The following is a 72,089-nucleotide window of genomic DNA, read 5'->3' as shown; positions in this document are numbered from 1 at the left end:
CTGGCAAGTACCCAGTGGCTTTGCCAGAGAAATTTGATGGGGCCCCGGCCAGCTTTCCCATGTTCCTTGCCCAGGCCAAGTTGTATATTCAGGGGCGAGCCCGGAACTTCCCTGACGACCGCACCAAGGTGCACTTTTTGATTAGTTTGTTAAAGGACCAGGCGGCCAAGTGGGCGTTGCCGCTGCTCAGACAAGACTCCCCCTTGCTGACAGACTATATGGGGTTTTGCAATCATTTGGAGGCCGCATTCGGCAACCCCCAGAAGGGGAGTCAAGCCAACCGGGCAATCAGGCGGTTGAAACAGGGCAAGTCCACTGTGGCTGCATACACCACGGAATTCCGGCTGCTGGCACAGGACTTGACCTGGAATGACTCTGCTCTTCGGGACCAGTATCTCGAGGGGCTTTCAGACGAGATACTGGACCAGCTGGCCACAATGGAACGCCCCACCACGCTATACACCCTCATTCAACGTAGTCTACAGATAGACGATCGGCTGGAGGACCGTCGTCAGGCCCGGGGCCACCGGCACTTCCAGTTCTCGGCGCCAGTTTCTACCAGCAGCTCCACGGCCACAGCCGAGTCATCGGAGGAGCCTATGCAGCTTGGGGCAGTGCGGCCACGCCTCTCCCCCGCGGAGAAGACGCGGCGTCGGGAGGGGAATCTATGTCTCTACTGTGGCGGAAGCGGACACTATGCCCGGTCCTGTCCTGAGAAACGCCAGCCACAGGGAAACCGCCAACCCCAGTAGCTGATGGCCCTGGCTACCTGGGGTCCCAAAGAGCGCAGAATGGGCCCGCACCAATGGAATTGCAACACCTTATGGTCCCGGTACGTCTATACCCTCCAGGTGGGCCCTGGATTCTTACCCATGCTCTGGTGGATTCAGGGGCAACCCGCTCCTATATGGACGCTGCTTTTGCTGCCCATCACCAGGTGTCGGGAAATTCAAGCCCTTCTCAGGAGAAGCTGGCAGCAGTCCCAGGCACCTGGCTTGATTCCCTGTTGACCTCCCTGGCTGCATTCCCCAGCAAGCGCAGGCAAGGTCTCGATCGGCGATTCTTCTCAAACGTGAGAAGAACACACCCCCTCTTCCCCTGGCAGGGGAAAGAGATAGACAGAAACGTATTTACATGCTTTTATTTCTGTCTTTGCAGCGTTACAAAAAACATGACTGCTCTCTCCATACTCCAGCAGTGTTGAGACAAAACACTTCCTGTACTTCCTGTACAGCTCATATTACACTCTGAGGTAATTCCAGTGCTTCGCACTGTGAAATGACTGCCCCTCTGTTCCCACAGACAGTCCCAACATTCCCATCAAGTTTACTCTTCAAGCTAGGACTTTGCAGCAGCATTGCTTCATTATCGTAACATACTCCCCCATAAGAATCAAGGTGCGCTGCGAACATAGCTTGATCCAGAGAAGAAAACAAACAGTTGTTATACATATAACACTCCCCTGTTGTTTCAGTTCCACCCTTGGAACTGCCCTCCACTGGTTTCCCCAGCGTACCTCTCTGGTTGTCTGACTTCCAAGGAATGAGTGCATCTGCATTACCTTGGCTAGGGAATGTAGTGTTACGCTTAGCAACTCCCTGTTGTGTCTTTGTCTCTGACTTAGACACAGCTTCAACCTGTCTTGAGTTGTCAACAATAGTAACACATGCAACAGCTGAGTTAGCAAACTCTTTTGAATACCTCTTGGGTGGTACACCCTTTGTAACTCTCTCGGACCTGCGTATGAAGTGCTGATCCTCTCTGCTCACTGGTTCAGTCTCAGGACTCTTTGGAGAACCAGTTCCAATAGTAAACAGTGGTTCGTCCTCTACCTGTGAAGGTCTAGCCATTGTGTGAGATTTCTTCTCAATGACTGTGTCAACTGAGCTCCTTGAGCTATCACTGTCACTCTCAGTACCACTATAGTCAGTAAAATCATCATCATCATCTGAATTATCCTCAGTGGGAAATGTGTGAACAATTACTCTCTCCTGTTCAGGAGCACTCTCTATAAATTTTGTGAGAATCACCTGACCAGATTCAGACAAAATTACTCTGTAGAGACCCTTTTCATAACCCATAAAAATGCCTCTGGCATTCTTTACTCCACCTGGAGCTTCAGTCCTGACTTGAGACCCAAAAACCTTAAAATGGGCTACAGAAGGTTTTCTGTGAAATAGCTTTTCAAAAGGAGAACATCCCAAACCTTTTGAAACCTTTCTCAACCACAAGTAACAAAAACACAATAGCGATTCCGCCCAAAACTCATGTGGCAAATGTGAACTCAGCAATTGCGCCTTCATCCCATTTTGCAATTCTTTGTTCACTTGCACACAGACACTTTTTTTCCATGCTCCTGCAGAAACAGCAGTCTTGTGCCTTATCCCTTTCTTATCCAGGAAATCCTGAAAATCCTGTAAAAGAAAAACTGGCTTTTCATCTGTGAAAAGACAATCAATGTTAGCATCATGAACAGTTTTAACCTTGTCACAAAACTCTTTAAACCTTTCTAAGGCTTCTTGTGGTTTCTGCAATATGTATATCCATACATAATGAGTGAAATAATCCACACACACAAGATAATATCTTGCATTGCCTCTAGATGGGGCTAGAGGACCAATCACATCAGCATACACTCGCTGAAATGCACTGCTAACTTTGGTCGCCTTCCGGACGTCGTTCGCCATACCTGCAAGATAAATTATGTTAGATTCAGATGCATTACACTTTATGCAATCACTTTGATCAAAAGTCAACAAATACAGTCCATCTTTCTCTCTGGCGGAAAGATACAGCTCTCCATCTTTGAAGATTTTGCAGCTTTCTCTATCATAGGACAAAGTCAGTCCTTTCTTTGTGATCTGCGAAACACTCAGCAGATTGAACTTTAAATCAGGAACCAAATACACATTGTTAATAGTCAAGTTCAGACTTTCAAGATACACAGTTCCAAACCTGGTCGCTTCCAGCTCCTGGCCATTGGCCTGTTTCACAGCGAAGCTTTGCTTCTTAAACGTAGAAAACAGTCCTCGGTGCGACGTCATGTGTTGTGTCGCTCCAGTGTCCAAAACAAAAGTGTTTTCCACTTCTGGTGTGGCTTTTAGTGCCATCAAAGCCTTTGCAGGTTTCACCTGGGACTTGGTACGACTTTTGCCTGACGCCTCAGGCTTTGCAGAGCTCCCTTTAGCTCCTTTCTGTTGACGCGGCCTCTTACAGTTCCGCTGAAGATGCCCAGTCTGTCCACAATTGAAACAACGGACAACGTTCAAAGCAACAGCCTGTTCTTCACTTGCACTAGCAGTGGGGGTGTCAGAACTCCGAGCTTCTCTCCCCCTGTCTTTGACAACTATTGCAGCAAGTCTGTCTCTTTCATTGAGAATCACGGCACAAATTCTCTCCGCCGTTAGATCTCTGGCTGGTAGAGAACCCAGCTGACTTGCAACCGTTTTATAAGTCCGATTAAGGCTGTTAATAATCATGAAAGAGAATATCTCTTCCTGTAGAGGAAAATTGCGTTGCGCCATCTGCTGGCGTAAGAATTTCATCTCTGTCAGATGCTCTTGTACATCCCCATCAGGCGTTAGCCTAAGATTGGTCAGCTTTTCAAAATGCAGCAACGCTGAAGAACCAGCATCTCTTTGATGTATTCTACGCAGCGTTTGCCAAATCTCACGCGCGTATTCCAAATCCTGAATATGCACAAGTTGATCATCCGAGACACACAGAATTATGGCCGCCCTGGCTTTCACATTCTGTGAATTCCAACCTGGTGTTGGTGCAGGAGGGATGGGGTTATCAATCACCCCAAAAATCCTCTGATTCTGAAGCAGGGCTTTCATCTTTACAGACCATGAGGCATAATTGTCATTAGTCAGTGGAGGTGGGTAAGGTAAGCCTCCCCCCTTCTTGGTATCCACTTTGAATCCAAGTCTGAGCTCTCACTCTCGAGCCTTCTAAAATCCAATAGCTGGCTGTTTACTCTTTGCACCTGGCAGGTAAACGCAGGCTGCTTTGGAAAGTCCCTCCAAGAGCAGTGAGATTGGCAGACAAAACAAACGTTGTTTTTCTTGCCTCTTACAGTCCCAGCCTCACTTCCGTGTTGGCTAGTAACTTTCCACTTTTCAAGCTGAAAAGACTGACGTCTCGTTGCTTAGCAACTGGACATTCCAGGCTTTGAGCAGCAAACCGTTATCAGCCCCAAGAATGCGAGGAATGTGGCACTCTCCCAGTGCTGTTTCCTTATCCAAAAAACAGCTTTTGTGAACCAGAGAAGAATCAATCTGCGTTCACTCTTTTTCCCCATAAATCGGCATACCTTGGGGGTTCCGTTGCTCCTTGCTTATCAGCAAAAACGTCTGCTCAGGTGTTCAGCCGTTCGTTGTAGCCTCCATCCGCACGCTACCACAAACTCCTTTATCTCCCTGCAGAGGATGAAGTACGATCCATCAAGCTCTTTAGCTGCTTTCATGGATCGATGCCATCGGCTCGGTGCTACCATATGTCGGGAAATTCAAGCCCTTCTCAGGAGAAGCTGGCAGCAGTCCCAGGCACCTGGCTTGATTCCCTGTTGACCTCCCTGGCTGCATTCCCCAGCAAGCGCAGGCAAGGTCTCGATCGGCGATTCTTCTCAAACGTGAGAAGAACACACCCCCTCTTCCCCTGGCAAGGGAAAGAGATAGACAGAAACGTATTTACATGCTTTTATTTCTGTCTTTGCAGCGTTACAAAAAACATGACTGCTCTCTCCATACTTCAGCAGTGTTGAGACAAAACACTTCCTGTACTTCCTGTACAGCTCATATTACACTCTGAGGTAATTCCGGTGCTTCGCACTGTGAAATGACTGCCCCTCTGTTCCCACAGACAGTCCCATCATGTTTACTCTTCAAGCTAGGACTTTGCAGCAGCATTGCTTCATTATCGTAACATCAGGTGCCACTTCAGAACAAGCCAGAACCGGTACAGGTGGAGGCAATTGACGGACGTTTCCTGCGTTTAGGTGCCATTACTCAGGAGACCCAGCCCTTGGTCCTGTGTCTCCAGCAGCACCGGGAGATGCGAACTTTGGACATTGCCTCCATGCCCCGGTTCCCCCTGGTGCTCGGGATGGACTGGCTGGAGGCTCACAATGTTCAGATTGACTGGGTCAAACGGACTGTGCACTTCCCAGACCCATGTTCCCATGCTCAGTCCGAGATGCTAGCAGCTGCGCCCACTGAGGAGGCTGCATCAACGCTCCCCGCCGGGTACCGGGACTATCACGACGTGTTCGAGGAACGGGGGGCAGACCAGCTGCCGCCGCATCGGTCTTTTGACTGCGGCATAGACCTCCAGCCCGGAGCGCCCCTGCCGGTGAGTCGCTTATACTCTCTAACAGAGCCAGAGCGCAAAGCTTTGCAGGACTTCCTGCGCAAGAACCTGGAGCGTGGTTTCATTAGGCCTTCTACCTCGCCCACCGCTGCACCAGTGCTCTTCGTTAAGAAGAAATGTGGGGAGCTTCGCCTTTGCCATGATTACCGGGCCCTGAACAAAATTACCATCCCAGACCGGTACCCCTTGTCCCTTATTTCGGAGTTGCTGGAGCGGGTGCAAGGGGCGCAGGTGTTCACCAAGCTAGACCTCCGGGGGGCCTACAATTTAATTCGGATCCGAGCCGGGGATGAGTGGAAGACAGCATTCGGGACCCGGTACGGGCAGTTCGAATACCTGGTTATGCCCTTCGGATTGTGCAACGCGCCCGCTGTGTTCCAACGGTACATCAACCACGTGTTCCAGGACTTGCTAGACAAGTACGTGGTGGTGTCCTTGGATGACATTCTGGTTTTCTCCCGTGACCCGGCTCGCCATGAGGGTCATGTCCGGACCGTGCTGCAGCGCTTGCGGGAGCACCGCCTGTATGCGAAGCTCAGCAAGTGCGAGTTCCATCAGCGGTCAGTGGACTTCCTTGGTCACCGACTCTCTCCAGATGGGGTGCAGATGGATCCTGGGAAGGTGGCAGCGGTTCGGGATTGGGCAGCACCTCGGAACCGCAAGGACCTACAGCGATTCCTGGGGTTCGCCAACTAGTACCGAACCTTCATTGCAGATTATGCTCATCGCACCACCCCGTTGACCTGGCTACTGCGCCCCAAGATGCCGTTTCCCTGGGACAAGGAGGCAGAGGAGGCCTTTCAGGGGTTGAAGGCCTGTTTCCAGAGAGCGCCGATCTTGCAATATCCTGATCCCTCTCGACCCTTTGTGGTAGAGACCGATGCCTCCAGTACGGCTCTCGGTGCCGTCTTATCTCAGCAGTACGGACCTGATGTGCCACTCTTACCCTGCGCCTTCTATTCCCGCCAGCTCCTTCCAGCGGAGCGTAACTATACCGTGTGGGAGCGGGAACTACTGGCCATCAAGGTGGCCTTTGAGGTCTGGTTCCACCATCTTGAAGGGGCACGACACCCGGTGGAGGTGAGAACCGACCACCGGAACCTGGAGTACCTCCAGACCACCCGCAAGCTGAACCAAAGGCAGATCTGGTGGGCGTTGTTCTTTTCCCGTTTCCAGTTCCGGATCCGCTACATCCCTAGCTCCCAAAACCAGAAGGCGGATGCCCTGTCCCGGAAACCTGAAGACAACGCAGACACGGTACAGCAAGCAGTACCCACCACAATCCTACCACCGGCTGCATTCCTGGCCACCCAGGAGGCTGAGCCTCTGCAGGCTCGGGTGCTGGAACAGCAGCGGGTCGACGCTTGGGCCCAGGAACGACTCCGGGAACTGGCCAAAGGGTCATGCCCTCAGTATCCAGGGCTGGCCTTGCATCAGGGCCTTCTGCTGCACCACGGTCGCCTGTACATCCCGCCAGGGCCACTGCGGGCTGAGGTTCTCCGGATGACCCATGATGCCCCAGCAACGGGACACTTTGGGCGGTATCGGACCATCCATCTGGTAAGCCGTGAGTTTTGGTGGCCCTGCCTGAAGGCTGACGTGGCTCGCTACGTCGCTGGTTGTGATGTCTGCCGGCGGGCCAAGGGCCCTACCGGGCGACCCCCCGGCCTTCTTCAGCCGTTGCCAGTTCCACCACGTCCTTGGCACACGGTTTCTCTGGACTTTGTAGTGGACTTACCCCCGTCTCGTGGCTGTACCTGCCTTCTAGTTTTCTCCGACCATTTCACTAAGATGGTGCACTGTGCCCCCTGCCCATCCGTACCCTCAGCTAAGGAAACCGCTCAGCTGTACCTTCAGCATGTCTTCCCCCTGCATGGCCTACCTGAGCGTGTGGTGTCCGACCGGGGCGTTTAGTTCACATCCCGGTTCTGGCGAGCTTTGCACCAGACCCTTGGGACAGAGGTCTGTCTCTCATCAGCCTACCACCCACAGACCGATGGCCAGACGGAACGGGCAAACGCGGTGCTGGAGCAGTACCTCCGGTGTTACTGCAGCTACCAGCAGGATGACTGGGTCGACCACCTAGCATTGGCGGAGTTCGCCTACAACAACGCGGTGAATGCGTCCACCCAGCAGACCCCGTTCCAGGCCAGTTACGGTTATCATCCACGGCTGTTTCCGGATGTGCTGCCGGCATCCGCGGTCCCTGTGGTGACGGAGTGGCTACAGGAGCTCCAGTCCCAGCAACAGCTATTGATGGAGCAACTGCGCCAGGCCAAGGAGGCGTACAAGGCCCAGGCCGACCACCACCGCCAGGTGGGGCCGGAACTCCACGTCAGTGACCTGGTATGGCTCTCCACTCACCACCTCCACCCCTCTCGACCTTCGCGGAAGCTGGACGCCCATTTCACCGGCCCGTTTCCTATCGTGGACCAGGTCTCGCCTGTGGCATTCCGTCTCCGTTTGCCCACTATTTCCCTTAATTTTCATATTAACATTGGAAGTTTTATGTAAACAAATTAGGGAAGAAAAAGAAATAAAAGGGATTATGCTGGGAAATAGAAGTTACAAAATGAGGGCATTTGCTGACGATTTAATTATAACTACGGAGCAACCAAAACAGAGTTTAAGAAAGGCGTTGGAAATAATATATGGCTACGGTAAAGTTGCGGGGTTCAAAATGAATTTAAACAAGACAAAACTATTAGTTAAAAATATGTCGCCAAATGAAAAAAGCAGAATTAGAACAAATAATACGCATTAAAATCTACCCCCAAATCAAGTATTTAGGATTATGGATAACACCAAAGAATATTAACTTATATGAAGATAATTATACCAGTTGTTGGAAAGATATCAAAAGACAGTTGGAGACATGCACAAGGTTAAATTTATCATTCCTGGGCCGTATTTCGGTAATTAAAAAGATAGTTTTACCGAAGCTACTCTTTCTATTCCAAACGATTCCAATTACAGGAAAGACCAGCAGTATCAACAAGTGGCAAAAAGAAATTTCTAAATTTTTGTGGAAGGGTAAAAGACCAAGAGTAAAGCATAAGATATTAATAGATACTGTAGAAAGAGGTGGCTACGGGTTACCGGATTTGAAGCTATATTACGAAGCCTCATGTCTTCTCTGGTTGAAAGATTGGTATTTATTTAAAAAATTGGGATATTTTAGATCTAGAAGGTCATGACACCCGTTTTGGGTGGCATGGCTATCTTAATTATGGGAAAATAAAGACACATAGGAGTTTTTCAAATCATATAATAAGAAATGCTATATATAAGTGTCAGGGAACTGCCATCGGAGCCAAGAGGAGAGGTAATGCTCTGAATCATCTGAGGAAGGGGATAGTTCCTTCCAGGGATTCCCCACATCACCGTCCAAGGAACGGACGGGGGGAGAGGAGGGCCCTGGGGGGAAGGTGGATGTCAGGGAACTGCCATCGGAGCCAAGAGGAGAGGTAAGGCTCCCCAATGATGCCGGAGAGGGAACTAGCAAGGAGAGAGGGAGAGCTTCCGCTGGGGAAGGAAATCAAGGTGACACCAGGAAGAAAGGGGAGGCTGAGAGTACTTCGGAGGGAAGGCTCCGAGACTCTTCCAGTGAGATCAGCGGGGAGAGCACAGGACCTCCGCTTGGCACGCCTACGCTGCGCAGAAAGCTTCCGCGCAGAGAAGCTAGGCGGAGACTTGGAGTCAAGGAATTTTTATGTTGGAAGAAATTCAGGAAACGCCCACTGACGGATTCTGCCAGTGACTGAGACAGCCGCGTTTTAAGGGCTGTCAAGCCAGGGAAAGGTTTAGCCATACAACCAGCTTGGAGCAGTTTGTGGCTTACGCACAAGCAACCCCAATTCCCATTACAATAAGGTATGGGGAAAATACAAAAGATATTTGGAACAGAAAACCCCAAGATGGAACTCTCCACTAGAAGCAATCGCTGTTAAAAAAAGGAACAACATCAAAGAGAACTGGATAACGTATAACACAATATTAAGGGGGGGGAGGAGGGTCAAATAATATTGATAAGTTATGAGAAAATAAAAGATCACTTTTCTAGTTGGCTAGATTACGTCCAGGTGAATGAAGTGTTCAGACAGGATAAGCAGATAGGTTTTGAAAAGAAGCCTTCAAGATTTGATAGAGAACTACTGAATAGTAAAACCAAAATAATCGCAAAAATCTATAGACTTCTTTTAGACTACGAAGTAATGGATGAGGAGGTTAAGGCTTCAATGATAAAGTGGGCCCAAGATGTGGGCCGTCCAATTATGCTAAAAGATGGGGGAAACTGATGGAATGTAAATTTGAAATTTACAGCCAGCTATAATATAAGAGAGAACATGATGAAAATGGCTCATAGGTGGTACCTCACTCTGAAACAGTCTGAAACAGTCCTTGATTGATTGCCAGAGCCAGACGGAGACTCTGAATCAGTGCCAGAACCAAGCCCTCATTCAGAACCAGAGCCTGAGAAAGAGACAGAGCCAGAACCAGAGCAACAGCCAGAGTCTGAAACAGCCCTTGATAGAGAGTCAGAATCAGAGAATCAGAATCAGAGTCAGAACCAGATCTTCGGTAAAGACGTGGTCTGGTCTTAGCGCAACTGCTCCTCCCACCCGCAATAACAGAGATTGGGTGTTCCAATACATCCCCCCGTAGGGAACCTGCTCCAGCCATTCTGTTGGCTGAGGCCCCCTCCCAGGCAGCCCTGACCCTTTCCCCTTAAAAAGCAAAATACAAACTATACAATAACCTAAAAAAATAGTAAAAGAAAAACAAATTAAAAACAATTATGATAAACTTTAAATAATCCCCGCCCCAACTAAACATTTGTCCCACCCCAGAAAGAAAATAACAACAACAACAACAACAAACCACCGTTTGTTTGTTTTTTTATAATAATATTTTATTAAGTTTAAGGAATAGTAACAAGCAGAAAATGGAAAAAACACATACGCAAAAATATAAAGTTACAAAATACAAAAAATACAGACATTTAACTTATAGAAAAAGAAAAGCAGAAAAAAACACTAAAAAGAAAAAACAAAAATCCCTCTTTTTAATTTCTCATCTTTGATTCACTTATTTTCCTGACTTCCTCACGTCTCCCTTTTTTGTATCCCTTTTGAAAATTAATTCAGCAAATTCATATCCAATTAATTTATCTATTATCAATCCAATCTTATTTTTAACCTTGTTGCTAGAACCCCTTCAGTTCATTTCAATGTCATCAACATTCAAAATTTTTGCAATATTTCTGTAAATAAATTTTAAATTTCCTCCAATCTTCTTCCACCAACTCTTCTCCCTGGTCTCGGATTCTGCCAGTCATTTCCACCATTTCCATGTAGTCCATTACTTGCATCTGCCATTCTTCCAGAGTGGGTAGGTCTTGTGTCTTCCAATGCTTTGCAATAAATATTCTTGCTGCTGCTGTAGCATACATAAAGAAAGTTCTATCCTTCTTTGGCACCAATTGGCCGGCTATGCCCAGGAGAAAGGCCTCTGGTTTCTTAGGGAAAGTGTATTTAAATACCTTTTTCAATTCATTATAGATCATCTCCCAGAAAACCTTAATCCTTGGGCACGTCCACCAAAGGTGAAAGAATGTACCTTCATTTTCTTTACATTTCCAGCATTTATTATCGGGCAAATGATAAATTTTTGCAAGCTTGACTGGGGTCATGTACCACCTGTACATCATTTTCATAATATTCTCTCTTAGGGCATTACATGCCGTAAATTTAATCCCGGTGGTCCACAACTTCTCCCAGTCAGCAAACATGATATTGTATCCTATATCTTGTGCCCATTTTATCATTGCCGATTTTACTGTTTCTTCCTCAGTGTTCCATTTCAGCAGCAAATTATACATCCTTGATACAATCTTAGCATTGGGTTCTAGCAATTCTGTCTCTAACTTTGATCTTTCCACCTGGAAACCCACTTTTTTGTCCTGGTTGTACACCTCTCTTATTTGAAAATAGTGTAACCAGTCTCGCACCTTCTCTTTAAGCTTCTCATAACTCTGCAATTTCAATTTGCGACAAACCACCGTTTGTGGTGCAACAGAGACACAGCCAGAGACAGAGCGAGACCCTGAATCAGTGCCATAACCAAGCCCTCATTCAGAACCAGAGCCTGAAAAAGAGCTACAGCCCAAACCAAAGCAACAGCCACAGCCTAGAGCCACAGCACTTGATACAGTGCCGGAGCTGGAGCTGGAGCCAGAGCCAGAGACACAGCCAGAGCCAGAACAAAACCCTAATTCAGAACCAGAGCCTGAAAGAGAGCAAGACCCTGAAATATAGCTGGGTCAGAGGCAGCGGAAGAGCCATCATGAGACCCTGAATCAGAGTCAGAACCAGATCTTCATTCAGAACCAGACCCTGAAACAGAGCCAGAGCCACAGCCAGAACCACAGACGGAGCCTAGAGCCACAGCCGAGATCCACAGCCTGAGTCTGAAATAGTGCTTGATAGAGTGCTGGATCCTGAAACAGAGACACTGTCTGAAACTGAGCCTGACGCTTAAACGTAGCCAGGGGCAGAGGGAGAGGCAGAGCCAGAACAAAACCCTACTTCAGAACCAGAGCCTGAAAGAGAGCCAGAGCCAGAAACAGTGCTTGATAGAGTGCCAGAGCCTGAAACAGAGGCAGAGGCAGATACAGGGCTTGAAACAACGTCGGAGCCTGAAACAGAGAGCCACATGTGGTGGACCTGTGAAAAGATTAAGATTTGGGGGGGGGGGGGATATACGATGAAATAAAAAAGATGATGGGGATAACTTTAACGAAAAAAACGGAGGCATTTCTATGAAGTATTTTAGATAAAGAGATCCCAACAAATCTAAGAGAGGTATTATTGTATGCAACCGCAGCAGCTCGTATACTTGTGGCCAAGGGATGGAAAGATCACGAGGCTCCAAAAATAACAGATTGGCAAATCAAATTACAGGAATTGGTGGAGACGGCTCAATTGACTAGCAAACTCAGAGGAATCTCAAAGCAAAAATTTGCAGAAAAATGGGATGGTTATACAAGATATGTTCAAAAATACAATAATAGTTTTGACTCCGTGCTAGCATTTGAGTGATAAAGGACCTAAAAGGAGGTGGACAACAATTAAGGATTTATTATGTTTTCAGAATGTATTGGAAAATTTATATAGAAAGGATTATTGTTTTGTGTACATTCCATTGTAAGAATGGAAACAGAGCCAGAGCCACAGCCACAGCCTAAGTCTGAAACAGTCCTTGATAGAGTGCCAGAGCCAGAGCCAGAGGCAGAGCCAGAGCCAGAGCCAGAGCCAGAAATAGGGCTTGATACAAAGCCGGAGCGCAAAACATAGCTGCAGCCACAGCCTAGAGCCACAGCCTGAGTCTGCAACAGTACTTGATACAGTGCCGGAGCTGGAGCTGGAGCCAGAGTCAGAGACACAGCCAGAGCCAGAACAAAACCCTAATTCAGAACCAGAGCCTGAAAGAGAGCCAGACCCTGAAACATAGCTGGGTCAGAGGCAGAGGAAGAGCCATCATGATACAGGGCTGGAGCACAAAACATAGCTGCAGCCACAGCCTAGAGCCACAGCCTGAGTCTGCAACAGTACTTGATACAGTGCCGGAGCTGGAGCCAGAGTCAGAGACACAGCCAGAGCCAGAGCCAGAACAAAACCCTAATTCAGAACCAGAGCCTGAAAGAGAGCCAGACCCTGAAACATAGCTGGGTCAGAGGAAGAGCCATCATGAGACCCTGAATCAGAGTCAGAACCAGATCTTCATTCAGAACCAGACCCTGAAAGAGAGCCAGAGCCACAGACAGAACCACAGACGGAGCCTAGAGCCACAGCCGAGATCCACAGCCACAGCCGAGATCCACAGCCTGAGTCTGAAATAGTGCTTGATAGAGTGCTGGATCCTGAAACAGAGACACTGTCTGAAACTGAGCCTGACGCTTAAACGTAGCCAGGGGCAGAGGGAGAGGCAGAGCCTGATACAGTGCTTGATACAGCGTAGGAGCCTGAAGAAGAGACACAGCCAGATCCAGAGACACAGCCAGAGCCAGAACAAAACCCTAATTCAGAACCAGAGCCTGAAAGAGAGCCAGAGCCAGAAACAGTGCTTGATAGAGTGCCAGAGCCTGAAACAGAGGCAGAGGCAGATACAGGGCTTGAAACAGCGTCAGAGCCTGAAACATAGAAACAGCGTGAAACAGAGACAAAGGCTGAGACACCAAAGACCAAAAGTTCATCGAAGACTGGGGAAAGTTTGTAGATTATCTGAAAAACATATGTGGCGTGAACACAACGCTAGTGGGATTTCAAGAGGCACTGTAAAAATGGAGAAGTATTGTTAATATGAAATAGTGGGAGAAGGGAAGTATAATGGCAATACGAAAGAAGGGAATGTGTAACCAAAGTTATAAATACGGATGATTGTCAGAGACGCTGAAGGAAGTTCAAAAAAGAAACAATTTGTTGTATTTTGGGTAAAATTGTATAACTGTTTGGAAAATCAATAAATTTATATATATATATATATATATATATATATATATATATATATATATATATATGAAATAGAGCTAGAATAAGACTTCCGGGTTTAGCGCCATCGGTAATGGCGGAATCCTTCTGACTAGGAGGGATTTGCCTCGGGGGAATCGGGTCTTACAGCTACGGCGAAAGCGGAGACCCTTCAAAAACCACAGGCAGGCGAAGCCTGTGAGCGTGGGATTCAGCGGGCACCCTTTGCGCCCCCCAAATTCGTGGGGAACCTCGACTACGGGTTCCGGAGCGAAGCGGGTGAGCGGCGCGGTGCTGTGAATTGATTGCTTCTTCCCCGGAGTGAAGCCGCACAGCCGTTACCGGAGAGCGCTGACTTCTTCTTGTGAAAATTATAAAAGCAACTACCTGTGAGTAGGGGAAATTTGGAAGTATAAGAGAGACTTAATTTGACACCAAAGCGGGGAAGGTTTAAGCAGGAAGTCCGCCTTCCTCTTTTGTAAATAGATCAAAGCAAAGAGAAAACAAGCTAAAGCCTGGGAAAACTGACTGGAAAGGACTAAATTTCTAACACTAAAATATCGTAACACCCCCCCCCCCAAGGAAGCAGGGGCAGGAGGGGGGAAGTTTTGGACCGTATATACCTGCAAGAGAGAGGGAAAAATCCTAAAATTCACCGCTCTAAACTTGGGAACGGCTGCCAATAGACAAAGACTGCCGTGCTTTGAACTGAGCTTTGACTGTGAACAGGGGACTTGCTGACAGTTAGTTCAGCAAGAGAGATACATTATGGCCAGTTTCCTCTGCTGCTGCTAAGAAAGAGGGAAAGTAACTGAAAAGTAACAAAAATTTGAACTGTTTATTTCTTTTCTTGCTTGAGTTTAAAAAGAGTTTTTCCTGGACTATTGCAACTTTTTCCCCCTAGAGGAAGATTCTGAAACTGTTAAACTGTTACCAGGGGAATTTTCCACTTGTAAAGACAAACTGCGTAGCTGGGATTGACCTTGGCCTCTCTATTGTTTAAGTGTTATGGCAGATGGGAGAGAAAAAGTAGATTCACAATTCCCAGACAAAACAACAAGGTCTGGGAAGAATTGGGCGCGAAGACAATCAGTTGCTGGCCTTCCCACTTCATCAGTGACTGTACCATCACAACCTAAACCTAGTGGAATGTCATCAGAAGATACTCTGGCGGCTGCATTGGCTAAGATTAATGAATCTTTGGAGAGACTTAATAAAAGGGCTGAAGAGACAAATAAGAGGGTCGAAGAGACAAAGGTGATAGTGGATGAGACAAAATCGAAGGTAGATGCAGCAACTACTAAAATTGATTTAAATACAGAAAGCTTAAATAGTTTGGGACAAAAGGTGAACACCAACACATAATCTATTCAGAAATTGCTGCAGGAATCAACTCTGACCCGACAGACCGCAGAGGAAGCCAAGAAGAAAGCTGATGCCGTGGAATTCAAGACAACTAGTTCAATTGGAAACAGAGAAAGTCCCAGATTTGGAGAGGCAAATTAAGGATCAGAAATTGACGCTTTCTATGATTGAACTCAAGGAAAAACAGACGAACTTAAGGATTAGAGCAGTACCTGAATTGGAGAAGGGCAGTTTGATAGACTTTTTGACACAGGAATTTGCAGAGTTTTGGAAGTCGGATTTGAAACAAGAAGACTTTAAAATCGTGAGGGCCTTCAGACTGGGAAGAGGAGGAAAGAAGATTAAAATAAGAGATTGTCTGATTACTCTCCGATCTAAGGAAGAGAGAGATAAAATCTTGGGTCTGCACTTTCAGACTCCTTTGACAATTCTGCAGTAAAGAGTGGAAATCTTTAAAGATATACCGAAACATCTTTTGGATCTTAGGTCCAACTTTGGAGATTTGGTTGCCCTTCTGAGAAGGAACAAAATTATCTTCAGGTGGGAATTCCCCCAAGGCCTATTCTTTAGCTTTAAAGGAAGGAAGATAAAAATAAGATCAGTTGAGGAAAAAGACAAGTTTTTGAGAGACCACGGAGAAGATCTGCAGAAAGAATTTGGAAAAGAGCCAGGAGTTTTGGACAGAAGCCCACCAAAAGGAGGGAAACCAACATCATTGTTAGAACTAAAACAACTACTAGGTGCTGAAGGAGGAGAAGCAAAGTAACTACATCATGGCACTGCAAGTATTAAGCTGGCATGTGAATGGACTTAACTCCCCGGAAAAGAGACGGAGAGTCTTTCATTTTTTTAAAAATGAACAATTGGACCTGATTTGTTTACAAGAAACACATGTGATAAGGCTACACAGGAAGATTCTAAGTAATAAAAGATTAGGACATGAATTTATTTCATCATATAAAGTAAAGAAAAGAGGAGTAGTACTTTATGCAAAGGAGAGCCTATTACAGAATTTTTTATTTAAAGATGATCAAGGAAGATTTGTTGCAATTGAAATTCAATCACAGGGAGAGAAATTTTTGATATTAGGTATTTGTCAGGGGTTCAGGAGCAGAGACACAGGAGGGGGAGCAAATGGAGAGCGAGGAGGAGGAATCCGAGTGGGGTGGAGGCAGTGACAGTGGCCAGAGTCATTCCACGAGCCTCTCCAGCGAATCGGAAGATTCACAGAAGGGAGCGCCGATGGCCAGGGCAAGGGGGGCTCCAGGGGGCAAACCCCAGGAGGAAGGGGCCAGCGGGGACTCCCTGAGCAGCAGTTGGAAATCAGGACCAGCTTCCCCACCAGAGCGCAGTAGGGAGGGGGAGTCCCAGGAATCGGGACCAGTGTTCTCACCACCAGCGAGAGGAGATGAGTCAGGTTTTACCACGCCCACATCGGAGAGCGGGGAAACGGTCAGGAGGAAGGTTACCGGCTGGGCGCGCGCGCCAAGTTCAAATGTACAGGCGAGCGGCACAGCAGGGAGCCCGGATAGGGAGCCAGGTCCTAAAGCCCGGCGGAAGGAAGGGCAAGACTCAGGGGGGTCAGCATCAGAAGAGTCCAGGAAGGAGGAAACCCCAGGGGGCAGAAGGACCCAGAGGAGGAAGGAACAGCGCAGGAGGTGGAGCCGGGCTAGGATCTTGAACTGGTGCGGAAGGGATAGTGACTCAGAGGGGACTTCGCCGATCTAGAGTCAAGACGTAGGGCTGCGCGCTCTGGGGTTTGAAATGGAAACTAAACTTCAATAAAGACTTTTGTACATTACATCGACCGTGCCTTGGTCCTCTGTGAGCTGGGACCTAGAGGCAGTCCTGACAGTATTTATGCACCAAATGAGGGGAAATCGGAGTTTTTCAAGAAGCTACACGAGATTCTGATGGACTATTTGGACTATAATATGATTTTGATGGGAGATATGAATGGAGTAGTGTCCACTAATATGGATAAGGCACAGAGACAGGTAGTAACAAAAGATGGTAGACTACCAAAGATGTTTTTTGATATGACTGACAATATGGACATAGTTGACATTTGGAGAACTAAGAACCCCATGGGAATAGAAGGAACTTTCTATTCTGAGGCCAAAATGACATGGACAAGAAATCGACCAAATTTGGCTAACTAGGGGGCTGGCCCCGAAGATTAGAAAAGTGGAAATTTGCCCTAAAACTTGCTCCGACCACGATGCGGTGAAGATGGAAATGAAACTAACACCAATTGGTTCCTTTAGATGGAGGATGAATGACACTTTGTTTAGGAATGAAGAAGTGACTAAAAAGGCTCAAAAGAACTTGAGAGACTATTTTGAGATAAATTTGAACACCACAGTTGAAAAAAGAGTAATCTGGGACGCAAGTAAAGCAGTCATGAGAGGGTTTTTGATACAGCAGAACGCAATTAAGAAGAAAACCCAAAATGAAAAAAAGGATAAAATTCTGGAGAAAATAAAGGAAGGGGAAAAGAGACTGAGAGCAAAACCAAAATCACAGGAAATCCTGAAAGAGATAAAGTTATATCAAGTACAATACACGAAACTGATCAATCAGGAAATCAAATGGAAGATCAAACAGATGAGACAAAAGACATTTGAATCGGCAAATAAATGTGGGAAATTGTTGGCCTGGCAAATGAAAAAAAGACAAAAGCTTAATACTATTACCAATTTGGAAGTGGAGGGAAAGAATATACAGAATCCAGTGGAGATTCGGAAGTGCTTTCAGAAGTATTTTAAACATTTATATACACAAGAGACTCAGAAAGAAATTGACATTGACCGATTTTTGAAAACAAATGGATTACAAAAAATCTCTCAAGAAAATAAGCTAATGCTGAACTATAAAATAACAGACCAGGAGGTTGAAGGAGCCATTCAGAACATGCAATTGGGCAAATCCCCAGGGCCGGACGGCTTGACCTCAAGATATTACAGATCCTTGAAAGAATGGTTAGTACGGCCTTTAAATGATGTGTGCAATGAAATACTGGAAGGGAAAAAGGCACCAGAGTCGTGGAAGGAAGCATATATTACACTTATACCGAAAACGGAGTCTGAGAAGACACAGCTTAAGAACTACCGCCCTATATCATAGCTCAATGTGGATTACAAAACTTTCGCTGATATCATGGCTAAAAGGTTAAGAAAGATATTGGTAGAAGAAATCCATAAAGACCAAGCGGGCTTTCTCCCGGGGAGACACTTGTCTGACAATACGAGGAATATAATTAACATCTTAGAAAAATTACAAGTGAATATCAATACAAAAGCAGTTTTGATATTTGTGGACGCGGAGAAAGCCTTCGGCAATATTTCTTGGAGTTTTATGAAGAAAAATTTACAGGGAATGGGGGTAGGCCAAGGTTTTGAAAACGGTATAGGTGCAATTTATTCAGAACAAAAAGCTAAATTGATTGTGAATAACGTAGTTACAGAAGAGTTTAAGATTGAGAAAGGAACACGACAGGGGTGCCCAATCTCTCCATTGCTTTTTATATCGGTCCTGGAGGTTTTGCTAAATATGATTAGAAAGGACCAATTGGTTAAAGGTATACAAGTCGGAGCTAAACAGTACAAATTGAAAGCATTTGCGGATGATTTGGTATTGACATTACAGGAGCCAGAATCTAGTACTAAAAGAGTATTGGAATTGATTCAAGAATTTGGTCAGGTAGCAGGTTTTAAGTTGAATAACTTGAAAACTAAGGTCTTAGAGAAAAATCTAACACCGGTTGAGAGAGAGAGGTTTCAGAAAGAGACAGGATTAACATTGGTTAAGAAAGTGAAATACCTTGGGGTTAACATGACTGCTAAGAATGTGAACCTATTTAAAGATAATTATGAAAAATGTTGGACGGAAGTGAAAAAGGACTTAGAAATATGGTCAAATTTGAAGCTTTTATTGCTAGGCCGAATTGCAGCGATAAAAATGAATGTATTGCCAAGGATGTTGTTTCTGTTTCAAACATTGCAAATTTTGGACAAAATGGAATGTTTCAAGAAGTGGCAGAAAGATATTTCTAGATTTGTCTGGCAGGGCAAGAAGCCCCGAATAAAATTTAAAATACTAACTGATGCTGAAGAAAGGGGTGGTTTTGCCCTGCCAGACCTTAAACTATATTATGAGTCAGCCGCATTTTGTTGGCTGAAGGAATGGCTATTTCTTGAAAACACTGATGTATTGGATTTGGAAGGGTTTAATAATGTATTTGGTTGGCATGCATACTTGTGGTATGATAAAGTCAAAGCACATAAAGCGTTTAAAAACCATATTGTCAGGAAAGCTTTGTTTATTGTTTGGATAAGATACAAGGATCTGCTTGAAAACAAAACTCCAAGGTGGTTGTCACCAATGGAAGCAAAGGCTCTGAAAAAGCTCAATATGGAGGCCAATTGGCCGAAATATTGGGAGATATTGGAACAAGAAGGAGACAGGTTAAAGCTGCAGAGTTTTGAAAAATTAAAAAACAAAGTATGGGATTGGCTTCATTATTATCAAATAACGGAGGTTTATAATTTGGATAAGAAAATTGGGTTTCAGGTGGAGAAATCAAAATTGGAAACAGAATTGTTAGATCCTAAAACTAAGAATTTGTCAAGAATGTATAACTTGCTGTTGAAATGGAATACTCAGGATGAAACGGTGAAATCAGCTATGATTAAATGGGCTCAAGATGTTGGACATAACATTATGATGGCTGACTGGGAACAGTTATGGACCACAGGTATTAAGTTTACGGCATGTATTGCCTTAAGAGAGAATATAATGAAAATGGTGCCAAAGAAGGATAGAACCTTTTTTATGTATGCAACAACAGCAGCAAGAATACTCATCGCAAAGTATTGGAAGACACAAGATTTACCCAACCGGGAAGAATGGCAGATGAAAGTGATGGACTATAGGGAACTGGCGGAGATGACTGGCAGAATCCGAGACCAAGGTGAAGAGTTGGTGGAAGAAGATTGGAAAAAAATTAAAGTTTATCTACAGAAACATTGTAAAATTCAGGAATGTTAGAAGGATGTTGGAATGAAGTAATGTGGTATTAGCAGAAATGATACAAAAGATTAGGTAAAAATTGATTTTTTAACTGTTGAAAGATCAGAATGTAATATTATACTACATTAGGATAAACTATTAGGATAAAAACCAAGTTGGAAAGGATTTGCTGGAATACTTAAGTGAACTAGAGTACAAAAAAGGGAGGTGTGAGAAGGTCAGGGAAATAAGTTAATGAAAGACAAGACATGGAAATGTTTTTAACTGCTTTTATTTTTCTGTATTTTGTATCTTTTTTCTTTTTTTCTTTTTTTCTTTCTCATTTTTGTAACTTTTTTGAAACTTTAATAAATATTTTTTTAAAAAATGAAATAGAGCTAGAATAAGTGCTAGAGCCAAAGACTGAGACAAAGCCTAATAAAGAGCAGAAGCCTGAGCCTGAGTGCCTGAAACAGTGCTTGATACAGTGCCAGAGCCTGAAACAGAACCAGAGCCACAGCTACAGCCATAGCCATAGCGCCACAGCCTGAGTCTGCAACAGTGGTTGATACAGCGCCGGAGCCTGAAACAGAGACACAGCCTGAAACAGAACCTGAGCCTGGTTATTAGCATGGCAATTAAAGAAGAGAGAGGCAGAAAGGCTTATAAATAGAGTTAAGTGCGAAGGCAAAATAATAAACAACCCTAAAGAAATAGAGAAACGATAAGGATAAATCTATAAGGAAGGAAATGAAACAAGAAGAAGTTAAAGAACATTTAGAACACAACTGTCTTCCGAAACTTACTAAAGAACAAAAAGAACTGTTGAATGCCCATATTACATCGTACGAAATTCAAAGAGCAATTAAGGAAGCAAAGATAGGAAAGCCACCAGGGCCAGACGGCCTACCGGCAATATATTATAAAAAAATTGAGGACTTACTGTCTGACCCATTAAGAAGTATCTTAAAAGACGGAACCATGCCGGATTCTTGGAAAGACAGCCTTATTGCATTAATTCCAAAACAGGGAATGGACAATCTTATTAACAACTATAGGCCTAACGCACTTCTAAATAACGATTATAAATTATATGCAAATATTTTAGCCGAAAGATCAAAAAAAGTCTTCCAGATGATGATACACAATGACCAAGCTGGCTTTTTGCCCGGGAGGCACATTTATAGCAACACTAGAAACATTATACACTTATTAGCGTATTTAGACTTAAGAATAGAAAAGAAGGCAGTCTTAATGGCTATAGATGCAGAAAAGGCTTTCGACAGGGTATTCTGGAAATTTCTGAAAGGTCTATTACACCATATGGATTTTGGTATACAGTACAGTATATAAAAGGGATTGAAGCAATAAAATCAAAACAAAAAGCTAAAATCATAATCAATGGAAATTTATCACAGGAGTGTGAAATCAGTAAAGGGGTCAGACAAGGTTGCCCACTATCCCCCTTAATTTTCATATTAACATTGGAAGTTTTATGTAAACAAATTAGGGAAGAAAAAGAAATAAAAGGGATTATGCTAGGAAATAGAAGTTACAAAATGAGGGCATTTGCTGATGATTTAATTATAACTACGCAGCAACCAAAACAGAGTTTAAGAAAGGCGTTGGAAATAATATACGGCTACGGTAAAGTTGCGGGGTTCAAAATGAATTTAAACAAGACAAAACTATTAGTTAAAAATATGTCGCCAGATGAAAAAGCAGAATTAGAACAAATAATACGCATTAAAATCTACCCCCAAATCAAGTATTTAGGATTATGGATAACACCAAAGAATATTAACTTATATGAAGATAATTATACCAATTGTTGGAAAGATATCAAAAGACAGTTGGAGACATGGACAAGGTTAAATTTATCATTCCTGGGCCGTATTTCGGTAATTAAAATGATAGTTTTACCGAAGCTACTCTTTCTATTCCAAACGATTCCAATTACAGGAAAGACCAGCAGTATCAACAAGTGGCAAAAAGAAATTTCTAAATTTTTGTGGAAGGGTAAAAGACCAAGAGTAAAGCATAAGATATTAATAGATACTGTAGAAAGAGGTGGCTACGGGTTACCGGATTTGAAGCTATATTGCGAAGCCTCATGTCTTCTCCGGTTGAAAGATTGGTATTTATTTAAAAATTGGAATATTTTAGATCTAGAAGGTCATGACACCCGTTTTGGGTGGCATGGCTATCTTAATTATGGGAAAATAAAGACGCATAGGAGTTTTTCAAATCATATAATAAGAAATGCTATATATAAGGTATGGGGAAAATACAAAAGATATTTGGAACAGAAAACCCCAAGATGGAACTCTCCACTAGAAGCAATCGCTGTTAAAAAAAGGAACAACATCAAAGAGAACTGGATAACGTATAACACAATATTAAGGGGGGGGGGAGGAGGGTCAACTAATATTGATAAGTTATGAGAAAATAAAAGATCACTTTTCTAGTTGGCTAGATTACTTCCAGGTGAATGAAGTGTTCAGACAGGATAAGCAGATAGGTTTTGAAAAGGAGCCTTCAAGATTTGAAAGAGAACTACTGAATTGTAAAACCAAATTAATTGCAAAAATCTATAGACTTCTTTTAGACTACGAAGTAATGGATGAGGAGGTTAAGGCTTCAATGATAAAGTGGGCCCAAGATGTGGGCCGTCCAATTATGCTAAAAGATGGGGAAAACTGATGGAATGGAAATTTGAAATTTACAGCCAGCTATAATATAAGAGAGAACATGATGAAAATGGCTCGTAGGTGGTACTTCACTCCTTCCAGATGATCAAGAATGTATAAAAATTTGGCGAATGCTTGTTGGAGATGTGGAGGAAGTAACGGTGACATGAGTATTTTAGATAAAGAGATCCCAAAAAATCTAAGAGAGGATTATTGTTTTGTGTACATTCCATTGTAAGAATGGAAACAGAGCCAGAGCCAGAGCCACAGCCTAAGTCTGAAACAGTCCTTGATAGAGTGCCAGAGCCAGAGCCAGAGCGAGACCCTGAATCAGGCCCAGAACCAAGCCCTCATTCAGAACCAGAGCCTGAGAAAGAGCCAGAGCCAGAACCAGAGCAACAGCCACAGCCTGAGTCTGAAACAGCCCTTGATAGAGAGCCAGAATCAGATAATCAGAATCAGCGTCAGAACCAGATCTTCGGTAAAGACGTGGTCTGGTCTTAGCGCAACTGCTCCTCCCACCAGCGATAACAGAGATTGGGTAGGGAACCTGCCCCAGCCATTCTGTTGGCTGAGGCCCCCTCCCAGGCAGCCCTGACCCTTTCCCCTTGAAAAGCAAAATACAAACTATACAATAACCTAAAAAAATAGTAAAAGAAAAACAAAGCAAGAAACAATTATGCTAAACCGCCCCAACTAAACATTTGTCCCACCCAAGAAAGAAACTAACAACAACAACAACAAACCACCGTTTTTGGTGCAACAGAGACACAGCCAGAGACAGAGCGAGACCCTGAATCAGTGCCATAACCAAGCCCTCATTCAGAACCAGAGCCTGAAAAAGAGCCACAGCCCGAACCAGAGCAACAGCCACAGCCTAGAGCCACAGCCTGAGTCTGCAACAGTACTTGATACAGTGCCGGAGCCTGAAACAGAGACACAGCCTCAAACAGAGCCTGAGCCTGAAACAGAGGCAAAGCCACAGCCACAGCCTGAGTCTGAAACAGTCCTTGATAGAGTGCCAGAGCCAGAGCCAGAGCGAGACCCTGAATCAGAGCGAGACCCTGAATCAGAGCGAGACCCTGAATCAGAGTCAGGAGTCAGGAGTCAGGAGTCAGAGTCAGGAGTCAGAGCCAGGAGCCAGAGCCAGGAGCCAGAGCCAGAGCCAGGTCAACCTTGTGTCGGAACCAGTGACCTTCCCAATGCCCAGAATTGATGACATTTTGACCAGGGTAAGGAAGGGGAAGGTTTTTACCAAGCTGGACCTTCGGGGGGAGTACAATTTGATAAGGATGAGGGAGGGGAATGAATGGAAAACCACCATGTTCACCCCTCTGGGGGCCTTTGAGTACTTAGTTATGCCCTTCGGATTACAATCAGGCTCGGCCTGCTTTCAAGCTTTCATGCACCACGTGTTGGGGTCCCTGCTGTACAAGAATTGCGTGGCTTTCCTAGATGACGTGTTAATCTACTCGGAGAACGAGGAGCAGCATGTTAAGGACGTCAGGGAAGTGCTGAAAAGGCTGCAGGAGCACCAGCTGTGGGTCAAACTGGAGAAATGCCAATTCCACGCCCGAGAGGTGGAGTTCCTGGGATACAGGTTGTCGGACAAAGGCTTAGCCATGGACCCAGGCAAGGTGCAGGCGGTGCTAGAATGGAAGACTCCCAAGAACCGGAAGGACGTGCAGAGGTTCCTGGGGTTTGGGAACTTCTATAGGAAGTTTATCAAGAACTTCGCCCACTTAACTGCACCCATCACCGATTGTCTCAGCAGCAAAAAGAAGTTTGAATGGACAGAAGAGGCACAGCAGTCCTTTGAAAGGCTAAAGAGGGCGTTCGCTTCGGAAGAGCAGCTCTTACACGTGGATCTGCAGAAGCCTATGAGGCTGGAGACCGACGCGTCAGACAGAGCGGTGGGGGCCGTACTGCTCCAGACGGGAAATCAGTCCGAGTGGAGGCCGTGCGCTTTTTTTTCAAGGAAGCTGAACAAGTCAGAACAGAACTACACGGTGTATGACCGGGAAGTGCTTGCAATTCATGAAGCTTTTCGACGCTGGATACATTTTCTAATAGGCGCGCAACACAAGATCCAGGTGTGCACGGACCATAAGAACCTGGAATATTGGAGGACTGCACGAGTCCTCAACCAAAGACAGGTGCGATGGGCACAGGAGTTTTCCAAGTTCTTTTTTGAAATTCGCTACGTGCCGGGGAAGGAAAACGTCAGAGCAGACGCCCTCTCCCGGAAACCGGAGTACTTGGAAGGAGAGGGAGCGCCGGAACTACCACATGTGATACCGGAGGACCGATGGGTGTGTGGGGGAGTAGTGGTAGAGTGACGAGAACTAGCCGGGTTGACAAGGAATGACGAGTACGCCCAAACAAAAATCAGGGAGATCAGAGACGCAGAAGAAAATCAGGAGGGTTTTGAGGAAAAGGAAGGGGCACTGTACTATAGGGGAGCATTGTACATACCAGAAGGGGACTTGAGGAGAAGAGTACTCAAACAACTACATGACAACCCCACGGCGGGGCATTTTGGTCAACACAAAACCATGTTGCTTGTCACCAGGCAGTTCTGGTGTCCAAGGGTGAGGGAAGATGTGCGGGAATACGTACGGGGGTGCGAACGCTGCCAGCGGGCTAAAGGGGAGAAGGCAGCACCCGCAGGGTTACTGGAACCCTTACCCACCCCGGAAAGACCATGGGAGGTGGTATCCATAGATTTTATGACCGATTTACCCAAGTCCAGGGGGAAAACAGCAGTCATGGTGGTAGTTGACTTGTTGACCAAAATGTGCCATTTCATTGCTTGCTCGCATGCAGTGACGGCAGAGGAAACAGCTAGGCTGTTTGTAGATCACGTCTTCAGGTTGCATGGCACCCCCTTGAGGGTTTTGTCCGACAAAGGAAGGCAATTTACTTCCAGATTCTGGAGGAAGCTCGTGAGCCTGCTGGACGTCGAGGTGAGCTGCTCGACGGCCAGACACCCGGAGACCAACGGACAAGCAGAAAGAGCTAATAGCATACACTCCAACAGTACCTACGCTGCTACGTCAATGAAAGGGAGAACGATTGGGTGGAAAAACTAGCGCTGGCCGAATTTGCATACAATAACACTGAACATGAGTCCACGGGGATGAGTCCGTTCATGGCCAATTACGCGTGTCACCCCAGGGCCTTCCCAGGGGAGGGGGAGGGGAGGTGGAGTGTGCCGGCGGCCGAGCGGTTTGTGGAAGAAATGGAGGCTTTACACCAACAACTTAAGGTTAACCTGGAGAGGGCGAAGGAAGCATACAAGAGGCAGGCAGACAAGCACCACAGAGAAGGGGAGAGAATAAGGGTTGGGGACCGGGTGTGGTTGTCAACCCAAGGGCTACCATTCAAAGGGGGTTGTAAGAAATTACGGCCAAGGCGACTGGAACCTTTCGAGGTAACACAACAGGTGAATCCTGTGGCCTTTAGACTCAACTTGCCCACCAACATGAAACTGCACCCGGTGTTCCACAGGTCATTACTCTCATCGTACCGGGAAGGGAGGGAATTTCTGGGGCAAGAAAGAGAAATCCCCATGCACCCACAGGTGGAGGAAAGGGAACTCAGTGGTCAAGCCGCGGAAATTCTCGATTCAAGGTGGAGAGGTGAAGGAATTGGGTTTCCAAAACCCAAAAACTGACTGTGCAGGCAGTTTTTAAACTGCACCAAAATCCCCATTTCTCCTTAGCTAAAATGCATAAACTTCAGCCGTTGAGCAAATGCAAAACAAGAACACAGCTATCTCCCTTATCAGTTTGACGGCAAGACTGGCCTTGACTCTACCAGTAGAACAGACACAGACATATCTTATGTTCTGAACACAAATGATGCAGAGACCCAAGTCTGGGACTAACGCCAGAGCATGTTCTCGGAAGTAGTGACCTCTTGCTCCAAGATAGGAGTAGGAACAGGAATATCCTTTTATGGTCAGGAGTGCAGGAAGGAAGATCCCTTTATGGTTGAGAGTACCAGAGCAGGAACATATGTGATGTCAACCTGTGTACGTACGCCGACGTGGTTGGGCTCCTAGGGGAGGAGTGAGAGGGTGCCTGGAGGATATATAAACTGCATGAAACCTGTCATTTCTTTGTACTTGCTGTGGACTCACCACGCAGGTTCCTTCTGCTATCCGGAGAGCAGAATAAACTCTTTCTTTGAAACAACCTCGGTGTCATTTTGACTTCCTTCCTCCTGTCCCGGAGCAACGCAGACCCAATCGGTGAACTCCAATAAGGCTACAGAGGGAGACGGGTGGAATATTTGGTGTCTTGGGAGGGGGTAAGAGAGTCTGTGTACTGGTCCAGTAAACGCTTCCGCTGCGCAACCAGCAACAGTTCTCTTTGCAGAGCATTAATTAAGTCCAGTGCAGAGATTCTTGTTGCAGTACAAGCTTCAGAGTCTCAGTAGCAAAGAAATAACGACACAGGGAAGCCTGTCTTTCCAAAGACAGGTTTATTGCAGACAGATAACAGAAACACCTCCGGAGCTTTCAGACATTTTTGCTTCACGCCCCACAGGCAGGGAAAACAAACATTCTTTATATACTGAGCAACTTAACAACTTAACGAGCTTGACTACTTAAAGTCACATGACATTGCTAACTTGCCAGCGTCTTAGGTTTCACACCCTAACACCCCCTCTCGCTGGCAATACAAAAACAAAATTACTTCAGACCCATTTCTTCACAAAAGTTTTCATGCCGCTGAAACCCAAGCGGTTTTGTAAAACCATCAGCTTGATTTTCATGACTGGGACAGTAATTTAATTTAACAATTCCTGCTTTTACCGTTTGACAAACATTTTGAAAGCGGATATCCAAATGTTTTGTACGACCTTTAAACTGCCCATTTTGTGCTAACTTAAGACACGGTTGATTATCACCCCATACAGTGATTGGAGTGATGGCCTTTTCATACATCTCTTGTGCCAAGCATTTGTAAAATTCTAGATCTCTACATAACTCAGATAAGGCACAGAACTCAGCTTCTGTTGACGACAAAGCAATCAGGTTCTGTTTCTTGGATCTCCACCCAATCAGAGAGTTACCAAATTTTATTACACAGCCAGACACTGATTTTCTATCCTTTAAATTTCCCCAATCACTATCTGCCCAACAAGTAATCTGTGCTTGTCCTTCAGAAGATAATTCAAGGCAAAAATCTTTGGTGTATTGTAAATATCTTAACACTCTTTGAATTCCTTTCCATGCATTTACACTAGGTCTTGAAGCTTCTCTGCTGAGTAAGTTAATAGCGTAAGCAATATCTGGTCTACTCCATTGCGAAAGATGAAGTAAGCTTCCCAGAGCTGACTGAAAGATTTCAGCACGCTTTAATTCTGCACTATCCTTGAACTCATTGTCTTTTACAAAACCCATTTCCATTGGTGTTCTAACACCTGCACACTCTGTCATGCCAAACTTTTTCAACATTTGCAATATCTTGCCTTTTTGATTCAGTAGAAAACTGCCATTTTTGGTCCTATCTATCTGAACACCAAGATAGACCTTTACATCACCAAGATTCTTAACTTTGAAGTGTTTATTTAACTCTTTGGCTAGTTTTTTTACTTGTTCTTGTGTCTTTGAAGTATAAATCAGGCCATCTACATAAACAAGCAAAGATTCTTGAGCATCTCCTGAACCTCTGAAATATAAGCAATTGTCAGCCTTGCTCCTGCTAAAACCAATGCCTACCAAAACGTCATTCAAACACTCATTCCAATTATGAGCAGATTGCTTGAGTCCATAAATAGATTTATGTAGTTTCCATACCTGATTTGATTTACCAACTTTCAATCCTGGCGGAAGCTCCATATAGAGCTCTTCAGCCAAGTCTGAATGAAGATAAGCTGTAGAGACATCAAATTGCTTCACTTTGAACCCTTTCTGAGCAGCAACTGCTAATAGTGCCCGTAGGGTTTCACTCCTTGAAGTGGGCGCATAGACTTCAGAATAATGTAACCCCTCTCTTTGCGTAAAACCTCGAGCTACAAGCCTTGCTTTGTACTCTGGTTTCCCCATCGCTGTTGTCTTTATCCTGTACACCCACCTACAACTTACTGCCTTGGTACCTTCTGGCAGTTTGGTGATGGAAAACACACCCAGTTCTTTCATAGAATTCAACTCTTTTTGCATGGCCTCACGCCACCTACTGGCCTCCTCCTGGGGTAATTGCTCAACCTCCTCAAAACTTTCAGGTTCGCAATTTGCCAAACCAGCCCAAACACTAATAGCTTGGTACCTTTCAGGAGGTATACCTTTGTTGGCACGCTTGGAACGCCTTAACAGTTCCTGTGATGTTCCTTCAGTTTCCCCCTCTGACCCAGAATCACTAGTCGTCACCTGTTTGTCACTAGTAGTTGAAGAACTTTCTGATTCTGACTTTACACTCTCTTGCTGTACAGGTGAACTTTTAGAGCTAGAAGATTCTGACTTTACAGGTCTCTCTTGCTGTACAGGTGAACTTCTAGAGCTAGAAGATTCTGACTTTACAGACTTGGGTGAACTAAACGATTTCTCACCCTTGTTCTCAGACTCAAATTCCTCAGCCTGTTCTGGAACTAATACCTGCCCTGGGGCCTGAGTTTCATTGTTACTGTTCACCACGTCAAATAGTATGTCAGGATTTCCATGAATTTTATTCCAACCATCCTGTTCACAAAATTCCGCACTTCTGCTGATTGTGATTTTCGTTTGATTGCCTTCTACATTCACAAATCTCCAACCTTTGGTGTTTGCTTGATAACCACAGAAAAGCATTTCTTTAGATCTAGGATCGCCTTTCCTACGTTGTGCCCTAGGCACCAGCACATAAGCACGACATCCAAAAACTCTTAGATGATCAATTTTTGGTTTTTTCCCAAATAGCATGAAGTAAGGAGTGTTGCCTACTGTGCTATTGTACACTCTGTTAAAAGTATAATTCGCATACAGTGCAGCCTCAGCCCAAAACCGCTGTGGAAGTCCAGAATCAAACAGCAAAGCAGCAATGGCTTCCTGTAATGTTCGAAATTTTCTTTCAGCAACTGCATTCTCTTTTTTTTTTTTTTTCCAAAATTTTTATTAGGTTTTTTTAATAAAAGAGATACAAAATTAAAAAACAGCATTGTTTGTGTCTTTACAAAATTTCATAACATCTTTGGACTTCCTCACGTCATCCGCTCGCACTTACATTGTTCATAAAATTTTTCAAGCAAATTACCATCTTATTTGTAATCTTATAACCAATCATTACAATATAATCTAATAATGCTCATCTAATTTAGTGATGGCCAATTGTTTATAATCAAGCATCCTTCTTAGCATTCCATCAAATTACAATAATTTTGTAAATAAATCTTAAATTTCTTCCAGTCTTCTTCAATCCTTTCTTCTCCCAGGTCTCGAATTCTGCCAGTCATTTCCGCCAGCTGCATATAGTCCATCAGCTGCATCTGCCATTCTTCCAGCGTGGGTAGATCTTGAGTTTTCCAGTTCTTTGCGATGAGTATCCTTGCTGCCGTTGTTGCATACATAAAGAAAGTTCTGTCCTTCTTTGACACCTTCTGGCCGACAATACCCAGAAGGAAGGCCTCTGGTTTCTTAGTGAAAGTATACTTAGATACCTTTTTCAGTTCATTATATATCATTTCCCAGAAGGCCTTCACTTTAGGGCAAGTCCACCAGAGGTGAAAGAACGTTCCTTCATTCTCTTTACATTTCCAACATTTATTGTCAGACGAGTGGTATATTTTGGCAAGCTTAACTGGGGTCATGTACCATCTGTATATCATTTTCATTATATTTTCTTTCAAAGCATTACATGCAGTAAAGTTTAGCCCAGTGGTCCACAACCTTTCCCATTCCTCAAACATAATGTTATGCCCAATGTCCTGTGCCCACTTTATCATAGCCGATTTAACCATTTCGTCTTGTGTGTTCCATTTCAACAGCAAGTTATACATTCTTGAAAGTACCTTAGTCTTAGGTTCTAACAGTTCAGTTTCCAGCTTCGATTTCTCCACCTGGAACCCTAGCTTTTTGTCATTTTTAAAAACTTCTTTAATCTGAGCGTAATGTAACCAGTCTCGCACTTTATCCTTCATTTTTTCCATACTCTGCAATTTCCAGTTATTTCCATCTTTTTCTAATATTTCCCAATATTTTGGCCAATTGGCTTCCATATTGGGTCTTTTTCGGGCCTTAGCTTCCAGAGGTGAAAGCCACCTTGGGGTTTTATTTTCCAATAAGTCTTTATATTTTGTCCAGACATTAAACACTGCTTTTCTGACAATATGGTTCTTAAAGGCCTTATTGATCTTAACTTTGTCATACCATAAGTATGCATGCCAACCAAAATTATTATTAAACCCTTCCAGATCCAACACATCAGTGTCTTCGAGAAGTAGCCAGTCTTTTAGCCAGCAGAAAGCTGCGGCTTCGTAATACAACCTTAAGTCTGGCAGGGCAAAGCCCCCTCTTTCCTTTGCGTCAGTCAGTATCTTAAACTTAATTCTGGGCTTTTTGCCCTGCCAGACAAATTTAGAAATATCTCTCTGCCACTTCCGGAAGCATTCCGTCTTGTCTATAATCTGTAGTGTTTGAAACAAAAACAACATTTTTGGCAATACATTCATCTTAATAGCAGCAATTCGGCCTAACAAAGAAAGCTTCAATTTTGTCCAACTGTCCAAGTCTCTCTTAATTTCAGACCAGCATTTTTCATAATTTTCCTTAAATAGACTCAGATTTTTTGCTGTTATGTTCACCCCTAGGTACTTTACCTTTTTCACCAATGATAATTCTGTTTCTCTCTGAAACTGTTCTGATTCAATATCTGTCAAATTTTTCCCCAACACCTTAGTTTTCTGTTTGTTTAACTTAAATCCCGCCACCCGACCAAAATTGTCAATCAATTGTAAAACTCTTTTCGTACTAGATTCCGGCTCCTGCAGTGTCAAAACTAGGTCATCTGCAAAAGCTTTAAGTTTATATTGTTTCGCTCCGACCTGGATCCCTTGCACCAACCGGTCCCTTCTGATCAAGTTTAAGAGCACCTCCAGGACTGAGATAAATAACAAAGGGGAAATCGGGCAGCCTTGTCGTGTTCCTTTTTCAATTTTGAACTCTTCTGTTACCACATTATTAACAATCAATTTTGCTTTTTGTTCTGAATATATTGCGTCAATCCCATTTTCAAAACCCCTCCCCACTCCCATTTCTTTTAAATTTCCCTTCATAAATTTCCAAGAGATGTTGTCAAAGGCCTTCTCCGCGTCTATAAAAATTAGCACTGCTTTAGTGTTTATGTCAGTTTGCAAAAGTTCCAAGACATCAATAATGTTCCTTGTGTTAGCAAACATATGTCTGCCTGGGAGAAAGCCTGCTTGGTCTTTATGAATTACTTGACTTAAAACTCTTTTAAGTCTGTTTGCCAAAACATCAGCAAATATTTTGTAATCCACATTTAAAAGGGAGATGGGGCGGTAGTTCTTGAGCTGTGTCTTTTCAGTTTCTGATTTTGGTATCAATGTGATGAACGCTTCTTTCCACGATTCTGGCGCCTTCTTTCCCTCCATAATTTCATTGCTGACCTCCAGCAGTGGTTGGATCAAATAATCACTTAATGTCTTATAGTACTTGGAGGTCAAGCCGTCTGGCCCTGGAGATTTGCCCAATTTCAAGTTCTGAATGGCAAGTTCAATCTCTTGTCGTGTTATTTTGCTGTTCAGGAGTAATCTATTTTCTTGTGACAATTTTTCCAATCCGTTTTTCCTCAAAAATTGTTCAATCTCAACTTCATTCTGCGGCCATTGAGTATATAATTTTTTAAAATATTTTTGAAAACACTTTCTAATCTCCACGGGGTTCTGTATACTTCTTCCTTCAATTTCCAAATTTGTTACTATGTTCAATTTTTGTCTTTTCTTCAACTGCCAGGCCAGCAGTTTCCCACATTTATTTGCCGATTCAAACGTTTTTTGTTTCATTGATTTAATCTTCCATTCTATTTCCTGGTTTATCAGTTTTGAATATTGTGCCTGATGAAGTTTAATTTCTCTCAAAATCGGCTGTGACTTCGGATTGGCTCTTAGCTTCTTCTCTAGTTCTTTAATTTTCTCCAGAATCTTGTCTTTCTTTTCATTTTGTGTCCTTTTCCTTATGGCATTCTGTTGTATCAAGAACCCTCTCATCACAGCTTTGCTTGCGTCCCAAATTGTTCTTTTTTCCACCACGGTGTTCAGGTTTATTTCAAAATAGTCCTTTATAACTTTTTGGGCCTTCTTAATGATCTCCTGATTTCTAAACAAATTGTCATTCATCTTCCATCTAAAGGAGCCGGTTGGTAATAATGTCATGTCCATTTTCAAGGCATTATGGTCGGAGCAGGTTTTTGGGCAGATTTCCACTTTCCTGACCTTAGGTGCCAGACCTCTAGTAATCCAAATTTGGTCGATTCTTGTCCAAGTCAGTTGAGCCTCAGAGAAAAATGTTCCTTCTTTTCCTAGGGGGTTCTTGATTCTCCATATGTCAATCCAGCCCATATTTTCTGTCATTTCAAAAAAGGTCTTTGGTAGTCTGCCATCTTTGGTAACTTTTTGACTTTGCGACTTATCCATGTTAGTTGATACAATCCCATTCATATCTCCCATCATTATGATGTTGTCATAGTCCAGATATTCCAGCATGCTTTCATGCAACTTCTTATAAAATTCCGATTTCCCATCATTTGGTGCATAGATTCCTAATATCAAAATTTTTTCTCCTTGATATTGTATTTCAATTGCCAAAATTCTGCCATGTTCATCTTTAAATAAAAATTTAGGTGAAAGGCTCTCTTTTGCATATATCACCACTCCTCTCTTCTTCACTATGTCTGAAGATATAAATTCTTGGCCAAGTCTCTTATTTATCAGCACTTTTCTGTGGAGCCTAGTCACGTGGGTTTCTTGCAGGCAAATAATGTCCAATTGTTCCTTTTTTAATATGTGAAAAATTTTCCTCCTTTTCTCCGGAATGTTGCAGCCATTTATATTCCAACTCAGAAGTTGCAGAGACATCCTGGATAGATCTGGTTATTTTTCTGGGGGTGGTACCTTTTTCGCTGAATCTTCAGAATCCAAGGGTGCAGGTACCTCTGGTGTTTCGAGCTCTGATGGTAATCCGAGTTTTTTATGAAGGTCCTCTCCGTATTGGTTCAGAAATTTGTCTCTGTCTTCCAATGTTCTAATTTTGATCTTCCTCCCTCTGAAAGTAAAAGATAGTCCTTGTGGAAAATCCCACCTAAAGATGATGGCGTTGCTCCTCAAAAGTCTTGCTAATTCCAAATATTCCGATCTCAAATCCAAAAGCTGTTTGGGAACGTCCTTGTATAACTCAAACTCTAAACGATTTCTCACCCTTGTTCTCAGACTCAAATTCCTCAGCCTGTTCTGGAACTAATACCTGCCCTGGGGCCTGAGTTTCATTGTTACTGTTCACCACGTCAAATAGTATGTCAGGATTTCCATGAATTTTATTCCAACCATCCTGTTCACAAAATTCCGCACTTCTGCTGATTGTGATTTTCGTTTGATTGCCTTCTACATTCACAAATCTCCAACCTTTGGTGTTTGCTTGATAACCACAGAAAAGCATTTCTTTAGATCTAGGATCGCCTTTCCTACGTTGTGCCCTAGGCACCAGCACATAAGCACGACATCCAAAAACTCTTAGATGATCAATTTTTGGTTTTTTCCCAAATAGCATGAAGTAAGGAGTGTTGCCTACTGTGCTATTGTACACTCTGTTAAAAGTATAATTCGCATACAGTGCAGCCTCAGCCCAAAACCGCTGTGGAAGTCCAGAATCAAACAGCAAAGCAGCAATGGCTTCCTGTAATGTTCGAAATTTTCTTTCAGCAACTGCATTCTCCTGTGGTGAATAGGGATTGGTAAGTCTATGAACTATACCTTTCCTTTTTAACCACGTCTCCAGCGTGTGGTTCACATATTCCCCACCACGATCTGATTGTATTTTACGCACCCTGGTGTCAAATTTACATTCGACTTCTTCAATCCAATCCATCAGGATGGAAGCTGCTTGCGATTTTTCTTTCAGAAAGAAAACCCAACTAGCCCTTGAAAAATCATCCACCAAAATTTGCATAAATCTCGCACCTCCAAGCGATTTGACTGGCATAGGGCCACACACGTCTGTGTGCACAAGTTCAAAGGGTTTCTTGCTTACTCTGTCAGATCTAGGATAGTTACATGTCTTAACCTTAGCATGTTTACAAGCACAACAATCCAGAAAATTTGGACAGGGTTTAATGTTACACTCCTCAGCTAAATCTGGCATCTTGCTTACATACTTAAAGCATTTATGAGCTAACCTTCTGTGTAGTAGATGTGCACAACCTGTATGAGGAGCCTTATTTACACACTTAGCTTGCGCTTCACCTGTTGAACATCTACCTGCTGCTAACTGCTCTTCATCCAAAACAAAAAGCCCATCTTCACAGGGAATTTTAACTAGCTCCTTCCCCTGTTTCGAAATGGTGCACACATCATTTTCAAACTCAACCTTAAAACCACTTTTTACCAGGCATGACACACTCAAAAGTCCATTCTTCATTCCTGGAAGAACAAAAACAGGAAGGTTAGTTTGCAAACAATTAACATAAATTGTGCCTTTAAGGCTCATTTCTCGTTTACTATTGTCTGCTATAGTCACAGTTTTTGCAACTGGCAATGTCTTGCAGTTCTTCAAGCTGCCACTAGATGTCGCTGGAACTAAACTGTGACTGGCTCCACTGTCAATTATCCACTTCAAAGTTTGTTGGCTCCTTTTAGGACTCTGTTGTGCTGCCATTGCAGATAGTCCCTTATCAGCACCTGCTCCCCCTCTGGATCGTTGATTCTTGTAGCTCTCACTTCGTCTTCCCCTGTAGCTCCGGAAACTGACCTTGGACTGTTGAAATTCCTGTTGCTTTTCAGGACACTTTGCTATCAAATGAAACCTGCTGCCACATCGAAAACATGACTTGCTGGCCATAGCAGACACTTGTGAGACTTCCTTACAGCTCTGCCTGCTAGTTCCCCCACGCTGGGAATTATCTGAACATCCAACCCTTGGGGTATTTGAATTATCAATACGTTTTCGATGATGTTGATATTCTTGCTCACACAATCTACCAGTCACATAATTCATATTCAGCTGCTCCTCTGGCAAAACTTGTAAAGTTAGTACTAAGTTTTCAAACCCTGCATGCAGGCTGCTAAGCAGAGTATAAACTTTAATATTTTCAGGAAAATTCACACCTAGAGATGACAGTCGGTTGAAATACTCAGTCATCTGTGATGTGTGTTCAACCACACTATCCCCTGGCTTCAGTTTCAACTCATACAAAGCACGTATAATGCTCACCTTCTCTCCGGGCGTGGCTCTATGGTGAATTCGCCTAAGAGCTTCCCAAATTTCAAATGCAGACCTTAAATTTTCCACATGAGGTAATTGGGAATCGTCTATCGATACCATCAACATGCATCTAGCTTTAGTGTCCATTTTGTCATGTTCCCTGTTCTGAGCATGTGCAGCAGCCTCTTGCTCTGCTGTGGCATCTGCTGCAACAGCCACAAACGGCTTTCGCCTCTGGACATAGTCAGCCCACACTTCTTTGGCTTCCAACCAGACTTGAGCCCTCTTAGACCACTGCACGTAATTAGCAGAGTTCAACTTTGTAAAGGGAACCTGGAAATTTTCCACTGCCATTCTTGGGGTCTGCTGCTACTCCCTCTGTGTGCCCTTGCTTCTCTTTCCCCTTGGGATTTGTTTTACTCACTTTTCAGACGCCTCCAGCCTCCTCTGAAGCCTTTTAAACTTTTTTCCCTCCGTCTCTTCACTAGCAACCTACCACCGTCCTCTGTTTTTATTAACAAAACAAAAACAGAACGGGAGGTCAAGCTAGCCTTTTGCAGCTAATGAAGCTGTAAATCTTCACTTACGCAGCTCTCTCAACTTTCTGCAGCCTCTCAGTTCCTTTAAGAGCTGGATTTACGACCAAGCCGGTCTTCTCTCATCCGAAAGCTGCTTTCACTTTCTCTGCACACAATACAGCTGTAGAAACGTAGAAGGAGCCATAACCTAAGAGAGTCTGTGTACTGGTCCAGTAAACGCTTCCGCTGCGCAACCAGCAACAGTTCTCTTTGCAGAGCATTAATTAAGTCCAGTGCAGAGATTCTTGTTGCAGTACAAGCTTCAGAGTCTCAGTAGCAAAGAAATAACGACACAGGGAAGCCTGTCTTTCCAAAGACAGGTTTATTGCAGACAGATAACAGAAAAACCTCCGGAGCTTTCAGACATTTTTGCTTCACGCCCCACAGGCAGGGAAAACAAACATTCTTTATATACTGAGCAACTTAACAACTTAACGAGCTTGACTACTTAAAGTCACATGACATTGCTAACTTGCCAGCGTCTTAGGTTTCACACCCTAACAGGGGGAGCCCGAGTCGGAAAACACTTGGGTTCCTGCAGAAGAGATCAAGGATGAGTATCTGCAGGAGGAGTTTCATCGCAGGTTCCCAAGGAAGCCGAAACCACTAGGGAGGTTCTGGGAGGAGCAATTTGGCACCACGGATGATGAAGAAGAGTTTATGGGATTTCCAGCCTCCGAAGAGGAGGAAGGGGGGGTATCCGAGGGAGAGGAATCCGACTGGGGATATTGGGCAGCGGAAAGAGACAGCAGCAGGTGGAGAGCGGTGTTTGAATCATCTGAGGAAGGGGATAGTTCCTTCCAGGGATTCCCCGCATCACCGTCCAAGGAACGGACGGGGGGAGAGGAGGGCCCTGGGGGGGAGGTGGATGTCAGGGAACTGCCATTGGAGCCAAGAGGAGAGGTAAGGCTCCCCAATGATGCCGGAGAGGGAACTAGCAAGGAGAGAGAGATAGCTTCCGCTGGGGAAGGAAATCAAGGTGACACCAGGAAGAAAGGGGAGGCTGAGAGTACTTCGGAGGGAAGGCTCCGAGACTCTTCCAGTGAGATCAGCGGGGAGAGCACAGGACCTCCGCTTGGCACGCCTACGCTGCACAGAAAGCTTCCGCGCAGAGACTAGGCGGACTTGGAGTCAAGGAATTTTTATGTTGGAAGAAATTCAGGAAACGCCCACTGACGGATTCTGCCAGTGACTGAGACAGCCGCGTTGTAAGGGCTGTCAAGCCAGGGAAAGGTTTAGCCATACAACCAGCTTGGAGCAGTATGTGGCTTACACACAAGCAACCCCAATTCCCATTACAATAAGGTATGGGGAAAATACAAAAGATATTTGGAACAGAAAACCCCAAGATGGAACTCTCCACTAGAAGCAATCGCTGTTAAAAAAAGGAACAACATCAAAGAGAACTGGATAACGTATAACACAATATTAAGGGGGGAGGAGGAGGGTCAACTAATATTGATAAGTTATGAGAAAATAAAAGATCACTTTTCTAGTTGGCTAGATTACTTCCAGGTGAATGAAGTGTTCAGACAGGATAAGCAGATAGGTTTTGAAAAGGAGCTTTCAAGATTTGAAAGAGAACTACTGAATAGTAAAACCAAAATAATCGCAAAAATCTATAGACTTCTTTTAGACTACGAAGTAATGGATGAGGAAGTTAAGGCTTCAATGATAAAGTGGGCCCAAGATGTGGGCCGTCCAATTATGCTAAAAGATGGGGAAAACTGATGGAATGTAAATTTGAAATTTACAGCCAGCTATAATATAAGAGAGAACATGATGAAAATGGCTCCTTACAGATAGAGAGCCAGAATCAGAGAATCAGAATCAGAGTCAGAACCAGATCATCGGTAAAGACGTGGTCTGGTCTTAGCGCAACTGCTCCTCCCACCCGCAATAACAGAGATTGGGTGTTCCAATACATCCCCCCGTAGGGAACCTGCCCCAGCCATTCTGTTGGCTGAGGCCCCCTCCCAGGCAGCCCTGACCCTTTCCCCTTAAAAAGCAAAATACAAACTATACAATAACCTAAAAAAATAGTAAAAGAAAAACAAAGCAAGAAACAATTATGCTAAACTTAAAATAATCCCCGCCCCAACTAAACATTTGTCCAGCCCCAGAAAGAAAATAGCAACAACAACAACAACAAACCACCGTTTGTGGTGCAACAGAGACACAGCCAGAGACAGAGCGAGACCCTGAATCAGTGCCATAACCAAGCCCTCATTCAGAACCAGAGCCTGAAAAAGAGCCAGCCTGAGTCTACAACAGTACTTGATACAGTGCCAGAGTCTGAAACAGAGACACAGCCTCAAACAGAGCCTGAGCCTGAAACAGAGGCAGAGCCACAGCCAGAGCCTGAGTCTGAAACAGTCCTTGATAGAGTGCCAGAGCCAGAGCCAGAGAGAGACCCTGAATCAGAGTCAGAGTGAGACCATGAGCCAGAGCCAGAGCCAGAGCCAGAAATAGGGCTTGATACAGGGCCGGAGCGCAAAACATAGCTGCAGCCACAGACTAGAGCCACAGCCTGAGTCTGCAACAGTACTTGATACAGTTCCGGAGCTGGAGCCGGAGCCAGAGCCAGAGACACAGCCAGAGCCAGAACAAAACCCTAATTCAGAACCAGAGCCTGAAAGAGAGCCAGACCCTGAAATATAGCTGGGTCAGAGGCAGAGGAGGAGCCATCATGAGACCCTGAATCAGAGTCAGAACCAGATCTTCATTCAGAACCAGACCCTGAAAGAGAGCCAGAGCCACAGACGGAGCCTAGAGCCACAGCCGAGATCCACAGCCTGAGTCTGAAATAGTGCTTGATAGACTGCTGGATCCTGAAACAGAGACACTGTCTGAAACTGAGCCTGACGCTTAAACGTAGCCAGGGGCAGAGGGAGAGGCAGAGCCTGATACAGTGCTTGATACAGCGTAGGAGCCTGAAGCAGAGACACAGCCAGATCCAGAGACACAGCCAGAGCCAGAACAAAACCCTAATTCAGAACCAGAGCCTGAAAGAGAGCCAGAGCCAGAAACAGAGGCAGAGGCAGATACAGGGCAGATACAGGGCTTGAAACAACCCCCAAGAAGTGCTTCCTCTGCCAACGGCCAGGACATTTTGCCAGGGTCTGCCCTCAAAGAAAGGCATGGCAAGGGGTGGTGGGAGCCGCTGGCTGTGAGGAGGAGGGGGGAAAGGGGCAGGCGCAGGGAAACACCAACCCTTGGCTGCCACTCAGCGGGCACAGCAGCCAGGCCAGCAACCAATAGAAGTGCCCCAGCCAGACCCCCCCAAGGCAGCTATAGCCATAGAAGTGGTGCTAGAACTCCCAAATGGGCACCCAGTCAAGGTGAAGGCGCTGCTGGATTCAGGCAGCTCCTGCAATTTCTTCAACAAGGACTTCGCTCTGGAGCATCAACTCCACCTGCTGCCCCTAGATTTCCCCTTGCAAGTGACCACCATCGATGGCTCCGCCTCTTTTCAAGCTTTCATGCACCACGTGTTGGGGTCCCTACTGTACAAGAACTGCGTAGCCTTTTTGGACAACGTCTTAATCTATTCGGACAATGAGAAGCAACATGTCAGAGACCTCAGAGAAGTGCTAAAGAGACTGCAGAAGCACCAGTTGTGGGTCAAGCTGGAAAAATGCCAATTTCACGCCAGAGAAGTCGAGTTTCTGGGGTACAAGTTGTCAGACAGGGGCCTAGCTATGGACCCCAGCAAGGTGCAGGCGGTGCTGGAGTGGAAGACCCCCAAAAACCGGAAGGACGTGCAGAGGTGCCTAGGGTTCAGCAACTTCTACCGGAGCTTCATCAGGAACTTCGCCCACTTGACAGCGCCCATCACAGATTGTCTCAGTAGCAAAAAGAAGTTCGTCTGGACAGAAAGTGCCCAGCAATCCTTCGAAAGGCTGAAGAAGGCGTTCGCTTTGGAAGAGCAGCTCCTGCACGTGGATTTGCAGAAGCCAATGAGGCTGGAGACCGACGCGTCAGACCGGGCCATCGGAGCGGTACTGTTGCAGCCGGGGCCCCAGCAGAGTTGGAGGCCGTGCGCCTTTTTCTCGAGGAAGCTGAGCAAGTCGGAGCAAAACTACACGGTGTATGACCGCGAACTGCTTGCAATTTATGCAGCATTTCGACAATGGAGACATCTGCTAATAGGGGCGCAGCACAAGATCCAGGTGTGTACGGATCACAAGAACTTGGAATACTGGAGGACTGCGCGAGTACTCAACCAGAGACAGATTCGATGGGCACAGGAGTTCTCCAAGTTTTTCTTCGAGATCCGGTACGTGCCGGGGGAGGAGAACGTAAGAGCAGATGCTCTCTCCCGGAAGCCGGAGTACATGGAAGGAGAGGGACCGCCGGAAGTCAGACACGTGTTCCCCGAGAACCGATGGGTGTGTGGGGGAGTGTTGGTTGGGAAACGAGAACTAGCCGGGCTTACTAGAAACGACGAATTCGCTCAAACAAAAATCAGGGAACTCCGGAACGGAAGGGAAAACCAGGGAGGGTTTGAGGAAAAGGAAGGGGTACTGTACTACAAGGGAGCGCTGTACGTACCGGGGGAGACCTTGAGGGGAAAGGTACTCAAACAACTCCACGACAACCCAACAGCGGGACATTTTGGTCAACACAAAACCATGTTGCTTGTCACCAGGCAGTTCTGGTGGCCAAGGGTAAGGGAAGATGTACGGGAATATGTACGGGGGTGCGACCGCTGCCAGAGGGCAAAGGGGGAGAGGGCTGCACCCGCAGGGTTACTGGAACCCTTACCCACGCCGGGAAGACCCTGGGAGGTGGTATCCATAGATTTTATGACAGATTTCCCCAATTCAAGGGGGAAGACAGCAGTCATGGTAGTAGTCGATCTGCTAACAAAAATGTGCCATTTCATAGCTTGCTCGCATGCGGTAACGGCAGAGGAAACAGCCAGGTTGTTTGTAGAGCACATCTTCAGGCTGCATGGGGCTCCCTCGAGGGTCACCTCCGATCGCGGGAAACAATTTACTTCCCGGTTCTGGAGGAAGCTCATGGGCTTGCTACAGGTCGAGGTGGGCTTCCACGGGAATGAGCCCGTTCATGGCCAATTATGGGCGTCACCCCAGGGCCTTCCCGGGGAGGGGGGAGGAAGGGGGGAGCGTACCTGCGGCAGAGCAGTTTGTGGAAGAAATGGAGGCCTTGCACCAGCAACTTAAGATGAACTTGGAACGGGCCAAGGAAATTTACAAGAGGCAGGCAGACAAGCACCGTCAGGAAGGGGAGACCATAAGGGTGGGAGACCGGGTGTGGTTGTCAACCCAAGGGTTACCCTTTTAGGGAGGGTGTAAGAAGTTGCGGCCAAGGCGGCTGGGACGTTTTGAGGTAACACAGCAGGTGAACCCCGTGGCATTCAAGCTCAAGTTGCCTGACAGCATGAAAATACACCCGGTGTTCCATAGGTCCCTACTCTCACCGTACAGGGACGGGCGGGAATTCCCGGGGCGAGAGGGAGAAGTCACCACACACCCGCAGGTAGAGGAGAGGGAACACCACAACCAAGCCACGGAAATACTCGATTCAAGATGGTGAGGGCGCCAGGTGGAGTACTTGGTAGCTTGAGAGGGAGAACCCGAGTCAGAAAACACGTGGGTTCCAGCGGAGGCTATCAATGATGGGTATCTTGTGGAGGAGTTCCACAGCCTGTTCCCAGATAAACCTAAACCACTAGCGAGATTCTGGGAGGAGCAATTTGGAACCACAGATGATGAAGAGGATTTTGTGGGTTTTCCTGCCTCCGAAGAGGAGGGAGGAGAGGCGTCAGAGGAAGAGGAATCGGAATGGGAGGGCCACCCCGCGGGAAGAGATCAGAGCGGGTGGGAAGCGGAGTTTGATTCCTCAGGGGATGGCGACAGCTCCTTCCGGGGATTCCCCGCATCGTCGGCTGAGGAAAAGGACGAAGTTGGGTCAAAAGGTCGGGCCGGGGGTGGAGGGGGTCCTGGGGGGGGTGGATGTCAGTGAACTGACATCGGAGCCAGAAGTGGAGGCAGGGCTCCCAAGCGATGCCGGAGAAGGGACAAGCAGGGAGAGAGGGGACTCAGCAGCTGGGGAAGGAAATCAGCGTAACACCAGGGATAAAGGGGGGCGGATGGGGGAATCGGAGAGAGGGCGCCAGGACTCTTCGCTGGAGACCAGCGGGGAGAGCACAGGTCCTCCGCTACCCACACCCACCCTGCGCAGAAGACATCCGCGCAGGGAAAGTAGGCGGAGATTTGGCGTCAAAGAACTTCTTTACTGGAAGAAGTTCAAGAAACGCCCACTGACGGATTCTGCTAGCGACTGAACAGCCACGAAGTGAAGGGCTGTCCAGCCAGGAAAGGTTTAACCAGGCTACCTAGCCAGGAGTGGCGGCAACCTACGCACGAGCAACCCCATATAACCATTAAACACAATATTAAGGGGGGAGGAGGAGGGTCAACTAATATTGATAAGTACATCCCCCCGTAGGGAACCTGCCCCAGCCATTCTGTTGGCTGCGGACCCCTCCCAGGCAGCCCTGACCCTTTCCCCTTAAAAAGCAAAATACAAACTATACAATAACCTAAAGAAATAGTAAAAGAAAAACAAAGCAAGAAACAATTATGCTAAACTTAAAATAATCCCGCCCCAACTAAACATTTGTCCAGCCCCAGAAAGAAAATAGCAAGAACAACAACAACAAACCACCGTTTGAGGTGCAACAGAGACACAGCCAGAGACAGAGCGAGACCCTGAATCAGTGCCATAACCAAGCCCTCATTCAGAACCAGAGCCTGAAAAAGAGCCACAGCCCGAACCAGAGCAACAGCCACAGCCACAGCCTAGAGCCACAGCCTGAGTCTGCAACAGTACTTGATACAGTGCCGGAGCTGGAGCTGGAGCCAGAGACACAGCCAGAGCCAGAACAAAACCCTAATTCAGAACCAGAGCCTGAAAGAGAGCCAGACCCTGAAATATAGCTGGGTCAGAGGCAGAGGAAGAGCCATCATGAGACCCTGAATCAGAGTCAGAACCAGATCTTCATTCAGAACCAGACCCTGAAAGAGAGCCAGAGCCACAGACAGAGCCACAGACGGAGCCTAGAGCCACAGCCGAGATCCACAGCCACAGCCGAGATCCACAGCCTGCAACAGTACTTGATACATTGCCAGAGCCTGAAACGGAGACACAGCCTCAAACAGAGCCTGAGCCTGAAACAGAGGCAGAGCCACAGCCAGAGCCTGAGTCTGAAGCAGTCTTTGATAGAGTGCCAGAGCCAGAGCCAGAGCGAGACCCTGAATCAGAGTCAGAGTGAGACCATGAGCCTGAGCCTGAGCCAGAGCCAGAGCCAGAGCCAGAGCCAGAGCCAGAGCCAGAGCCTGAGCCTGAGCCTGAGCCTGAGCCAGAGCCAGAGCCAGAGCCAGAGCCAGAGCCAGAGCCAGAGCCAGAGCCAGAGCCAGAGCCAGAGCCAGAGCCAGAGCCAGAGCCAGAGCCAGAGCCAGAACAAAACCCTAATTCAGAGCCAGAGCCTGAAAGAGAGCCAGAGCCAGAAACAGTGCTTGATAGAGTGCCAGAGCCTGAAACAGAGGCAGAGGCAGATACAGGGCTTGATACAGAGTCAGAGCCTGAAACAGAGAAACAGCGTGAAACAGAGACAAAGGCTGAGACACAGGCCGAGCCTGAAATAGAGCTAGAATAAGTGCTAGAGCCAAAGACTGAGACAAAGCCTAATAAAGAGCAGAAGCTTGAGGCTGAGCCTGAGCCTGAAACAGTGCTTGATACAGTGCCAGAGCCTGAAACAGAACCAGAGCCACAGCTACAGCCATAGCGCCACAGCCTGAGTCTGCAACAGTGGTTGATACAGCGCCGGAGCCTGAAACAGAGACACAGCCTGAAACAGAACCTGAGCCTGGTTATTAGCATGGCAATTAAAGAAGAGAGGAGCAGAAAGGCTTATCAATAGAGTTAAGTGCAAAGGCAAAATAATAAACAACCCTAAAGAAATAGAGAAACGATTTCTCGAATTCTTTAGAGAAGAAGGAAATGAAACAACAGAAGAAGTTAAAGAACATTTAGAACAGAACTGTCTTCCGAAACTTACTAAAGAACAAAAAGAACTGTTGAATGCCCCTATTCAGTGGCGTAGCGTGGGGGTGCAGGGGGGGCCGGCTGCACAGGGCGCAACATCTGGGGGTTAGGGTTAGGGGGCGCAAATCCACGGGTTAGGGGGCGCAAATTACTTGCCTTGCCCCGGGTGCTGACAACCCACGCTACTCCACTGCCCCTATTACATCGTACGAAATTCAAAGAGCAATTAAGGAAGCAAAGATAGGAAATATAGGAAAGCCACCATGGCCAGATGGCCTACCGGTAATATATTATTAAAAAATTGAGGACTTACTGTCTAACCCATTAAGAAGTATCTTAAAAGACGGAACCATGCCGGATTCTTGGAAAGACAGCCTTATTGCATTAATTCCAAAACAGGGAACGGACAATCTACTTATTAACAACTATAGGCCTATCACCCTTCTAAATAACGATTATAAATTATATGCAAATATTTTAGCCGAAAGATAAAAAAAAGTCTTCCAGATATATAATCTATATAATATATATAATAATATATAATTTATATAATATAATATATATAATATATAAAATAACCGCAAAAATCTATAGACTTCTTTTAGACTACGAAGTAATGGATGAGGAGGTTAAGGCTTCAATGATAAAGTGGGCCCAAGATGTGGGCCGTCCTATTTTGCTAAAAGATGGGGAAAACTGATGGAATGTACATTTGAAATTTACAGCCAGCTATAATATAAGAGAGAACGTGATGAAAATGGCTCATAGGTGGTACCTCACTCCTTCCAGATGATCAAGAAAAGACTACAGGAATTGGTGGAGACGGCTCAATTGACTAGCAAACTCAGAGGAATCTCAAAGCAAAAATTTGCAGGAAAATGGGATGGTTATAGAAGATATGTTAAAAAATACAATAATAGTTTTGACTCCGTGCTAGCATTTGAGTGATAAAGGACCTAAAAGGACGTGGACAACAATTAAGGATTTATTATTTTTTCAGAATGTATTGGAAAATTTATATAGAAAGGATTATTGTTTTGTGTACATTCCATAAAATGTAAAAGAAAAACAAAGCAAGAAACAATTATGCTAAACTTAAAATAATCCCCGCCCCAACTAAACATTTGTCCCACCCCAGAAAGAAAATAACAACAACAACAAACCCAGTTTGAGGTGCAACAGAGACACAGCCAGGGACAGAGCGAGACCCTGAATCAGTGCCATAACCAAGCCCTCATTCAGAACCAGAGCCTGAAAAAGAGCCACAGCCCGAACCAGCGCAACAGCCACAGCCTAGAGCAGCAGCCTGATTCTGCAACAGTACTTGATACAGTCCTGGAGCCTGAAACAGGGACACAGCCTCAAACAGAGCCTGAGCCTGAAACAGAGGCAGAGCCACAGCCACAGCCACAGCCTGAGTCTGAAACAGTCCTTGATAGAGTGCCAGACCCTTTATCAAAGCCAGAGCCAGAGCCAGACCCAGAGCTTTCATGCACCACGTGTTGGGGTCCCTACTGTACAAGAACTGCGTAGCCTTTTTGGACAACGTCTTAATCTATTCGGACAATGAGAAGCAACATGTCAGAGACTTCAGAGAAGTGCTAAAGAGACTGCAGAAGCACCAGTTGTGGGTCAAGCTGGAAAAATGCCAATTTCACGCCAGAGAAGTCGAGTTTCTGGGGTACAAGTTGTCAGACAGGGGCCTAGCTATGGACCCCAGCAAGGTGCAGGCGGTGCTGGAGTAGAAGACCCCCAAAACCCGGAAGGACGTGCAGAGGTGCCTAGGGTTCAGCAACTTCTACCGGAAGTTCATCAGGAACTTCGCCCACTTGACAGCACCTATCACAGATTGTCTCAGTAGCAAAAGAAGTTCGTCTGGACAGAAAGTGCCCAGCAATCCTTCGAAAGGCTGAAGAAGGCGTTCGCTTCGGAAGAGCAGCTCCTGCACGTGGATTTGCAGAAGCCAATGAGGCTGGAGACCGACACGTCAGACCGGGCCATCGGAGCGGTACTGTTGCAGCCGGGGCCCCAGCAGAGCTGGAGGCCGTGCGCCTTTTTCTCGAGGAAGCTGAGCAAGTCGGAGCAAAACTACACGGTGTATGACCGCGAACTGCTTGCAATTTATGCAGCATTTCGACGATGGAGACATCTGCTAATAGGGGCGCAGCACAAGATCCAGGTGTGTACGGATCACAAGAACTTGAAATACTGGAGGACTGCGCGAGTACTCAACCAGAGACAGATTCGATGGGCACAGGAGTTCTCCAAGTTTTTCTTCGAGATCCGGTACATGCCGGGGGAGGAGAACGTAAGAGCAGATGCTCTCTCCCGGAAGCCGGAGTACATGGAAGGAGAGAGACCGCCGGAAGTCAGACACGTGTTCCCCGAGAACCGATGGGTGTGGGGGGGAGTGTTGGTTGGGAAACGAGAACTAGCTGGGCGTACTAGAAACGACGAATTCGCTCAAACAAAAATCAGGGAACTCCGGAAAGGAAGGGAAAACCAGGGAGGGTTTGAGGAAAAGGAAGGGGTACTGTACTACAAGGGAGCGCTGTACGTACCGGGGGAGACCTTGAGGGGAAGGGTACTCAAACAACTCCACGACAACCCAACAGCGGGACATTTTGGTCAACACAAAACCATGTTGCTTGTCACCAGGCAGTTCTGGTGGCCAAGGGTAAGGGAAGATGTACGGGAATATGTACGGGGGTGCGACCGCTGCCAGAGGGCAAAGGGGGAGAGGGCTGCACCCGCAGGGTTACTGGAACCCTTACCCACGCCGGGAACACCCTGGGAGGTGGTATCCATAGATTTTATGACAGATTTGCCCAAATCAAGGGGGAAGACAGCAGTCATGGTAGTAGTCGATCTGCTAACAAAAATGTGCAATTTCATAGCTTGCTCGCATGCGGTAACGGCAGAGGAAACAGCCAGGTTGTTTGTAGATCACATCTTCAGGCTGCATGGGGCTCCCTCGAGGGTCATCTCCGATCGCGGGAAACAATTTACTTCCCGGTTCTGGAGGAAGCTCATGGGCTTGCTACAGGTCGAGGTGGTCTTCCACGGGAATGAGCCCGTTCATGGCCAATTATGGGTGTCACCCCAGGGCCTTCCCGGGGAGGGGGGAGGAAGGGGGGAGCGTACCTGCGGCAGAGCAGTTTGTGGAAGAAATGGAGACCTTGCATCAGCAACTTAAGATGAACTTGGAACGGGCCAAGGAAATTTACAAGAGGCAGGCAGACAAGCACCGTCGGGAAGGGGAGACCATAAGGGTGGGAGACCGGGTGTGGTTGTCAACCCAAGGGTTACCCTTTTAGGGGGGGTGTAAGAAGTTGCGGCCAAGGCGGCTGGGACGTTTTGAGGTAACACAGCAGGTGAACCCCGTGGCATTCAAGCTCAAGTTGCCTGACAGCATGAAAATACACCCGGTGTTCCATAGGTCCCTACTCTCACCGTACAGGGACGGGCGGGAATTCCCGGGGCGAGAGGGAGAAGTCACCACACACCCGCAGGTAGAGGAGAGGGAACACCACAACCAAGCCACGGAAATACTCGATTCAAGATGGTGAGGGCGCCAGGTGGAGTACTTGGTAGCTTGAGAGGGAGAACCCGAGTCAGAAAACACGTGGGTTCCAGCGGAGGCTATCAATGATGGGTATCTTGCGGAGGAGTTCCACAGCCTGTTCCCAGATAAACCTAAACCACTAGCGAGATTCTGGGAGGAGCAATTTGGAACCACAGATGATGAAGAGGATTTTGTGGGTTTTCCTGCCTCCGAAGAGGAGGGAGGAGAGGCGTCAGAGGAAGAGGAATCGGACTGGGAGGGCCACCCCGCGGGAAGAGATCGGAGCGGGTGGGAAGCGGAGTTTGAATCATCAGGGGATGGCGACAGCTCCTTCCGGGGATTCCCCGCAACGACGGCTGAAGAAAAGGACGTAGTTGGGTCAAAAGGTCGGGCCGGGGGTGGGGCAGGTCCTGGGGAGGGTGGATGTCAGTGAACTGACATCGGAGCCAGAAGTGGAGGCAGGGAAGAAGAGAGGAGCAGAAAGGCTTATCAATAGAGTTAAGTGCGAAGGCAAAATAATAAACAACCCTAAAGAAATAGAGAAACGATTTCCCGAATTCTTTAGAGAAGAAGGAAGGAAATGAAACAACAGAAGAAGTTAAAGAACATTTAGAACAGAACTGTCTTCCGAAACTTACTAAAGAACAAAAAGAACTGTTGAATGCCCCTATTCAGTGGCGTAGCGTAGGGGTGCAGGGGGGGCCGGCCGCACAGGGCGCAACATCTGGGGGTTAGGGTTAGGGGGCGCAAATCCACGGGTTAGGGGGCGCAAATTACTTGCCTTGCCCGGGTGCTGACAACCCACGCTACGCCACTGCCCCTATTACATCGTACGAAATTCAAAGAGCAATTGTGATGGCCTGGGATTCCGATTCAGAGGCTGAACCAGAGGAATCCCAGCCTGCACAGGAGTCCCCGCCTCCAGGGCCGGCTGAATTGGGGCAGGGCTTGGATTCTGAAGCACCTGCACCTGTGTTAGATCCTCAGGAGCAGGCATCAGGTGATCCCTCTCTGGCTCCAGGAGTGGTTGAGGACTCAGTGCCTGCAGGTGAGTCTCCCCCTGGGCCCAGTAACCCTTTAGCCTCTCCTGATCTGCAGAGACTCAGGGCAGAGAGGCGAAGGGAACTGGTTGCTCCCAGGAGGAGTGCTCGCCTTAAGGCCAAGAGAGGCGGGTCTCCTGGGGGCCGGGGCCGCCCCTAGCCTCAGAATAGATAAAGGCTAGTCGGCCCGGTCCCAGGTAGTGGGAGCAACATCATTGTTGAGTTCCTGTTCCTGCCCGGACCCAGACCTGACTCTCCAGTGCTCCTGTTCCCCGCCCAGCTTCCTGTTTCGGACCTCGCCCCGCTCCTTGTGGACTGATTTCCAGGCTATTGACTCAGGACCGGACTTTGACTACGCCTATGGTAACCTGCCCCCCGGGATCAGCACAGTTTGCTCCCACCAGCCCGCACTCCCCCTTCGTTGGGGTGCGTTCGGGAAAAGCCAGAAGCCATGGCCGACCAAGCAGCTGCCCTGGTGGCATTGGCCCAGGAGAACCAGGCCTTGACCCACACCGTGCAGCAGCTCAGCGATGTGGTCACGGCACTTCAGCAGCGGTTGGACGCCCTACCGGCTCCTGGGGCCGACGCCCCGGCTCCTGGCAAGTACCCAGTGGCTTTGCCAGAGAAATTTGATGGGGACCCGGCCAGCTTCCCCATGTTCCTTGCCCAGGCCAAGTTGTATATTCAAGGGAGAGCTCGGAACTTCCCTGACGACCGCACCAAGGTACACTTTTTGATTAGTTTGTTAAAGGACCAGGCGGCCAAATGGGCGTTGCCGCTGCTCAGGCAAGACTCCCCCTTGCTGATAGACTATATGGGGTTTTGCAATCATTTGGAGGCCGCATTCGGCAACCCCCAGAAGGGGAGTCAAGCCAACCGGGCAATCAGGCGGTTGAAACAGGGCAAGTCCACTGTGGCCGCATACACCACGGAATTCCGGCTGCTGGCACAGGACTTGACCTGGAATGACTCTGCTCTTCGGGACCAGTATCTCGAGGGGCTTTCAGACGAGATACTGGACCAGCTGGCCACAATGGAACGCCCCACCACGCTAGACGCCCTCATTCAACGGAGTCTGCAAATAGACGATCGGCTGGAGGACCGTCGCCAGGCCCGGGGTCGCCGGCACTTCCAGTTCTCGGCGCCAGTTTCTACTAGCAGCTCCACGGCCACAGCCGAGTCATCGGAGGAGCCTATGCAGCTTGGGGCAGTGTGGCCACGCCTCTCCCCCGCGGAGAAGGTGCGGCGTCGGGAGGGGAATCTATGTCTCTACTGTGGCGGAAGCGGACACTACGCCCGGTCCTGTCCTGAGAAACGCCAGCCACAGGGAAACCGCCAACCCCCAGTAGCTGATGGCCCTGGCTACCTGGGGTCCCAAACAGCGCAGAATGGGCCCGCACCAATTGAATTGCAACACCTTATGGTTCCGGTACGTCTATACCCTCCAGGTGGGCCCTGGATCCTTACCCATGCTCTGGTGGATTCGGGGGCAACTCGCTCGTATATGGACGCTGCCTTTGCTGCCCATCATCGGGTGCCACTTCAGAACAAGCCAGAACCGGTACAGGTGGAGGCAATTGATGGACGGCTCCTGCGTGCAGGTGCCGTTACTCAGGAGACCCAGCCCTTGGCCCTGTGTCTCCAGCAGCACCGGGAGATGCGAACCTTGGACATTGCCTCCATGCCCCGGTTCCCCCTGGTGCTCGGGATGGACTGGCTGGAGGCTCACAATGTGCAGATTGACTGGGTCAAACGGACTGTGCACTTCCCAGACCCAAGCTCCCACGCCCAAACTGAAATGCTAGCAGCTGCGCCCTCTGAGGAGGCTGCATCTACGCTCCCCGCTGAGTACCGGGACTATCACGACGTGTTCGAGGAACGGGGGGCAGACCAGCTGCCGCCGCATCGGTCTTTTGACTGCGGCATAGACCTCCAGCCCGGAGCGCCTCTACCGGTGAGTCGCTTATACTCTCTTACAGAGCCAGAGCGCGAGGCTTTGCAAGACTTCTTGCGCAAGAACCTGGAGTGTGGTTTCATTAGGCCTTCTACCTCGCCCACCGCCGCGCCAGTGCTCTTTGTTAAGGAGAAATGTGGGGAGCTCCGCCTTTGCCATGATTATCGGGCCCTGAACAAAATTACCATCCCAGACCGGTACCCCTTGCCCCTTATTTCGGAGTTGCTGGAGCGGGTGCAAGGGGCGCAGGTGTTCACCAAGCTAGACCTCCGGGGGGCCTACAATTTGATTCGGATCCGAGCCGGTGATGAGTGGAAGACAGCATTCGGGACCCGGTACGGACAGTTCGAATACCTGGTGATGCCCTTCGGTTTGTGCAACGCGCCCGCTGTGTTCCAACGGTACATTAACCATGTGTTCCAGGACTTGCTAGACAAGTACGTGGTGGTGTACTTGGATGACATTCTGGTCTTCTCCCGTGACCCGGCTCGCCACGAGGATCATGTCCGGACCGTGCTGCAGCGCTTGCGAGAGCACCGCCTGTATGCGAAGCTCAGCAAGTGCGAGTTCCATCAGCGGTCAGTGGACTTCCTTGGTCACCGACTCTCTCCAGATGGGGTGCAGATGGATCCTGGAAAGGTGGCAGCGGTTCGGGAATGGGCGGCACCTCGGAACCGCAAGGACATACAGCGGTTCCTGGGGTTCGTCAACTATTACCGGACCTTCATTGCGGATTACGCTCATCGCACCATCCCATTGACCCGGCTACTGCGCCCCAAGACGCCGTTTTCCTGGGACAAGGAGGCAGAGGAGGCCTTTCAGGGGTTGAAGGCCTGTTTCCAGAGAGCGCCGATCTTGCAACACCCTGATCCCTCTCGACCCTTTGTGGTAGAGACCGATGCCTCCAGTCTGGCTCTCGGTGCCGTCTTGTCTCAGCAGTTCGGACCTGATGCGCCACGCCTACCCTGCGCCTACTATTTCCGCCAGCTCCTTCCAGCGGAGCGTAACTATACCGTGTGGGAGCGGGAACTACTGGCCATCAAGGTGGCCTTTGAGGTCTGGCGCCACCATCTTGAGGGGGCACGACACCCGGTGGAGGTGAGAACCGACCACCGGAACCTGGAGTACCTCCAGACCACCCGCAATCTGAACCAAAGGCAGATCCGGTGGGCGTTGTTCTTTTCCCGGTTCCAGTTCCGGATCCGCTACATCCCGAGTTCCCAAAACCAGAAGGCGGATGCCCTGTCCCGGAAACCCGAAGACAACGCAGACACGGTACAGCAAGCAGCACCTACCACGATCCTGCCACCGGCGGCTTTCCTGGCCACCCAGGAGGTGGAACCACTGCAGGCTCGGGTGCTGCAACAGCAGCGGATCGATGCTTGGGCCCAGGAACGACTCCGGGAACTGGCCGAAGGGTCATGCCCTCAGTATCCAGGGCTGGTCTTGCATCAGGGCCTTCTGCTGCACCACGGTCGCCTATACATCCCGCCTGGGCCACTGCGGGCTGAGGTTCTCCGGATGACCCATGATGCCCCAGCCGCGGGACACTTTGGACGGTATCGGACCACCCATCTGGTACGCCGTGAGTTTTGGTGGCCCCGCCTGAAGGCTGACGTGGCTCGCTACGTCGCTGGTTGTGATGTCTGCCGGCGGGCCAAGGGCCCATCCGAGCGACCCCCCGGCCTTCTTCAGCCGTTGCCAGTTCCACCACGTCCTTGGCATACGGTTTCTCTTGACTTTGTAGTGGACTTACCCCCGTCTCGTGGCTATACCTGCCTCCTAGTTTTCTCCGACCATTTCACTAAGATGGTGCACTGTGCTCCCTGCCCATCCGTACCCTCAGCTAAGGAAACCGCTCAGCTGTACCTCCAGCATGTCTTCCGCCTGCATGGCCTACCTGAGCGTGTGGTGTCCGACCGGGGCGTTCAGTTCACATCCTGGTTCTGGCGAGCTTTGCACCAGGCCCTCGGGACAGAGGTCTGTCTCTCATCAGCCTACCACCCACAGACCGATGGCCAGGCGGAACAGGCGAACGCGGTGCTGGAGCAGTACCTCCGGTGTTACTGCAGCTACCAGCAGGATGACTGGGTCGACCACCTAGCATTGGCGGAGTTCGCTTACAACAACGCAGTGAATGCGTCCACCCAGCAGACCCCGTTCCAGGCCAGTTACGGTTTTCATCCACGATTGTTTCCGGATGTGCTGCCGGCATCCGCGGTCCCTGCGGTGACAGAGTGGCTCCAGGAGCTCCAGTCCCAACAACAGCTATTGATGGAGCAACTGCGCCAGGCCAAGGAGGCGTACAAGGCCCAGGCCGACCGCCACCGCCAGGTGGGGCCGGAACTCCATGTCGGTGACCTGGTATGGCTCTCCACTCGCCACCTCCACCCCTCTCGACCTTCCCGGAAGCTGGACGCCCGTTTCACCAGCCCGTTTCCTATCGTGGACCAGGTCTCGCCTGTGGCATTCCGTCTCCGGTTGCCCGCAACCCTGAAGGTTCACCCGGTATTCCACAGGTCCCTTCTGAGTCCGGTGGCCCCACCCGATGAGTTCCACCCGGACCGTCCCCGACCGCAGCCAGTTTTGGTTCAGGGGGAGCCTGAGTACGAGGTGGAACGCATTCTGGACTCCCAATACCGCAGGGGAAAGCTGCAGTATCTCATAGACTGGAAGGGATATGGACCGGAGGACCGTTCCTGGGAACCAGCAGCCAACGTCCACGCGCCTGCTTGCCTCCGAGATTTCCATGCGGCGTACCCCAGCAAGCCGGGTCCAGACCCTCGATTGAGGGGGGGGCTTGGGAGGGGGGATGGTGTGATGGCCTGGGATTCCGATTCAGAGGCTGAACCAGAGGAATCCCAGCCTGCACAGGAGTCCCCGCCTCCAGGGCCGGCTGAATTGGGGCAGGGCTTGGATTCTGAAGCACCTGCACCTGTGTTAGATCCTCAGGAGCAGGCATCAGGTGATCCCACTCTGGCTCCAGGAGTGGTTGAGGACTCAGTGCCTGCAGGTGAGTCTCCCCCTGGGCCCAGTAACCCTTTAGCCTCTCCTGATCTGCAGAGACTCAGGGCAGAGAGGCGAAGGGAACTGGTTGCTCCCAGGAGGAGTGCTCGCCTTAAGGCCAAGAGAGGCGGGTCTCCTGGGGGCCGGGACCGCCACTAGCCTCAGAATAGATAAAGGCTAATCGGCCCGGTCCCAGGTTGTGGGAGCAACATCGTTGTTGAGTTCCTGTTCCTGCCCGGACCCAGACCTGACTCTCCAGTGCTCCTGTTCCCCGCCCAGCTTCCTGTTTCGGACCTCGCCCCGCTCCTTGTGGACTGATTTCCAGGCTATTGACTCAGGACCGGACTTTGACTACGCCTATGGTAACCTGCCCCCCGGGATCAGCACAGCAATTAAGGAAGCAAAGATAGGAAAGATAGGAAAGCCACCAGGGCCAGACGGCCTACCGGTAATATATTATTAAAAAATTGAGGACTTACTGTCTAACCCATTAAGAAGTATCTTAAAAGATGGAACCATGCCGGATTCTTGGAAAGACAGCCTTATTGCATTAATTCCAAAACAGGGAACGGACAATCTACTTATTAACAACTATAGGCCTATCGCACTTCTAAATTACGATTATAAATTATATGCAAATATTTTAGCCGAAAGATAAAAAAAAGTCTTCCAGATGTATAATCTATATAATCTATATAATAATATATAATTTATATAACATAACATATATAATATATGATCAAGAAAAGATTACCGTACAGGAATTGGTGGAGACGGCTCAACTGACGAGCAAACTCAGAGGAATCTCAAAGCAAAAAATCAAAGCCATCCCACTAGCGGATCATGCAGTGCCAGCCAGCTCATCCCCAAAATAATGGGCGCTCCTCCCAAGGTGGCCACATTAAACGCTATCAGTTTGGTGTGTCTTGCCACCCTCATTATCATTGGGACAGTCTGTTGGTTAACTTCTCCCCCCAACAGCTCCCTCCCATCAATCGTGGTCACCTGCAACGGGTTGCTCAAAGGGATAGTCTGTATCTGGTGTTCGGCTGCAAACTCCTTACTCATAAAATTGCAGGAGCTGCCTGAGTCCAATAGCGCCTTCATCTTTAATGGGTGTCCGTTTGGCAGCTCAAGCAACACCTCTATTACAAGCGCTGGCCTTGGGGGTTCCGGCGTGGGCACATTCACTGCTCTTTGGCCTGGCTGCTGTGCCCCGATGGTGGCAGCCAGGCGTTGGCTTTTACTTGCTCCTTAACCCCCTCCTCCTCCCCTCCAACAGCTCCCGCCATCCCTTGCCATTCCTTTCTTTGCGGGCAGACTCTGGCAAAGTGACCTGGCTGTTGGCAGAGAAAACATTTCTTGGCGCTCTTTCCCTCCTTCTTCCGCCCTTCGCTGGGGTTTGAAACTGCGCGCGCTGTGCCAATTTCCATCGGCTCTGCTGGCGGGGAATGCTGCTCAGGAATCTCTGGAATGTGAAAATCCCTCCAACGTTCCCCCTTCCCTTCCCGCTTCTCCAAAGCTCTCGCCTCCTGGCGTGCTCCTATGGCCAGCGCTGATTTAGTCAGCTGGTCCATAGACCCCGCCCTGGGCGCCCGGGAAAGTTCGTCCTTCACTGCCGAAGATAGTCCTTCTTCGAACAGCATTTGTATCGGTTCCGCCGATAAATCCCACCCCAATTTATGGATCAACATGGTGAACTCAGTCCAGTACTCACGGACAGATCGGCTCCCCTGTTTACACGCCATTAATTGTCTGCGCACCACTCCCTGCTCAATCTCGCTGGAAAACATCAGATCCATGGCGCGAAAAAACTTTCTCGAGTCCTTTAAGGCGTCATTATTCGCTGCCATCAGGGGCCTCACCCAGTCTTTCGCCCCTCCCTCGAGGTGCCCAATCACAAACGCAACTCTCGATTCCTCATCAGGAAAGTCATCAAACTGCAGATTGAGGGCATATTGCATCTCTGTTCTAAAGTCTTGATAGTTCTTGGGATCCCCCCCAAACTTCTGCACCAATCCTGGCACCTTCCTCGTGAGTGGGGTGGTTTTTCCCTTTTCTGCATCCTGAGCCCTCCTTTCCTCGAGCCTAGCCGTTTGCAGAGCTAGCTGGACCTCCAACATCCTGTACCTTTCTTCCAGGCTTGGACCCTCTCCAGCTCCTCCCGCTGCTCCGGCTCCTGCTGGGTTGCTCATGATGCCTCTCCTTGCACAAGCTGCTTTCAGAGACTGTTGGATTGCTGTGATGGGATGATGAGCTGCTTGTGCGTAAAAGCTTAGTCCCTCAGGGTTTGCTCAGCTTAGCAAAACTCTGTCCTTAGCGGAGCCCTTAAGCATGGCTCCCTCAGTCGCTGGCAGAATCCGACAGTGGGCGTTTGCGGAATCTCTTCCAACATAAAAGCTCCTTAACGGAAACGCGTCTTCTGGACTCTCGGCGTGACAGTTTCCGGCGAGGTGTGGGTGTCCCTATAGGAGGTCCTGAAACCTCCTCACTGTTTTCGCTTGAAGTGTCCCAGAGCCCCCTTTCCGACTCCCTTTCCCTCGGAGCTCCTTCTCTCCCCCTGCTGGTTCCTTCCTCTGCTGTTGAGTCTCTCCTAACCTCCTGGAGCCCTTCCACCACCTGCTCTGATGGCAGTTCCCTGACAGATATGATAGAGGGATTCTATTGATTTGTTGTCACATGCGCATAAAACAGAGGTTTTACCGTTAGAAAATCTATTGCTCAGCACATTTGAGGGGAACACATTAAATCTGGCTCTAACAAATGCGAGTCTATGCGACGCAGCCGATAAAGTAGACAGATATCGAGGTATCTGGGACATAGATGTAATGCCCTGATTTATCGGGGAACATGTACCTCCACCTGTAGTAAGATTTTGTTGCAAATCTACCTCCTCCAATCTTTGTTTGATGACCTTTTTAGCAGTAATTAGATCTAAATTAAGTATATCGGAAGGAGAGATTCCATAAGACAACAGTTTGGAATGGATTTTTGTTGCCCATGGGCTGGTGAATTCATCTCTCCAAAGGCACTGAATAAGATGGTAGTTTGGCAATTTATGCCAAAGGGACAGCCAATAATTAAAGTCATGTCTCCACATCAGAATCTCTAGGGAGGGGATCTTAAGATCTAGGCGAATGGCAGAGTTGCTTACACAGGAGGGTAGTTTCAAAAGGCGTCTTAGAAAAAGATTTTGCAATGTCACCAGAGGCAAGAGGTTTACAAAGGCGCCCCATAAAGGGACCGCATAGGCCATAGTTGCAACCACTTTCGCACTATAAACTTTTAAGGCAGATGGAACATGCATAGCCCCCTCCGTAAAGAAGAAGCGTAATAGAGCATAGATAAGGGCTTTAACCTTATTTTGTAAATATGTGATATGCGCTTTCCATCCCATATTATACTGGAAGTAAATTCCTAGATATTGAAATTTGTAAACTTGTTCAATTGGCTTCCCCTCGAGTTCCCATCTATACAGTTTACGACTCCTGGAAAAAATTAGGACTTTAGATTTGGAATGGTTAATAGTAAGTAAATTTGTTTGGCAGTATAACGCAAAAATCTTAAGGGCCCTCCTCAAACCGATTCGAGAATAAGAGAGGATCACCGCATCGTCAGCGTACAATAATAAGGGGCAGCGATAGTCTGCAAGCCTGGGTGCATGAATGGAGGTTTGGGCCTCAGCTAGGGGCGTTCTCATGTCACTAATATAGAGGTTAAAAAGATAGGGGGCAAGGATGCACCCTTGTCGTACCCCCTTATTTATTGGTACAGGGTTTGTGAGATCGCCCTCAGGTGTTAACCTCACCCTAGCGGCCGTACCTTCATGTAATTTAATCATAAGCCACAACAGCCTTTTATCTATGCCCCACTTTGCCAGTTTTTCCCATAACAGCTCTCTAGAGATACTGTCAAAAGCCGCCTTCAGGTCTATAAAAGCGGCACACAGAAGACCATGAGTAGGGGAAGAATACTTCCGCGCCAAATGATATAGAATTATAGCATGGTCAATAGAAGCGCGATTTGGTCTAAACCCAACCTGTTCATGACCTATCAGATTGGAATCTTCGGCCCATTGGGTTAGTCTGGTTAGCAGGAAGCGAGTATAGATTTTCCCGATGATTGATAATAAACTGATGTTACGATAGTTTCCTGGGTCCTCTGGTGGTCCTTTTTTATATATAGGAATTATGATGGACTCCTTCCATGATCTAGGTATCTGGCCCGTGGCATTGATTGCATCAAAGATTTTTGCAAGAATTTTAGCCCACCATGTTGGGTGTTGTTTAATAGCTTCCGCCGGGAACAGATCGGGCCCTGGGGCTTTATCAGTTTTCAGTTTAGCAATTAAATCTACTATTTCCTCCGGGTCAGTATCTGGCCATATGGGCAAGTGACTTGAAAGAGTATCAGATTGAGTGTTAGAGATATCTGTCTGGGAGAAATATTTTCTTAGAAATTGTTCCCATGTCGGGGCTGGGATAACCGTCAATGGGTATTTCCTCGATCTTTTGTTGATTAAATTCCAAAAAGCGCGAGAGCTGCGAGGCTTAGAGGCAGCAATCAACGCTTGCCAACGTCCTAGCTGCCACTCGTGCTTGGCTGACTTCTGTGCCTGTTTGTAAGCAATTTTGGCCTGCAAGTACTCTGGGGGGAGAGTTTCAGCTCCAGAAGATTTATATCTGTTGTAGATACAACAGAGAGAGAGTCTAGCTTGCTTACATTTGGCATCAAACCAAGGTGCACCGAACCTGGGTTGATCTCGGTTAACCAGGTGAGCCGGCATCGTAAAGAAGCTAGTTAAATCTGCAGAGAAGTGGGAGAACCACTCCAGTATCTTATTTGCTTCAGACAACTCCGCCAATGAAACAATAAGGGATTCGAAGATATTCCTCTGGAAGAATTCTGCATATTTTTGGGCCTGTTTCATAGACCATTTAATGCCTCTTACTTGAGCTGTGGCATTTAAACCTACATGAATTGGGTGTGTACCGCTAACCGGGTGCCAGTCAAGCGTTAGCTTGGCCGCTAGAGGTAGGTGGTCACTGGAATGTACATTATCTACTTTGAAATAAAAGAAGTTTGAAAATAGGTCTTCTGAAACTAGAAGATAGTCTAGGACACTATTTGATGATGTGCCCAAGTGAGTGAATTCACCTGGCACGTCCGGAGGGCAGTTGCCATTTAAAATGTTCAAATTCATACGGATGGCCAATTGATAAAGAAGGACTCCCGCCTCATTCACTCTGATGTCCTTAGATCTTCTTGAGGTAAAAGAGATTAGATCAGATTTTGGGTAGGGGGGAGATACCCACCACTTGGCCTTAATTATCCCATTCCAGTTGGCGGCTGTACGTGCATTAAAGTCACCACCCATTATTGATGGAATATTAGGGTACATAACATAGCATGCCAATAAATGATCTTCCAGAGAATCCCATCTATAATGGAGGTCTGATATAAGACCACTTGGAGGAAGATAAACATTGGTGATTAATAGTGAGAATTTTTCACTTGAGATCAGACCAGTAAAAGCAAAAGGAGGAAAAGTCTGAACTAGCGAGAGTTTAGCTCTCATTTTAAGCGATATGGCGATTGCAAGACCGCCTCTGGACCGGCCACCTTTCTGGGAGGGGACAGCTGGAAGTGATATCAGTTCAAAGCCATTTATATCTATTTTATCTTCTTCCCATGTTTCTTGCAAAAGGATTATCTGAAAAGAGTTTATATAGGACAGAAATTCGGGATCTAATCTTTTCCTTTTCCAGCCAGCAATGTTCCAACTTAGGACTGCTAGCTGGGGACTTCTGTGTTGTTCTTTTAACAGTCAAAACGGAGGGGGGGGGTCAGACTCTCTGTTAGAGACAGAAGATGTAACAAAAAAGTCAGTTATTTTACTTTGGGAAGATGGTAACTGTGAGGAGCCCTCCAAATTAAAGTTTTTAACAATTTGGTTCGTCTGTTGGCACACTGTGGATGATCCACTGAAAGTAGATCCCTGAACAGGAAATCTCTTCATTTCGAGATTCTTGGTACAACTTGACAGCGAAATACCCAGGGAGGGAGAAATTGAGTCCGTCGGAGGAAACCCTCTCGCAGATTTATCATCCGACATTCGGATGATTTTATTGATGCGTCCCATCGGGTCTTCAATCGTTTCCGACGGCGGGTCCCGAGGTGTAACATTTGCAGTTTCCTTTGAGGAAGGTAATTGAGGGGGCATCACGGGGGCAGGAATTGTGGAAGGCTCTCTCAGGGGCATCACTTGTGGACTACTTCTATATCTGGTCGAAACTGGAGAAGATTCTAGCTCTGGCATAGATGAGTGAGTTAAAGGGGGATTTGAGTCAAGCAGGGAAATCAGAATTTCGTCCTTGGGTATGTTGGTCGATGAATATAGATGAAGGTTCAGTGAGGATGGCAGAGCCTGGTCGTCTCGTGATGTAGCGCACGGGGCAGAAGCAACTTGAAGATTTGAGTCTTGTCGGATGGTTTTTGTTTTCAGAGTGGGGCTGAGCTGAAGAAGGTCAACCACTTCTGTCCGGTGAGCCCAAGTGGGATTATTTGAGACATCGTTAGTATCTTCCCCTCTATGTTGGACTTGCAAAAGCTGAGATTTAAGCGTGTCAAATCTTTGCATCATCACCGACTGTTCTTTCGGAGGGAGGGCTCTGAACAAATCAGTAAATTCCCTTTCGTCAAGGGCAGTCTGCAGATTATCGTCCTCATATATGGCTGTTTGAGAGGGTATCGAGTTTGGTCGAGGATGGCACGCTGCAGAGTCATCGCGGTGGGGCCTGACAGTATTTTGAAGTAAGGCAGAGTCTCTTGTCCTAATGTCCTCACCGCCAGGGCACCTATTTAGAAGGGGTTTGATCTTGGTGTCTGTAAAAACCCTCGTTGCTACGATGTCGGCCATGGACAAAAGCGTTTTCCTCCTAACAATAATAGATGGTATCTTTTCAGAGCGGAACGCAAGTATCACCTTCAAGAAGTTGGTCTGCCGAGGAAGGGGCATCACAGCATATAGGTCAATCTGATGTTTCTTAATTTTTAAAAGTTTGCTTAAACAGTCTTTAGCCCCTTCTAGCGTTGACCATCTTCCTATTTCCGACCTGACAGAAAGGCAACTTTTCTTGGGTTGCAGAGTTAATATCTGATTGTTCAATTGGGAATTTAAGATATATTTAATTTTAGTCTCCTTTATTTTATCTGAATTGGGGTGAGGCAGTAAGTTTTTGACCTCACAAACTGAGGATTGTGTTGTTGATTCAAGTTTTTCGATTTTCAGCAGGATATTGGATAATTGTGAAGATATCTCGTCCAGCCTTTTAAAAATACAGTGAAGGGTCTTAATTACTAAGTGTAACTGCTCACAACCAGGGAGCTCCCCCGTGTCAGATGCCAAGCCATCTTCCTGTGCTGAGAGTTTTTCTTTCGTATTCTCCTTTACAGGCTTTACTTTTGAAACATTTTGAGTCATCGAAATTGGAGTAGCTTCTAAATCAATTAGAGGTAGGAAGCGATTTTGGGTTTCCACTGCAAAGCACTGCTCGGCATGGTCACTCCCTCCTCTATTCCGGTGAGGCACCAACCTTGATAGTTTTGGTTTAGGGGATGATAGGGGCTCGTCAAAGTCTCTCAAGCGTTTTTTCTGACCCATACTTTCCTCAGGCCAGGGATTATACGATTCTTGAAATAACATAGCACTTGACACACAATTAAGATAATGGCGATTCTCAACTCTTTTAGCAGCTAAGAGAGAAACAAAGAGCAGCCTGCAGCAGTCTGCAGCAGGGCCAAATCTCTCAGAGAGTTTCTGCAGCAATTATAAAATACTTCAAAAACTGACTGGGTCAGTTAAGATAAAATATAAAAGATTAAAAGAAGTCCGAAGAGCACCGGTAAGCGCGTCTTACCTCGGCGCCATGTTGGCCCCTCCTCTCCAAGATATGTTCAAAAATGCAATAATAGTTTTGACTCCGTGCTAGCATTTGAGTGATAAAGGACCTAAAAGGACGTGGACAACAATTAAGGATTTATTATGTTTTCAGAATGTATTGGAAAATTTATATAGAAAGGATTATTGTTTTGTGTACATTCCATAAAATGTAAAAGAAAAACAAAGCAAGAAACAATTATGCTAAACTTAAAATAATCCCCGGCCCAACTAAACATTTGTCCCACCCCAGAAAGAAAATAACAACAACAACAACAACAAAAAACCACCGTTTGAGGTGCAACAGAGACACAGCCAGAGACAGAGCGAGAACCTGAATCAGTGCCATAACCAAGCTCTCATTCAGAACCAGAGCCTGAAAAAGAGCCACAGCCCGAACCAGAGCAACAGCAACAGCCACAGCCTAGAGCCACAGCCTGAGTCTGCAACAGTACTAGATAGAGTGCCGGAGCCTGAAACAGAGACACAGCCTCAAACAGAGCCTGAGCATGAAACAGAGGCAGAGCCACAGCCACAGCCTGAGTCTGAAACAGTCCTTGATAGAGTGCCAGAACCAGAGCCAGAGCGAGACCCTGAATCAGAGGCAGAGTGAGACCATGAATCGGAGCCGGAGCCGGAGCCGGAGCCGGAGCCGGAGCCGGAGCCGGAGCCGGAGCCGGAGCCGGAGCCGGAGCCAAAGCCAGTGCTTGATAGAGTGCCAGAGCCTGAAACAGAGGCAGAGGCAGATACAGGGCTTGAAACAGCATCGGAGCCTGAAACAGAGAAACAGCGTGAAACAGAGACAAAGGCTGAGACACAGGCCGAGCCTGAAATAGAGCCAGAATAAGTGCTAGAGCCAAAGACTGAGACAATGCCTAATAAAGAGCAGAAGCCTGAGCCTGAGCCTGAGCTTGAGCCTGAGCCTGAAGCAGTGCTTGATACAGCGCCGGAGCCTGAAACAGAGACACAGCCTGAAACAGAACCTGAGCCTGGTTATTAGCATGGCAATTAAAGAAGAGAGAGGCAGAAAAGCTTATAAATAGAGTTAAGTGCGAAGGCAAAATAATAAACAACCCTAAAGAAATAGAGAAATGATTTCTCGAATTCTTTAGAGAAATCTATAAGGAAGGAAATGAAACAACAGAAGAAGTTAAAGAACATTTAGAACAGAACTGTCTTCCGAAACTTGCTAAAGAACAAAAAGAACTGTTGAATGCCCCTATCATATCGTACGAAATTCAAAGACCAATTAAGGAAGCAAAGATAGGAAAGCCACCAGGGCCAGACGGCCTACCGGCAATATATTATAAAAAAATTGAGGACTTACTGTCTGACCCATTAAGAAGTAACTTAAAAGACGGAACCATGCCGGATTCTTGGAAAGACAGCCTTATTGCATTAATTCCAAAACAGGGAATGGACAATCTACTTATTAACAACTATAGGCCTATCGCACTTCTAAATAACGATTATAAATTATATGCAAATATTTTAGCCGAAAGATCCAAAAAAGTCTTCCAGATGATGATACACAATGACCAAGCTGGCTTTTTGCCTGGGAGGCACATTTATAGCTGTGATGGCCTGGGAATCCGATTCAGAGGCTGAACCGGAGGAATCCCAGCCTGCACAGGAATCCCCGCCTCCAGGGCCGGCTGAACTGGGGCAGGGCCTTGGATCTGAAGAGCCTGCACCTGTGCCGAATCCTCAGGAGCAGGCACCAGGTGATTCCACTCTAGCTCCAGAGGTGATTAAGGACACAGTGCCTACAGGTGCGCCTCTCCCGGCCCTGCCACAGGAAGGAGAGTCTCCCCCTGGGTCCAGTAACTCCCCAGCCTCTCCTGAACTGCAGAGGCTTAGGGCAGAGAGGCGGAGGGAACTAGTTTCTCCCAGGAGGAGTGCTCGCCTTAAGGCCAAGCGATGCGGGTCTCCTGGGGGCTGGGGCTGCCCCTGGCCTCAGAGAAGATAAAGGCCAGTCAGCCCGGTCCCAGGTTGTGGGAGCAACGTCGTTGAGTACCTGCTCCTGCCCGGACCCAGACCTGACCCTCCAGTGTTCCTGTCCCCGCCCGGCTTCCTGCTTCGGACCTCGCCCCGCTCCTTGTGAACTGTTTCCAGGCTAGTGACCCAGGACCGGACTTTGACTACGCCAACGGTAACCTTCCCCCGGGACCAGCACAATAGCAACACTAGAAACATTATAAACCTATTAGCGTATTTAGACTTAAGAATAGAAAAGAAGGCAGTCTTAATGTCTATAGATGCAGAAAAAGCTTTCGACAGGGTATCCTGGAAATTTATGAAAGGTCTATTACACCATATGGATTTTGGTGTACAGTATATAAAAGGGACTGAAGCAATATAATCAAAACAAAAAGCTAAAATCATAATGGAAATTTATCACAGGAGTGTGAAATCAGTAAAGGGGTCAGACAAGGTTGCCCACTATCCCCCTTAATTTTCATATTAACATTGGAAGTTTTATGTAAACAAATTAGGGAAGAAAAAGAAATAAAAGTGATTATGCTGGGAAATAGAAGTTACAAAATGAGGGCATTTGCTGACGATTTAATTATAACTATGGAGCAACCAAAACAGAGTTTAAGAAAGGCGTTGGAAATAATATATGGCTACGGTAAAGTTGCGGGGTTCAAAATGAATTTAAACAAGACAAAACTATTAGTTAAAAATATGTCGCCAGATGAAAAAGCAGAATTAGAACAAATAATACGCATTAAAATCTACCCCCAAATCAAGTATTTAGGATTATGGATAACACCAAAGAATATTAACTTATATGAAGATAATTATACCAATTGTTGGAAAGATTATCAAAAGACAGTTGGAGACATGGACAAGGTTAAATTTATCATTCCTGGGCCGTATTTCGGTAATTAAAATGATAGTTTTACCGAAGCTACTCTTTCTATTCCAAACGATTCCAATTACAGGAAAGACCAGCAGTATCAACAAGTGGCAAAAAGAAATTTCTAAATTTTTGTGGAAGGGTAAAAGACCAAGAGTAAAGCATAAGATATTAATAGATACTGTAGACAGAGGTGGCTACGGGTTACCAGATTTGAAGCTATATTACGAAGCCTCATGTCTTCTCTGGTTGAAAGATTGGTATTTATTAAAAAATTGGGATATTTTAGATCTAGAAGGTCATGACACCCGTTTTGGGTGGCATGGCTATCTTAATTATGGGAAAATAAAGACGCATAGGAGTTTTTCAAATCATATAATAAGAAATGCTATATATAAGGTATGGGGAAAATACAAAAGATATTTGGAACAGAAAACCCCAAGATGGAACTCTCCACTAGAAGCAATCGCTGTTAAAAAAAGGAACAACATCAAAGAGAACTGGATAACGTATAACACAATATTAAGGGGGGAGGAGGAGGGTCAACTAATATTGATAAGTTATGAGAAAATAAAAGATCACTTTTCTAGTTGGCTAGATTACTTCCAGGTGAATGAAGTGTTCAGACAGGATAAGCAGATAGGTTTTGAAAAGGAGCCTTCAAGATTTGATAGAGAACTACTGAATAGTAAAACCAAAATAATTGCAAAAATCTATAGACTTCTTTTAGACTACGAAGTAATGGATGAGGAGGTTAAGGCTTCAGTGATAAAGTGGGCCCAAGATGTGGGCTGTCCAATTATGCTAAAAGATGGGGAAAACTGATGGAATGGAAATTTGAAATTTACAGCCAGCTATAATATAAGAGAGAACATGATGAAAATGGCTCGTAGGTGGTACCTCACTATTTCCAGATGATCAAGAATGTATAAAAATTTGGCGAATGCTTTTTGGACATGTGGAGGAAATGACGGTGACATGAGCCACATGTTGTGGACATGTGAAAAGATTAAGATTTGGGGGGGGGGGGTAAACGATGAATTAAAAAAGATGATGGGGATAACTTTTACGAAAAAAACGGAGGCATTTCTATAAAGTATTTTAGATAAAGAGATCCCAAAAATCTAAGAGAGGATTATTGTTTTGTGTACATTCCATTGTAAGAATGGAAACAGAGCCAGAGCCACAGCCACAGCCTAAGTCTGAAACAGTCCTTGATAGAGTGCCAGAGCCAGAGCCAGAGCCAGAGCGAGACCCTGAATCAGTGCCATAACCAAGCCCTCATTCAGAACCAGAGCCTGAGAAAGAGCCAGAGCCAGAACCAGAGCAACAGCCATAGCCACAGCCTGAGTCTGAAACAGCCCTTGATAAAGAGCCAGAATCAGAGAATCAGAATCAGAGTCAGAACCAGGTCTTCGGTAAAGACATGGTCTGGTCTTAGCGCAACTGCTCCTCCCACCCGCGATAACAGAGATTGGGTGTTCCAATACATCCCCCCGTAGGGAACCTGCCCCAGCCATTCTGTTGGCTGAGGCCCCCTCCCAGGCAGCCCTGACCCTTTCCCCTTAAAAAGCAAAATACAAATTATACAATAAGCTAAAAAAAATAGTAAAAGAAAAAGAAAGCAAGAAACAATTATGCTAAACTTAAAATAATCCCCGCCCCAACTAAACATTTGTCCCTGTGGAGTTTGGAACAGACAAGGTTAAAACTCCGTGGTGTCCTGTATCTGCGAGGAGCTTGACGCAGAGAAGTGCGTCACAGTCTGTGAGCAGACTTGCTTTCGCTTCTGCCTGAGAGACACAGCTCAGCTCCGAGGCTGCAGGCTGTGTGTGCTTTTGGCACAGAGAAATGCCGGAAAGCTCTGATGGAAAGAGACTGATTTATGGCTTGTAAATAAACGCTACTAGAGATAAGAACCGAACTGTCTCTGGACTTGATTTATCCCTTTTTCTCACACGGACGCAGGACCGCTGCTACTCTGCTATCCTGCTAGGCCAGCTTCGGAGACACAGAGGCTGCGCAGGGAAGCCTGGCTGGACGCAGGATTTATATTCACACGAACAGGTTATGGAAGTTCCGCGTTTCCTGACAAGTGTGAGAAGGGAGGAAGACCGCCAGCTTTGAGTTGCTGTGATCTCCTGCCAGGAAGGGCAGTGGGAGATGCTGGTGATCGGAGCCAAGAGCCAAGAGAGACGGCTGCTTCGGAGGTCCAGCTTGCTGGCAGAGTGAGTACGCTTTAAGCCCCGGTGGGTGGAAGATGGCTGCTCAGGCACAGCAGGGCCATGAGAGTTTCAATATCCCATTCGAAAGATTAAATGGGGCCAATTGGGAGGCCTGGTCAAGAAGAGCCAGGGGGTGGTTTGTGGTCACAGGGCTCTGGAGTCCAGTCCAGAAGGAGCCGGCCCCACCCACGCAAGCTACTGCTCTGCTGAGGGAGAGAGAGCAGAGGCAGCTTTGCATGTTGCAAGCATCTCTGGACGCTTTGCTGTTGCCTCATCTGGAGGGCATTAAATTGGCCCAGGCCGCCTGGCAGGCGCTGAGGAGTCTGTGTGAAAGCTCAGCGGGAGCCAGACCAGAGGGGGATGGAAGCCCAGGAGGGGCTGAAGGATGCCCAGAAAGCCCAGTGGGGGCTGGCACTGTGTTGGGAAGCTGTTGCAATGCTTCAACACGTCTGTGTGATGGACTGTGTACAGGAGAAAGGCTGAGAGCTGAAAAGAGGAAAGCAGTGGCAAGCTGTTCCTCAGGCAACAGTGCACCCAAGAGTGGGGGTGCAGGCCGATCCAAGAGCTCTGAGAAAGCGAAAGTCTCCGAAAGTTGTTTGTGCTTTGCTGCGACGTCCAACAGCGCTGGGAAGCATCTGCTTGAAGCCCAGGCTGCCAAGGACACCAGCTGGAGTTGAATGTTAACAAAGCAGTTTCCCAAGGCCGGTTCTCAGCAGCGACGTGGGAAAACGGCAGGCCAGGAGAAAAACAAAGACAAGGCGTCTTATCACCTCACAGCTGCGACGGCATCTCTGGGAAAAGGCAAAAGCCTTGGTCGGGGGGAGGCTGTGTCCATGGCAACCGGTGGGGGTGCGAGCAATGCCATGGCAGCTTTGGAAAACAGCCAGAGAGACACTTTATCTCTTATTATCGACTCTGGAGCTTCTCACAGTCTAGTGCCATCTAGAGAGTTCCTGAGGAACTGCAAGACAGTTAAAACTGAACGCTATGTCAAATTAGCAGATGGGTCTCAGAGACCATTGACTGAATCTGGGTTTTTATATTGTTTTTTCTTGGATCATTGGGTGCAGGCTTTTGTGGTCCCAGAGCTTGCACACTCTCTTTTAAGTGTGCCAGCACTAGATGATGAGGAGTTCGATGTTCTGTTCTCTAACAATTTGTGCTCCTTTTACAGGGATGGGAAGAAGGTCTACAGTGTTGAGCGAAAAAACAGGCTCTTTCTGGTGCAAATGCCTGTTGAAAATGGGACTGGTGGAAAAATGGGGCTGGTGGAAAATGGGGCTAGTGGAGAGTCCATTGAAGATGCCCATGTGCAGTGTGCAAACGTCCCACCACACAATTATTGTATACACATGTGGCACCGAAATTTTGGGCACGCTGGGTGGTCGCTTGTGCGAAAAGCTGCAGAAAACACCATTGGTTGTAGGTTCAAGGCTTGTGACAAATACCTAGATTGTCAAGCCTGTAAGCAGTCGAAGGTCACAACATGCACATATCCCAGGTCAGAGAGGAGAACCAGCAAACCCTTTAAACTTGTGCATGCAGATTTGTCAGGTCCCGTGCCAACACCTTCTTTAGCTGGGTCAAAATGGATTCTGGTTCTGATTGACGATTTTTCAAAATTTTCTTGGGTTTTTGTGCTTAAATGTAAGTCAGAAGCAGCTGCGCTGATCAGGGATTGGATCACAGTGATAGAGCTGCAGTTCTCTACCAGGGTGATTTCCTTTCAATCTGATCGGGGGGGGGGGGGAGTTCACAGGTTCTGCGCTGCAATTGTTTTTCAGGCAGAAGGGTATCAGTCATCGACTGACGACCCCCCACTCTCCGCAACAGAATGGGGTTGCAGAGAGAAAGTTTCGCACACTACAGGAATCTGCAAACGCTATGCTGGCAGACTCGGGTTTACCACAGCGCTTTTGGGCTGAGAGTTATAAGACAGCATGTTTTTTGCAAAACGGGGTGAACAATTCCAGTGTAGGCAACACACCGTATTTCTTGTTGCATCAGAAGAAGCCGAAAGTACACTACTTTCATGTCTTTGGTTCTCAGGCTTGGGTTCTCATTCCAAAGGCCATGCGCAGAAAGGGTGAGCCAAGGTCCAGGAATATGATCTTTGTAGGCTATGAGCCGGGTTCAAAGGCATGGCGTTTTGCATACCCTACTGGCAACCAGTCTAAGCTGCTTATTAGCGGCAGTGCTGAGTTTTGTGAGCAGAGTGGGTGGAAACGTCTTCATGGGAACCCGGATGTTCTGTTAGACTCAGGTGAGAAAGAGGAGGAGGACGAGGCTGAACCTGTTGCTGAGATGCACGGTCCACAGCCACAGAGTCCAGAGCAGGGATCTCCAAGGGGGAGGCTCCGTATCTCTCCAAAAGGGAGTCCCAGGACCCCTCCACAGGTTTCTGTCAAGTCTGAGCTAAGGAGTGAACCATCCTCGCCAGCAGAACCAGCTGTACGCTCGAAACGGCGCAGCAAGTCAGAGGGGGATGTTTCAGACACAGAGGATAGTAGGGCTGATCCAGGTGAATCAGGTGCAGTTCCAGAATTCACGCTGAGGAGGTCAGCAAGATCAACCAAGGGAAAGCCACCTGAAAGGTATGAAGCCACTAGTGTCTGGGTTGGTGTGGCTAGATGTGAACCTGAATCCTTTGAGGATGTTCAAAAGTTGCCTCAGGAAGAAGCCAGCAAATGGCGTGAGGCGATGCAGAAGGAGATGAACTCAATGGAGTCTCTTGGTGTGTTCTCACTCACTCAGCTGCCGGCTAACCAGAGAGCTCTTAGTTGCAGGTGGGTTTACCGTTTGAAACCCACAGAAGCGGGAGAACCACAGTATAAAGCGAGATTAGTGGCCCGAGGATTCACACAGAAAAAGGGTGTCCACTTCACGGAGGTGTATTCGCCAACGTCACGAGCGGAGACTCTAAGAACGCTTTTGGCGATAGCAGCACAGAGAGGTTGGAAGGTGAACCATTTTGATGTAGATGTCGCCTACCTGAACTCAGATCTCAAGGAGGAGTTGTACATGCTTCCTCCTCCAGGGTTTGAAGTCAGTGAGCCAGGCGTCGTGTGGCGGTTGCACAAATCCATCTATGGATTACGCCAATCTGCCAGGAATTGGAATATGTGCCTACATGAAGCCTTAGAAGAGCTAGGTTTTAAGAGATCTCTTGCAGACAGTTGTCTTTACATTAGAGGTTCAGGCGTAAAACAGCAAGTGGTGCAGGTGTTTGTTGATGATATCTTAGTCATGACACAGACAGGTGAACAGGTGGAGAAGTTTGCTAAAGAGCTTGGAAAGCGGTTCAAGCTAAAGCAGCTTGGAGATGTCAAGTCCTATTTAGGCGTGCAGATCACAAAAGCAAGTGATGGAAGCTTCTTGCTTTGCCAGAAAGGTAAGATTGAACAGTTGCTTGAGAAGTTCAGAATGTCTGATTGTGCAGGTGCCAGATCACCCATGGAGACTGGATACGTGAAGGAGTGTCAGCAAGTAGAACGCGTGGTGTTCGAAAATACTGAACTCTTTCAGTCAGCTCTGGGTAGTCTGTTGTATCTGTCACAGTGGAGCAGGCCAGACATTGCATTTGCTGTCAATCTGCTCAGTAGAGAGGCTTCAAGTCCTAGTGTGCAGGTCTGGAACGGTATAAAGCGGGTGCTGCGTTGCGTGGCAATACCCGCCCCCTTCCCACAGATGGTTAAATAAAGACACGGACAACAGAATTTAGGTTAATGGGCGAAAATGGCCACAACTTTATTGATTACAGGTAAGAGCGGTATTGGCCTTAGGCATTGGCCCTAACAGACTATCCGGTACTAACCAGGAAGGGTTAACACCAACAGGGGGAGCCACCCCAGATGTACATCCGTAGGCGCTCCCCAAGGGGTTACCGCTCGGGAGCGCGCTTTAGGCCCTAGCCTCCGTAGGTTTCGGACAAGGCGACGCTCCTCGGAATCCTTTAACGAACCACCCTTCAAGAATTGGGGGAGGTGATGGCGATCCTCCCCCCCCGACCTCATTTGCATAACAATACCCCGGCCAATGCCTAACCGCCACACGAGCCAGGCTCGCCGCCAATACCCTCAAACCTGCAACCAATCCCTGATTCCCTGAAAAATGTCTGACAGCCAAATGTCATTCCCCGCATCAGAAAGATGCACGCCATCCCCGCGGTAGAGTGATTCATTCATGGACTGAATGCGCGGATGTTTGATAACCAGGCCACCCATGGCTGCCACTCTCCGCGCCACCGAGCGTTCCAAGATCCTCCTTGCTCTGCTCACTGCCACGGGATTTGCTGCGTCCCGCCAAAAGCGCCTCTCTAGCAAGGAAGACCAGATTATTGTCAAATTAGCATGCCGGGCCCGCAACTCCTCCAGGTCATTGAAAATGCTCCACCTCAAGTCCACCCATTTTCTATAAGCCAGGTCATTCTCGCCTAGTTGTATGACCAGCGCATCAGGTGGACCTTG

The sequence above is a fragment of the Podarcis gaigeae genome (genome assembly GCF_964106915.1).
Source record: "Podarcis gaigeae genome assembly, chromosome: W".
NCBI classification, from domain to species: Eukaryota; Metazoa; Chordata; class Lepidosauria; order Squamata; family Lacertidae; genus Podarcis; species Podarcis gaigeae.
This window is presented reverse-complemented; position numbering follows the sequence as displayed.